Genomic DNA, 72089 nt, shown 5'->3' on the forward strand with positions numbered 1-72089 from the left:
AAACTCTTACCTTCCATGGATGTTTGGCTATTCAAAAGGGAGTCGAACGACGTTCGGTGGGAATAAGCTCCCGAGCCAGAGACATAGACAAAGTGCCATACAAAATCTCTACATTTGGTATTTTGGACGTTACTTCGAATCCCCGAAGTAGACGGCCACACAGCCTGATTCCCTCGAACTGTTTTGGGCATGGGACCATATGTGCGGTCGGTCAAAATGTGGCTTGCAGGAAATGCCCCTTTCATCTTTCACTTACCTGATCTGTAGGCTGTCCCCACGACCCTCACTTACCTAATCTGTAGGCTTTCTCTCCATCCCTCACTTACCTAATCTGTAAGCCTGCCCCTCTCCCCCCCCCATATCCTTTATCTGTTCTGTAGGCTGTCTCTGAATGCCCATGTTCTCAAATACTATATGTGGGTTACCTGAAAAAGGATGCAGATTAGTAGAAAATAAGAACCAGGTTAAGAGACATTTTCATAATAATATACATGATATCAAGTCCCTCTTATTGTGATTAATATCTCTACAGCCCACACTTCAAATGTTCCCTTGAGATAGTGATATATGATTTACTATAAATTTGTTCATGTAAATTAATAAATCCAATATGCAGTATGTTTGGGTGCCTCTACTTCGCATCTAGTCCTATGGAATTTCTCCATCGTTTTGATCTGTAAACCAAATGAGACAAAAATGAACCTATTAGTGGGCTTTAAATATACACATAATATTTATATTATGTACCGGTATGTATTTTGCAGTACACTAGTAGGCACATGATCGCACCCTTTGGTTCATCTGAATAATTTTTCCTGAAATGATTGCAAGAATGAGATTCATCCATAGATGAAATTCGATGCATCTGAAAAAAAAACCAACTTTTTTATGACGAATCAATTCGGACTAACTGAAGTTTTGTCACTGTGCACTATTTTTGCTAACATTTGCTGCACTAATCACCACGGCAAGCACTTCAGTAGTGAGAAGATGAATAAAGGAAATACAGGCTTTTTAAAGGGATCCTATAGTGCCAGGAAAACAAACCTGTTTTCCTGGCACTATAGGCTCTTGGAGTGCCCCCCTCCCTTGGGGCCCCCCTCTTGGCGCTGAAGGGGTTAAAATCCCTTCAGCCATTTACCTTAATCCAGTGCTGGGCTCCCTCGGCGCTGGTGACCTCTTCTCCCCAGCCGAACTCAGCTTCCGAGTGAGAGAAATGCGCATCCACGGCCAGAGGCGCTCGCGCATTCAAACCCGCCCATAGGAAAGCATTACTCAGTGCTGTCCTATGGGGATCTTATTTGACGCTGGACTCTGTGAGGATGTGCATAAGTGCAATTTAATGTGTAAAGTGTAAATTGACTGTGTAAAGTGTAAAGTGTAAATCACTGAAGTGCCTCTAGTGGCTGTCAGGGAGGCAGCCACTAGAGGCTGGATTAACTCTGCAGTGTAAACATAGCAGTTTCTCTAAAAGTGCTATGTTTTCAGCTGCTGGGTCAAAACTGGGGGGGGGGGGGGGGGCCTAAGGTGGTCCTTTAATAGAACAAGATGTCACTTACAAGAAAATATGTAATTTGTACCAAACGCCGCATGACTGTTACACTGTGTAACAGGTCAGTCCAGGGGCGGCAAAGAAACATGGGTGTTGTAGATCGACTACAGCAACTGGTCTTTCCAGAAGTCGTACTGCCCCGCTACAGTCTGTTATGAATGTTGCTGCCAGATTCATTTTCCTCTCCAGTCGCTCCCTTGCATTGGTTTCCTGTATCCTATAGGAGTCCATTCAAAATACTAATCCATATCTATAAACCTAAAAAACTGTAGCCCCTATTAAATCTCCTCATTGATTTATAGGTATGCCCCTTCTCGGTCTCTCCGCTCTGTCAAAGATCTCTTCAACCTATCGTTCCTGCAACATTTTGTACTTGTCTCATTTATTGTTAAAATCCCCTCTCTTATAATATTGCAGAATATGTTGGCACTATATAAATGCCAAAATAATAAAATAATAATTCTAATAATGGAAGATCTACTTTTTGGTCACCTATGATGTATACAATAACCTCGCCAATTCATAAAAAAAACAAAAAAAACATACAAAATGTACAAAGAAGATAAACATTCTCAGGATTAATGTCAGGGATAACACATACAGGTTTACAATTTATTTTCTTTAAGCACGTGTTCTACTCTGTCCCACACAATCTGATATGTGGCAATGATGTGCAAGACCATAAATTCACTGACTACAGATGGTTAACAGTGCTGGGAGGAGCAGGACAGTCTGGCCAGACTGTGGAACTGCATTGATTTTATGTTCAGAGTAAGGTACAGTCTGCAAGCAGAGAATTCATCCCAGCTGGCTGTTTATATCGTAGCAGCCAAGGAAAGTGCTCACTCTGGACACTAAGTCTATGCAAGCAAAGATGGGAAAGGGGATACCAGGATTCACAGGAGACCTTGGATTCTAATCCACACTCTCTTTTAGAGAGAGATCAGTCTAAATATATCAACAGCGTGAGGAAAGATGAAAAACTCCTGGACAAGTAACTGTGAGTGGGACCCTCTGATCACAGGTACGATAAATATAAGAAAATGTAATAAAACAGGTTTAAAAAAAAAATTCAAATACTAAATCATATGACAGAATATTGAGTAAAGTGACCAGAAAGTTACAAGTATTATTCAATTTGTTACTGGCTTATTTATATTTTAATTCAGCCCTATGTCAGGCTGGTTTACAATCAATTAGAAAGTTCTATGAACAGCAAAATATTGTACAGCGCTGTACCATGACCAGGCTTTACAGGCAAGTAGTTGTTTTTATATTAACCATCTAGATATACTGAATAAAAATGTCTATCTATCTGTCTATCAATCTATCTATCTATCTTTAACAATGAAAACTAACAGTTAATGTAAATATCTAAAAAAAAAAAAAAGTACTTATTATCAATGTATCTGTCATTTTATTAATGCCGTTGAGGTCTGATGGCAAGGTGTTTTTAGATTATATAACTTATTAGTATCTATTCTAAATGCCAATGAATGTTCTTAACAGCTTGAAAGGCATTGCATGTATATTTGGATAGCAGTGGGTTAATTATACACGTTTAACAATTGTAGACCTGCATCACCAGAGCAGATGTTATAGATGTGATGAAGTAGAGGTAGAATTAGGGGCCAGCACCTGCTCGTAGGACACCCTGGAGACGTTCATCATCGTGTACCCCAATAAATGTTAGGGTACCTTGTTTAACTATTGTATGACACACTGAATGTACTTCTCAAAGAGGATACTTGGAGGATGATACAGGTCATGTGCTGTGCTGTAACCAATTCTATGTCTAACATGCATTTGTATCTCCTGATTTGACCCACAATGTTGACCAGCAGAAGATATTCTAAACTTTGAAAGGTCCTAAGACAAAGGTGTTGATGTTTAGAAAAGGCGAGTGGAATTGCAGTTCATTAGTGATTGAGGTTCCAATTTGGATCCCGCAAAGCAAATGACTAATGACCAAACTAAAACTCCCGGAATATCAATAAATGAGTCCGGTAAATTGCTATTAGCTGGGGAATAAGTGCTCTGTGAGAGCAGTGCTGGCTCGGAGACTGGGAACGTTGTCACCGTCAAGGGACAAGGCTCCCCCACACTGATCTAATTATACAGTTTACGTACGATTAACTTGGTAGTGTTTCGTTTTCTTGAATGCTTTTTCGTTTTCACTGGACCCGAGCCTGGTTAGTCAATAAAACTCCATGCTTTTAAAACAGGAATGAAAAGCTTCTTATATATATTCTCTGGGAGATTATTTACTAAGCAGCAGATTGTAGAGAACCCACAACCAAACTGCAGACCACAACCAAATAGCGGAAATAAGGAGTTTATCCAACTGAGCTAAGTTTACCTGACTTTTGCAATTTGGATGCCAATTAATAGCAATTATTTGTTTAGTTAATGTAGTCCTTGGTGTGTTACCAAACCTCAAATATTGTATTTGGATTAGCCGTGTCTCAGTAAAACAATCTACTAAAAAAAAAGTTATGAAATGGATTGCAAATGTGTTAGAAACCTTTCTAATAATGCACAGCTTATGTCAAAAATAAAATAATACAAAATAAAAATCCAAGCCATAACTATAACAATTACACCCAGGTAGAGGCAGAAATTGATACTTGGTACTCCGATGTTTTTGTCTCTTGGGAATAAAAATGTCAACACTTCCTTTGTGGATGAGACAGGTAAGTCAGTGGATTCAACTTGGTTTATTTACAGGTGTATTTACTAAAGTGAGCATTCGAAGTGTGTTTCAAGTTTCAGACCAAAGAAGTTGAACTGGAAGTATGGCTGAGAATTTTTCAAATTAGGCTATTTTGGCTTTACATTTGAAATTCAAAGTGAATTCTCATTTTAGTAATTAACCCTGTCAGTGTTTTATAATAAAATGTAGATACAAAATAATCTACTTTATATTATTCTGTGAAATAATAAAATGTACCTGTCAGTTGGTTTTAATTTAGAGAATTTTGCATTTCATATATATGTTTTGCTAGCAGACATGTTATCAAATGTATAGATTTTAATTTAATGCCCTTCAGAGTTTGGCCTCTTCCCATATGTCAATCAACCCCGGGCACTAACTCTGTTTGCTGACAGCAAATAGGGTCTAAGCAAATGGTTGATTGACAGACACAACAAGAGAACCCTCCCAAAGCCAGTATTTGTCATGCTTGCAAGGGGAGTATGGGACGCTATGACGTTGATGTACTGGCAGTGAAGGCAGAATGTTGGTGTCATCAGAGAAAACTGACCTACTCGGGGAAGTGTCCCCAAGCAGTGCCAGTTGCTTCAGAGAGAAGGTGGCAGTAGAGAGTGGGTATTGCTGCATTGCTGCTTTGATAATGGTTGCATTGGAGCGAGGGACATCAGGTGAGTACCAATATAACAGCTCAGAAAGCATGGAAATATACAGTGAATAACCCTAATGATTTATTACGATGACAAATTATATAGTTATTGGAAGATGTTATATGTTAACGTGAACCTGTTGTGACAGGTTTCCTTGAAATAAAAAATAAATATAGGAATTAAATTAGTTTGAGTTGTAAAGATGAACATCTAGTGTAATTCTACATAGTATTCAAATATGTTTTTGTTTAGACATCAAACCGAGTGACCACATTTTTTCCATGAGATAAATCCCATCGATAAGGAGTTCAGAGGTTGTTAATGTTATCCTGTGTGTGTTAAAGATTTAGGAGTCCTCTTGTTTTATTTTTGCTAGAAACTTAAATTGTTAAACAACAGATGTTTAGCTAATCACTTTCGTGAAATGTTCTGTATTTACAGATTACGTTCTTGCATAAGCCAGTCAAGATGTTTTAAGTCCTCTGACCTCTCAACAATGAACAACAGTTCGGAAACAATAGTGTTTGGTAGTCAGGAAGCGCCCTCCAACACAACCTACCTCATGGAACAGAAAATATCAGTATTTTTTTCAATTGTGTTTATGACAGTTGGGATAATCTCAAACGGCGTGGCTTTTATCATTCTTATGAAAGCCTACCAAAGATTTCGGAAGAAGTCAAAAGCTTCATTTCTGCTGTTTGCCAGTGGTTTGGTGGTCACCGACCTCTTTGGTCATCTCATTAATGGAACCATTGCTGTTTTTGTCTACGCATTCAACAGAGACTGGATGAGATTTGATCGCTCGAATATTCTTTGCAGCATATTTGGCATGTGCATGGTGTTCTTTGGACTGTGCCCGCTTCTTTTGGGTTGTGTGATGGCAGTAGAGCGGTGTATAGGGGTTACAAAACCAATCTTTCACTCTACAAAAATGACTTCAAGACATGCAAAGATCATCTTGAGTTTGGTATGGCTCTTTGCCATTTTAGTTGCATTATTACCTATATTAACGTTGAGAGACTATCACATACAAGGATCGAGAACCTGGTGCTTCTTAAAGACTGAACAGGTTGAGAACTGGATGGATCAATTTAATCTACTCTTTTTCTCTTCACTTGGGCTTCTGTCCCTTGCCATCTCATTTTTGTGCAATGCAATGACCGGGCTAACGCTACTCAGATCCAAAATGAAAAACCAGCAGTATCGACAGGGACGATCTCATCATATAGAAATGATTGTCCAGCTCTTGGCTATTATGTGTGTCTGTTGTATCTGCTGGGCTCCATTTCTGGTAAGCATTAAAACCTCACAAGAAAATTATGATATCACAACCCCATTCATAGTCCCTCATCTAACCCTATAACTCCTAACCCTACCACTAAATCCCACCTCAAAGTTTAAATACTGCACTACTTTCCACGTCACTTTTAAACTCTAAAACAATCTAACTTTATCCCTAAATCTCTCTAAAACCTAAAACACCCTCTTCCATAGAACTGTGCTCCTTCTACATTCAAGATGTTCTCTAGGTCTCGCAATAGCAATAAGTAGAGAGAGGTATGTGTGCAATACAAAAATACACATATGTTCCGCAGCACCTGCTGGTCTATCAGGGAAGCACTAGGAGAGGTCCTCTATCGTAGTCTTGGTAGTGGCATGCCATCTGTGAATTGGAGCAATAATAATTTTAAAATATTATATAAAGAAATAGTATACAGAAACAAGGTTCCTGTTTGTTCGTAATCCTATTTGGTTCCTATTTGTTTGTAATAGCTACAATTTATGAGCTGGATTTAAAAATACTTTTATCTCAAATGTAAACTTATTATTTTATTTTTTTATCAATGTCTGCACAGTGAGAACAGTGAGTGTAGGGCATGCTTAAGCGCTTACAAACCAATAATGTCATGAAAGTAACTTTTTCTTTGAAGATTCTATTCTGCAATGGATTGATCTAGCCATTTAACAAATGCATGCCTTCATGCAGCTCCAAAAATAATACGCACAGGACATTCTATGCTGACATAAGGTCTTTAGAAACCAGATTGCAATAACAGCAAATTGTAAGATGTGGTCCTTAAGGGGTTAAAGTAAAAAAGACAAGCTGAAATAGCTGTCCCTTTTGTTTTATTGTTGTTACTGTTAAAAACTGACCATCGTCTACTAAACTTTTCCCCCAAGTATGTAAAAAGTGTAGAACTTGTTTGTACAGGGTTATTCACAAAAGTAAGAATTGAGAGTTCATTCAAAGTGAATTTCAAAATTAAGACCAAAGTAGCTGAACTGAGAGCATAGCTGACTTGGAGAGATTTTCCAGATCGGCTATTTTGACCTTAAATTAGAAATTCACATAAAAATTCACTCTAGTGATTACCCCTGTAAAAGGTCCTAAATATTTGTCATAAAAGTCCATTAATTGCTCTGAAACTGCTTCTAGCAATACCTCCTAGACAATGGCTTATTTTTAGGCATGGCTTATTTAACTTTCATTAAACTATAAATCATATGTGTGTATGTAGTTCAATATAGTGCATTCAATGGTGAAACGTACAAGAAAGCCTTTGTACACCGGAGCACTGAACTTTTCACGTCCTCATTGCCAATTAGCTGCTAACTACATAACGCCCCTGCTCATTCCTATTCTGTTTCTCAACTCCATGTTTACAGCACATTAAAGGAACTGAGACAGAGGTTAGTATGTAAAGAAATAAACTGTACAGATATTTGGAACAGATCATTATGTCAGACCACTTACCATAAACCATTTTAACCTTACAAAAACAACGTGGGAGGACAATTTATAAACCAATAGCACACTCAAGTCACTGATTACTATTTTCCAGCTAATTCATTTAGAACAAAATTGCTCACGTAAAGTTCCACGAAGATTTACATATACAATGTATATAACTGTGAAACAAATATACTAAATAGAAAGCATAAAAAAAAAAAAAAAAGAAAAAACAGCATTCATATTTAAATCACCCACAGGCATCTTTAACAATTGCTGAGATCAGACGTTGGATTGAACTTTATGCAGAGTTCCAGTTCAATATCAATCTCGTACAAAGTTGAATATTTGAGTAATTGTTGCAGCTCAAGAACATATTTTTTTATTCAAATTTTAAGACATGGTTCACAGGTAATTATTTTTCATTAGAATGTAAAACGAATGTAAAAACGTAACGAGAGAAGAAAACGTAGCATAGAATCTAAATATAATCCCTGAAACATAAGCTGACTTAAACGAACACATGTTTCTTCTGGAACCATAGAAGAGTGAATAAAGAAAACAAATTTAAACCAAATTTATAGAAAAAGTGCAACATAAGTTAATAGCTACTGCAGCTTGAATAGCTACGTTTTATAAGCTGAATTTATAAATTGCTTTTATCTCAAATGTAAACTTTTTTTTTCCTATTGTCTGCACAGTGAGCATAGTGTTGGCCATGCTTAATAACCGATGATGGTCTATGACATCATCATAACAAATTTTTCTTTAAAGATTCTATTCTATAATGGATTGACCTAACCATATACCAAATGCATGACTTCATTCAGCTCCCAAAACAAAATTTACAGGACATTCTTTATATAAATGTGTCTACATAATTTGGCACTGAAGACTACATTATGATGCTTTGCCAAGGCTTTAAGCAGCATGAACATGCTTCAGAGCACAGTCCATATATATTAGTATAATAAATAATAATAAATTAGTATGACATTCTTCACATCAAGCTAATGAAGCTTCTATATAAATAGGTCTGTTCATACTTCCTGCATAGGTAGTAACTGAGGGGTTACCTGAATTTGTTTTTGTTTTGCAATGTGCTCTCTTTCATATCAGCACGTGAGGCTATATATTTTTCATTTGCCCCAGGCTAATGAGTAGTCTACTTTGTGATGTTTTAATTTATACATTTGTTGTGCTTTTTCTGCCACGTCCATGTCTAATTGTAGGAAAGCTAGAGAGGTTGTTTATTAAATCGTGATCTTATTTTAGAATCGTTTTGGAATGTTCATAGTTATATCCTGGTCTGCCGAAAAGGTTTATAACTCTACCTTAAATGGAACACATTTCCTTTTAGAATGCCACGTCTCCTGCAATTATTTCTGACATTACGGTGCATTTGATGTAATTCTATTTTAAAATTTAAACTCTCCAAAAAGTGCAAATATTGAAGGGTACTATGATGTTCCCCCCCAAATCTTTCTTTACCGATGCTTCCCAAATCTTCTTTCTGGTTAGTTCGGGTTTTCCACTTCATTGGTGACATCTTTTATTAATTATGTACATTGATGTACATTTAAATTATTTCCCATTTATTTTACAATCATAATTTCTACCCAAGGCTTTCCATATAATTTTGGGTTGTAAAGATTTAACATGATGTTTTTATTATATTGTGTGGAAATCTTTCTTTTGATGCAAGATCAAAGTCAGAACAAACTCAGGACAAGGCGTATGTGCTCCCTCTATACAGATGTCTTCTAGTATAATAATTCCATGTTTTTTTCACTATGCTAAATTATTATATTTCACATCCTTTTCGATTGCTAAGATTAAGTTTTCTTTTCTTTTCAAAGGCTATCATAGTAATTAACTTGGATGTGACTTTTTATAAACCACATTTCTTTTTAAGTAGGCTCTTTATATACTTAGTGCGTTTTTACTTTTTACTTGTTCCTTTTAGATTTTCATTTGCTTTGTTGTTGCGTTGTAATATTTTATACCTCCTTGCCTAGATCCAGCACATAAGTAATTATTTGGAATCTTTCATTGTCAAAAATCATAACGCGAGCAAATCACTAAACATACTTGTGGTTGCACAAGGCCACCACGGGGTATTTTTATCCATGTGAGGGCACTCCTACAGCTCGTGGTTGGCGAAGCTGAATGGCAGTCAGATGCGCATGTGCGCTAGTTTGCATACATAAATTTGAAGTGGCACTAACATTCACCCTCTATGTTTGCAAACCCTCCAGTGCCATACCACCTCCAATTTCTTTTCTGTTGACTTTAGGGCTGTCATTAAAAATTGCAGAGCTTCCTACAAAACCAGTTTGAAGAGCCTCTAGCACATAACCCCAGACATGCACATATTCTAAGGCACAGAATTTGGAACAAAAATCACACTGGCAATTCTTTAACCCAAGTGTGAGTAAAGTTAAAGGCTAGTGTAATAATTGTATAACAAATTTGAATTGAAGTTATTGTAAGTTACTGTAACCCTTACCCTAAAATAATACGAATCTTAACACTGGTGTCATTGTTGCCCTAACCCTTACATAAAAATAATAACAAATACGAAGGTCGTGCCAATTTAGAGCAATGAAATTATGTCTGTCAATAGAAAAAAGAAACCCATATGTGCGTTAGACCTGAAAACGCTGGCACCAAAATGGAATCACTGAAATGGTATTCCTGATCAGCAGAATCAAAATGTAATATATTTTGTCAATGCCCTCATTAGCCCTGGAAGCTGCATGTTTCCTATTCCAAAGCATTACCCATGAAGAATTTAAAGTTTAAATACCCTTTAGCTGCAGTCGATATTGTTTAGGAGTATATCAACCATAGAAAATTAAGTTTAACCTAGTACACAGTAGAATGGGCAGTATAATTCACCTGAATTTTCCAATCTATATAAATATTGCATTCGGCATTGTACAGGGTATTACTAGGACTAGCTAATAATGCCACTGTTCTTAATAGCTATTTGACATTTTCTTGCTGTTTAACTCTTTTTACCAATTTATCTTTACAATTCAAACCATTTACTGTAATTCATTTCAAACAAGTAAAATGCCAAGTTAATGTGCAAAAATGGATTATTCACTTCATGCAATTAAGGGAATTTAATGATAACACAAACATAAGGTTAAACTGACAGGAACACTGCACCCTGACCACTTCAGTGAGATAAGGTGGTCTGGGTGCCCAGATATACAGGGTTAGTAAAGCGCTATATCCCAGATATACAGGGTTAGTAAAGACCAGACCTATATCCCAGATATATAGGGTTAGTAAAGAGCTATATCCCAGATATACAGGGTTAGTAAAGACCAGAGCTATATCGCAGATATACAGGGTTAGTAAAGAGCTATATCCCAGATATACAGGGTTAGTAAAGAGCCAAGCTATATCCCAGATATACAGGGTTAGTAAAGAGTTATATCCCAGATATACAGGGTTAGTAAAGAGCTATATCCCAGATATACAGGGTTAGTAAAGAGCTATATCCCAGATATACAGGGTTAGTAAAGAGCCAAGCTATATCCCAGATATACAGGGTTAGTAAAGAGTTATATCACAGATATACAGGGTTAGTAAAGAGCTATATCCCAGATATACAGGGTTAGTAAAGAGCTATATCCCAGATATACAGGGTTAGTAAAGAGCTATATCCCAGATATACAGGGTTAGTAAAGAGCTATATCCCAGATATACAGGGTTAGTAAAGAGCTATATCCCAGATATACAGGGTTAGTAAAGAGCTATATCCCAGATATACAGGGTTAGTAAAGAGCTATATCCCAGATATACAGGGTTAGTAAAGAGCTATATCCCAGATATACAGGGTTAGTAAAGAGCTATATCCCAGATATACAGGGTTAGTAAAGAGCAATATCCCAGATATACAGGGTTAGTAAAGAGCTATATCCCAGATATACAGGGTTAGTAAAGAGCTATATCCCAGATATACAGGGTTAGTAAAGAGCTATATCCCAGATATACAGGGTTAGTAAAGAGCAATATCCCAGATATACAGGGTTAGTAAAGAGCTATATCCCAGATATACAGGGTTAGTAAAGAGCTATGTAACGGATCGCCTGGCACCCCGACTGGGTACCTCCGTTAAAGGATGCTCCTAGTGTTATAGATAAACAGTTACTACCCTGTCTTTGCCAGCTGCCCTCAGAGATGGAATCGAGAGGGCAGGAGAGACAAGGGAGTGTGGTCAGATGGTGGTGCCAGTCCCACCAAAGGGCTTGTACCCAGATAGATTAATGGACCAAAAGAGAAAAGAAAAAGGAAAATCCCCTAAGGGGTATTCCTGCGCTGGCAATAAAGAAACAATGACAATTAAAGTAAAAATAATAACAATTGCCTACATGTCCTAGAGAGTATAGCATAAATATTAGAGGGAAAAAATAAAAAATAATGATAATGAAGGAGCAGGAATATGTTGCCTAAATAATCGTTGTAGTGCCCTTTGTTACACTAATAGTAGGAATAAATCTTTATTAAATCTTCAAATAGTAACAAAGAAACACAAACTTATCCCTATATCTGTATATAGCTGCAGGCAGGAGATACAGAAGACACAGTGATTGGTACTTGAAAAAAAGAGAGATGGATTGCTATCTATCTCAATGTAACAGACAATCCTATTAGTGTCTATAGTTAAGTGATTACCAGTGATGCTGGGCTAGTAGAGGAATAAAATAGTAAAAGGGAGAAGAAAACATCCCCTGCTAAAGAGACCTCTATACTAGTCCCTAGTCTCCTGGAAACACCTTCGAGGGTGTTCGAGGGTGTTCTAAACTAGGTCTGAATCCAGATTCAGACCTAGTTTAGACCTAGTTTAGAACAAAAATCAAACAGGCAATTCTTTAACCCAAGTGTGAGTAAAGTTAAAGGCTAGTGTAATAATTGTATAACAAATTTGAATTGAAGTTATTGTAAGTTACTGTAACCCTTACCCTAAAATAATACGAATCTTATCACTGATGTCATTGTTGCCCTAACCCTTACATAAAAATAATAACAAATACGAAGGTCGTGCCAATTTAGAGCAATGAAATTATGTCTGTCAATAGAAAAAAAAAACATATGTGCGTTAGACCTGAAAACGCTGGCACCAAAATGGAATCACTGAAATGGTATTCCTGATCAGCAGAATCAAAATGTAATATATTTTGGCAATGCCCTCATTAGCCCTGGAAGCTGCATGTTTCCTATTCCAAAGCATTACCCATGAAGAATCTAAAGTTTAAATACCCTTTAGCGGCAGTGAATATTGTTTAGGAGTATACCAAGCATAGCAAATTAAGTTTAACCTAGTACACAGTAGAATGGGCAGTATAATTCACCTGAATTTTCCAATCTATATAAATATTGCATTCGGCGTTGTACAGGGTATTACTAGGACTAGCTAATAATGCCACTGTTCTTAATAGCTATTTGACATTTTCTTGCTGTTTAACTCTTTTTATCAATTTATCTTTATAATTCAAACCATTTACTGTAATGCATTTCAAACAAGTAAAATGCCAAGTTAATGTGCAAAAATGGATTATTCACTTCATGCAATTAAGGGAATTTAATGATAACACAAACATAAGGTTAAACTGATAGGAACACTGCACCCTGACCACTTCAGTGAGATAAGGTGGTCTGGGTGCCCATTGTGCCCATTTAGTCAATTTAAATGTGGTTGCATCAGATCTATTCTTTTTTTAAAACACATTTTTGGTGAGATCTTAGAATGTCAGACATGCGCGTAAAGTGGGTTCAGATGTCTGCATTGGAAAACAGACAAATAAGATCTGTCTAAGGATTCTGGCTACAGCTTTCTATACCATAGATATACAGGGTTAGTAAAGACCAGACCTATATCCCAGATATACAGGGTTAGTAAAGAGCTATATCCCAGATATACAGGGTTAGTAAAGACCAGAGCTATATCCCAGATATACAGGGTTAGTAAAGAGCCATATCCCAGATATACAGGGTTAGTAAAGACCAGAGCTATATCCCAGATATACAGGGTTAGTAAAGAGTTATATCACAGATATACAGGGTTAGTAAAGAGCTATATCCCAGATATACAGGGTTATTAAAGAGCCAAGCTATATCCCAGATATACAGGGTTAGTAAAGAGCTATATCCCAGATATACAGGGTTAGTAAAGAGCTATATCCCAGATATACAGGGTTAGTAAAGAGCTATATCGCAGATATACAGGTTTAGTAAAGAGTTATATCCCAGATATACAGCGTTGGTATATAGCTGTATCCCAGATATACAGGGTTAGTAAAGAGCTATATCCCAGATATACAGGGTTATTAAAGAGCCGAGCTATATCCCAGATATACAGGGTTAGTAAAGAGCTATATCCCAGATATACAGGGTTAGTAAAGAGTTATATCCCAGATATACAGCGTTGGTATATAGCTGTATCCCAGATATACAGGGTTAGTAAAGAGCTATATCCCAGATATACAGGGTTATTAAAGAGCCGAGCTATATCCCAGATATACAGGGTTAGTAAAGAGCTATATCCCAGATATACAGGGTTAGTAAAGAGCTATATCCCAGATATACAGGGTTAGTAAAGAGCTATATCCCAGATATACAGGGTTAGTAAAGAGCTATATCCCAGATATACAGGGTTAGTAAAGAGCTATATCCCAGATATACAGGGTTAGTAAAGAGCTATATCCCAGATATACAGGGTTAGTAAAGAGCTATATCCCAGATATACAGGGTTAGTAAAGAGCTGTATCCCAGATATACAGGGTTAGTAAAGAGCTATATCCCAGATATACAGGGTTAGTAAAGAGCTATATCCCAGATATACAGGGTTAGTAAAGAGCTATATCCCAGATATACAGGGTTAGTAAAGAGCTATATCCCAGATATACAGGGTTAGTAAAGAGCTATATCCCAGATATACAGGGTTAGTAAAGAGCTATATCCCAGATATACAGGGTTAGTAAAGAGCTGTATCCCAGATATACAGGGTTAGTAAAGAGCTATATCCCAGATATACAGGGTTAGTAAAGAGCTATATCCCAGATATACAGGGTTAGTAAAGAGCTATATCCCAGATATACAGGGTTAGTAAAGAGTTATATCCCAGATATACAGGGTTAGTAAAGAGCTATATCCCAGATATACAGGGTTAGTAAAGAGCTATATCCCAGATATACAGGGTTAGTAAAGAGCTATATCCCAGATATACAGGGTTAGTAAAGAGCTATATCCCAGATATACAGGGTTAGTAAAGAGCTATATCCCAGATATACAGGGTTTGTAAAGAGCTATATCCCAGATATACAGGGTTATTAAAGAGCCAAGCTATATCCCAGATATACAGGGTTAGTAAAGAGCTACATCCCAGATATACAGGGTTATTAAAGAGCCAAGCTATATCCCAGATATACAGGGTTAGTAAAGAGCTATATCCCAGATATACAGGGTTAGTAAAGAGCTATATCCCAGATATACAGGGTTAGTAAAGAGCTATATCCCAGATATACAGGGTTAGTAAAGAGCCAAGCTATATCCCAGATATACAGGGTTAGTAAAGAGCTATATCCCAGATATACAGGGTTAGTAAAGAGCTATATCCCAGATATACAGGGTTAGTAAAGAGCTATGTAACGGATCGCCTGGCACCCCGACTGGGTACCTCCGTTAAAGGATGCTCCTAGTGTTATAGATAAACAGTTACTACCCTGTCTTTGCCAGCTGCCCTCAGAGATGGAATCGAGAGGGCAGGAGAGACAAGGGAGTGTGGTCAGATGGTGGTGCCAGTCCCACCAAAGGGCTTGTACCCAGATAGATTAATGGACCAAAAGAGAAAAGAAAAAGGAAAATCCCCTAAGGGGTATTCCTGCGCTGGCAATAAAGAAACAATGACAATTAAAGTAAAAATAATAACAATTGCCTACATGTCCTAGAGAGTATAGCATAAATATTAGAGGGGAAAAAAGAAAAAATAATGATAATGAAGGAGCAAGAATATGTTGCCTAAATAATCGTTGTAGTGCCCTTTGTTACACTAATAGTAGGAATAAATCTTTATTAAATCTTCAAATAGTAACAAAGAAACACAAACTTATCCCTATATCTGTATATAGCTGCAGGCAGGAGATACAGAAGACACAGTGATTGGTACTTGAAAAAAGAGAGATGGATTGCTATCTATCTCAATGTAACAGACAATCCTATTAGTGTCTATAGTTAAGTGATTACCAGTGATGCTGGACTAGTAGAGGAATAAAATAGTAAAACGGAGAAGAAAACATCCCCTGCTAAAGAGACCTCTATACTAGTCCCTAGTCTCCTGGAAACACCTTCGAGGGTGTTCGAGGGTGTTCTAAACTAGGTCTGAATCCAGATTCAGACCTAGTTTAGACCTAGTTTAGAACAAAAATCAAACAGGCGATTCTTTAACCCAAGTGTGAGTAAAGTTAAAGGCTAGTGTAATAATTGTATAACAAATTTGAATTGAAGTTATTGTAAGTTACTGTAACCCTTACCCTAAAATAATACGAATCTTAACACTGATGTCATTGTTGCCCTAACCCTTACATAAAAATAATAACAAATACGAAGGTCGTGCCAATTTAGAGCAATGAAATTATGTCTGTCAATAGAAAAAAGAAACCCATATGTGCGTTAGACCTGAAAACGCTGGCACCAAAATGGAATCACTGAAATGGTATTCCTGATCAGCAGAATCAAAATGTAAAATATTTTGGCAATGCCCTCATTAGCCCTGGAAGCTGCATGTTTCCTATTCCAAAGCATTACCCATGAAGAATCTAAAGTTTAAATACCCTTTAGCGGCAGTGAATATTGTTTAGGAGTATACCAAGCATAGCAAATTAAGTTTAACCTAGTACACAGTAGAATGGGCAGTATAATTCACCTGAATTTTCCAATCTATATAAATATTGCATTCGGCGTTGTACAGGGTATTACTAGGACTAGCTAATAATGCCACTGATCTTAATAGCTATTTGACATTTTCTTGCTGTTTAACTCTTTTTACCAATTTATCTTTATAATTCAAACCATTTACTGTAATGCATTTCAAACAAGTAAAATGCCAAGTTAATGTGCAAAAATGGATTATTCACTTCATGCAATTAAGGGAATTTAATGATAACACAAACTTAAGGTTAAACTGACAGGAACACTGCACCCTGACCACTTCAGTGAGATAAGGTGGTCTGGGTGCCCATTGTGCCCATTTAGTCAATTTAAATGTGGTTGCATCAGATCTATTCTTTTTTTTAAACACATTTTTGGTGAGATCTTAGAATGTCAGACATGCGCGTAAAGTGGGTTCAGATGTCTGCATTGGAAAACAGACAAATAAGATCTGTCTAAGGATTCTGGCTACAGCTTTCTATACCATAGATATACAGGGTTAGTAAAGACCAGACCTATATCCCAGATATACAGGGTTAGTAAAGAGCTATATCCCAGATATACAGGGTTAGTAAAGAGCTATATCCCAGATATACAGGGTTAGTAAAGACCAGAGCTATATCCCAGATATACAGGGTTAGTAAAGAGCTATATCCCAGATATACAGGGTTAGTAAAGAGCCGAGCAATATCCCAGATATACAGGGTTAGTAAAGACCAGACCTATATCCCAGATATACAGGGTTAGTAAAGAGTTATATCCCAGATATACAGGGTTAGTAAAGAGCTATATCCCAGATATACAGGGTTAGTAAAGCGCTATATCCCAGATATACAGGGTTAGTAAAGACCAGACCTATATCCCAGATATACAGGGTTAGTAAAGAGCCATATCCCAGATATACAGGGTTAGTAAAGACCAGAGCTATATCCCAGATATACAGGGTTAGTAAAGAGCTATATCCCAGATATACAGGGTTAGTAAAGAGCCGAGCTGTATCCCAGATATACAGGGTTAGTAAATAGCTATATCCCAGATATACAGGGTTAGTAAAGAGCTATATCCCAGATATACAGGGTTAGTAAAGAGCTATATCCCAGATATACAGGGTTAGTAAAGAGCTATATCCCAGATATACAGGGTTAGTAAAGAGCTATATCCCAGATATACAGGGTTAGTAAAGAGCTATGTAACGGATCGCCTGGCACCCCGACTGGTTACCTCCGTTAAAGGATGCTCCTAGTGTTATAGATAAACAGTTACTACCCTGTCTTTGCCAGCTGCCCTCAGAGATGGAATCGAGAGGGCAGGAGAGACAAGGGAGTGTGGTCAGATGGTGGTGCCAGTCCCACCAAAGGGCTTGTACCCAGATAGATTAATGGACCAAAAGAGAAAAGAAAAAGGAAAATCCCCTAAGGGGTATTCCTGCGCTGGCAATAAAGAAACAATGACAATTAAAGTAAAAATAATAACAATTGCCTACCTGTCCTAGAGAGTATAGCATAAATATTAGAGGGAAAAAATAAAAAAATAATGATAATGAAGGAGCAAGAATATGTTGCCTAAATAATCGTTGTAGTGCCCTTTGTTACGCTAATAGTAGGAATAAATCTTTATTAAATCTTCAAATAGTAACAAAGAAACACAAACTTATCCCTATATCTTGGTACTTGAAAAAAGAGAGATGGATTTCTATCTATCTCAATGTAACAGACAATCCTATTAGTGTCTGTAGTTAAGTGATTACCAGTGATGCTGGGCTAGTAGAGGAATAAAATAGTAAAAGGGAGAAGAAAACATCCCCTGCTAAAGAGACCTCTATACTAGTCCCTAGTCTCCTGGAAACACCTTCGAGGGTGTTCTAAACTAGGTCTGAATCCAGATTCAGACCTAGTTTAGACCTAGTTTAGAACACCCTCGAAGGTCTTTCCAGGAGACTAGGGACTAGTATAGAGGTCTCTTTAGCAGGGGATGTTTTCTTCTCCCTTTTACTATTTTATTCCTCTACTAGCCCAGAATCACTGGTAATCACTTAACTATAGACACTAATAGGATTGTCTGTTACATTGAGATAGATAGCAATCCATCTCTCTTTTTTCAAGTACCAATCACTGTGTCTTCTGTATCTCCTGCCTGCAGCTATATACAGATATAGGGATACGTTTGTGTTTCTTTGTTACTATTTGAAGATTTAATAAAGATTTATTCCTACTATTAGTGTAACAAAGGGCACTACAACGATTATTTAGGCAACATATTCTTGCTCCTTCATTATCATTATTTTTTATTTTTTCCCCTCTAATATTTATGCTATACTTTCTAGGACATGTAGGCAATTGTTATTATTTTTACTTTAATTGTCATTGTTTCTTTATTGCCAGCGCAGGAATACCCCTTAGGGGATTTTCCTTTTTCTTTTCTCTTTTTGTCCATGCTCCTAGTGTTTCCTGAGGCCTCCAAGCACTCTGGCAGACACCACAATCATTTACTATTTATAGATCAGGGTGGTGCAGTAGACATTGCTTACCTAGATTTCAGTAAGGCTTTTGACACTGTTGCACATAGAAGGCTTATCAATAAACTACAATCTTTGAGTTTTTATTCCAATATTGTTGAATGGGTAAGGCAGTGGCTGAGTGACAGGCAACAGAGGGTTGTAGTCAATGGAGTATATTCGAAGCTTGGGCTTGTCATCAGTGGGGTACCTCAGGGATCTGTACTTGGACCCATTCTCTTTAATATTTTTATTAGTGATATTGCAGAAGGTCTTGATGGTAAGGTGTGTCTTTTTGCGGATGATACTAAGATATGTAACAGGGTTGATGTTCCAGGAGGGATAAGCCAAATGGAAAATGATTTAGGTAAACTAGAAAAATGGTCAGAGTTGTGGCAACTGACATTTAATGTGGATAAGTGCAAGATAATGCATCTTGGACGTAAAAACCCAAGGGTAGAGTACAAAATATTTGATAGAGTCCTAACCTCAACATCTGAGGAAAGGGATTTAGGGGTGATTATTTCTGATGACTTAAAGGTAGGCAGACAATGTAATAGAGCAGCAGGAAATGCTAGCAGAATGCTTGGTTGTATAGGGAGAGGTATTAGCAGTAGAAAGAGGGAAGTGCTCATGCCATTGTACAGAACACTGGTGAGACCTCACTTGGAGTACTGTACACAGTACTGGAGACCCTATCTTCAGAAGGATATTGATACCTTAGAGAGAGTTCAAAGAAGGGCTACTAAACTGGTTCATGGATTGCAGGATAAAACTTACCAGGAAAGGTTAAAGGATCTTAACATGTATAGCTTGGAGGAAAGACGAGACAGGGGGGATATGATAGAAACATTTAAATACATAAAGGGAATCAACACAGTAAAGGAGGAGACTATATTTAAAAGAAGAAAAACTACCACAACAAGAGGACATAGTCTTAAATTAGAGGGACAAAGGTTTAAAAATAATATCAGGAAGTATTACTTTACTGAGAGGGTTGTGGATGCATGGAATAGCCTTCCAGCTGAAGTGGTAGAGGTTAACACAGTAAAGGAGTTTAAGCATGCGTGGGATAGGCATAAGGCTATCCTAACTATAAGATAAGGCCAGGGACTAATGAAAGTATTTAGAAAACTGGGCAGACTAGATGGGCCGAATGGTTCTTATCTGCCGTCACATTCTATGTTTCTATGTTTCTATGAATCAGAGAAGCGTATAAATCCTCTCAAGCATATGAATGCTGTAGACAGTTGAATAGGAAACCATACAAATAGGTTTACACTCCTAGCAGTCAAACTGGAACAGCATACAATAAATCCTCCCCCAATCCAATAATGAGACGACACTTCACTTTGAGGATTAAGCAGGAACTCTGGACTGGCACATCCAGCCTGGCTTTTATTTCCATCTCACACATACAGGCCACACCCAGGGGGAGGCATAAAACAACCAATAGTATCACGGGTGCAACCCACACATCCCCTCCCCTTAGCCTGAGAGATAATCCACTTATTATACAGTTTAAAACATAACTTTTACACAATATCTATAACTTCTACAGTATTCGTGTCACAAACATAAAACATACATTTTCTTAATCAGCAGACTTCAATTAGTAACACTCTCAAAAATCATCCCAATCCCTCCAGTACATCAATAGTTAGCTGGAGGTCCCTTTATGACCGACCGCAAGCACATTTTCCTGCCCAAAACAGTTCCATGGATTTGGGCTGTGCGGTCGGTCAATTACTGGCATAAAAATAAAAAGTCCCATTCGAAGTGTGGCCGGTACTTCGACTTTAGTCGAAGTGTCGAAGTGGAGTTGCTGTTAAGGGTCGGCGGTGTTCGAAGTTAAAATGGCCACCGCCACGTGGTCCTTTGTCCGATGCCGGCCACTTCGACGACTTTGACAACTTCGGTAACTTCGGCACTTCGACAGCGTCGACAACTTCGACAGCTTCGACAGCTTCGACAGCTTCGACAGCTTCGACAGCTTCGACAGCTTCGACAGCTTCGACTGTGTCCGAAGTGCCATATAAAAAAGTATCAATCTTTCCCCAAAGTATTTAAAGGGCTAGGGACAGTATTATACAATTCACATGCCCAAAAGTAGTTCTTAACGGGTCAGTACATTATGGTAGCAGTCCATAAGCCCCAATGCAGTCCCTTAAAGGGCAATACCTCCCAGGGACCATAATCACTGGGCAGGAGGCTAGCAACCAGGCTTCTCCAGTTCTCAGTGGCGAGGTTGGTTCCGCCACAAGCTATATCCCAGATATACAGGGTTAGTAAAGAGCTATATCCCAGATATACAGGGTTAGTAAAGAGTTATATCCCAGATATACAGGGTTAGTAAAGAGTTATATCCCAGATATACAGGGTTAGTAAAGAGCTATATCCCAGATATACAGGGTTAGTAAAGACCAAAGAAAAGAAAATGTTACTTGCGCTTTCTCCTTTAATCCCTATGTATATTTAGACAAATGGAGGTCATTTAGTTGCTCCAATGGCCATTGGAGGGATGCCCGCCTGCCAACGTCAAGGCAGACCCCCCTAAGCGGGTCCTAACACTGACCCTTCAGCCTGCTTCCTTGAGCTTCTGGCAAAGATATCTCTAATGAGACAGAAAGGGGTATTTTTTATATACACCCCTTTACTTATTAACCCTTAATAGGGAACACATGGGATGGGTAGCAGCATTGTAACCAGGCTGTGTGATACAAAGTAAATACAAATACAAAAAGAGAAGTCCTGCGCTTAAGCAGCTAGGACTGCAACACACATCAGCCCCAATATGTAGTAAAAACCAAAGAAAAGAAAATGTTACTTGCGCTTTCTCCTTTAATCCCTATGTATATTTAGACAAATGGAGGTCATTTAGTTGCTCCAATGGCCATTGGAGGGATGCCCGCCTGCCAACGTCAAGGCAGACCCCCCTAAGCGGGTCCTAACACTGACCCTTCAGCCTGCTTCCTTGAGCTTCTGGCAAAGATATCTCTAATGAGACAGAAAGGGGTATTTTTTATATACACCCCTTTACTTATTAACCCTTAATAGGGAACACATGGGATGGGTAGCAGCATTGTAACCAGGCTGTGTGATACAAAGTAAATACAAATACAAAAAGAGAAGTCCTGCGCTTAAGCAGCTAGGACTGCAACACACATCAGCCCCAATATATAGTAAAAACCAAAGAAAAGAAAATGTTACTTGCGCTTTCTCCTTTAATCCCTATGTATATTTAGACAAATGGAGGTCATTTAGTTGCTCCAATGGCCATTGGAGGGATGCCCGCCTGCCAATGTCAAGGCAGACCCCCCCTAAGGGTTAGTAAAGAGCCAAGCTATATCCCAGATATACAGGGTTAGTAAAGAGCTATATCCCAGATATACAGGGTTAGTAAAGAGTTGATCTAAATCCCAGATATATACATATAAGCCAAACCTTCTATTCAGACATAGGTGTTTTTGATGGATAAGTTAGAGCATAGTTAGTAATTTTACCTTTAATATTGTGTTAGTGTAATTTAATAACACATTCACCTGTTACTTTAAGTGGACTTCCCAGGGTCCTTAAGACAGGATGCACAAATTAGTGTCAGGAAGCACTCAATCAATATGACATTGAAACTAAATAAACCCCACTTAGCTTGCACTGACAAATAAAACCCTTTTCTGCGGCATTCTGTACACATCTCAGAAGAGAAAACATGCCTATTCACACCTCTGTGTTTTGGTTCAATCTTTATCCAAAATCCCTGTAATTTAACCTATGGTTAACACTAAAACAAAGCAGGCTTATGGGAAATGTAGGATTGCCAGTGATGCTTGAAAACGGAATGTTACTGAGAAAAGAAAACAATTTTATCTACAAAATCCGAAATCATAAACCATGTTGCACTAGTTTACATATCAGAGAAAACCAGAGGATAGTGAGAGACATATTTATGAGTTTGAATGTATTTTTTTTTTTTAAATAAAAAGTATGAAGGGTTTTTTCACTAAACTGAGATTTATGAAAGTGAGAAGAATATTTCAGATTTTAGGTAAAAAAATGCTCAGCTGGTAATGCAGCTGAATTAGAGAATTATTTTCAGCTCAGCTTTTCAGCTCAGCTCAGGTCTTAAATTGAACATGTCACGACAGGTTAACCTTAAAGGACCACTCTAGTGCCAGGAAAGCATACTCGTTTTCCTGGCACTAGAGTGCCCTGAGGGTGCCCCCACCCTCAGGGACCCCCTCTCGCCCGGCACTGGAAAGGGGATAAATCTTACCTTTTTCCAGTGCTGGGCGGAGAGATCTCCTCCTGCTCTCCTCCTCAGATCCTCCTCTTCTCCTCCCCGTCAGCTGAATGCGCACGCGCGGCAAGAGCTGCGCGCGCATTCAGCCGGTCACATAGGAAAGCATTCATAATGCTTTCCTATGGACGCTGGCGTGCTCTCACTTTGAAAATCACAGTGAGAATCACGCAAGCGCCTCTAGCAGCTGTCAATGAGACAGCCACTAGAGGACATAGGGGGAAGGCTTAACCCATTCATAAACATAGCAGTTTCTCTGAAACTGCTATGTTTATGAAAAAATGGGTTAACCCTAGAAGGACCTGGCACCCAGACCACTTCATTAAGCTGAAGTGGTCTGGGTGCCTAGAGTGGTCCTTTAACATAAATCACCCCCCAAAACATTGACTGCATCATATCCTACACCATATGCATCAAAGTAGATATCATTTGCATTGAAAATGAGTTAAGGTGAGTTTTAAGAATTCCCCTCCTATGTGACTGAGCACTGTCATTTACTCAGCTTCACAGACGTTACTCTCCTGTAGCACCCACCTCCAGTCCACCTACACTCCACCTAATTGCCTCTGTGATGCCAACACGCTGGCACTAACAGAATCTAAAAGGGCATCCCATAGCAACCACACCTCATGTCCTGTGGGAGATCTTTTCTGCTCTCTCTTTTTAGTCGATTCTTTGATAAACACTCTATTATGATTCATTGACCGACAGGCAGGAGACATATTTTTAAATAGGTTTTCCTCCCAATCTATACATTTACTAGCACAATGTATATGAGAAATTGTATTTTCTTTCTTAAGAGAATACGTTATAGGTACCTTGATAAGTACCCCTTCATCTTTAAATTTCTGATCAATGTGAATCAGTTTATTGAATCACCTCCTAATTGACTTACACTCAACTGAAAAATAAAATAAATTCACAGTTATCCCATACCCACATAACAATTACAGTAAAGCACCAATTATCAATATAAGATGTTCCAATCACCATTCCCAATATCTGTCCACTACGTTGCCACTTTAATCAGGGCCACTTACATAAATGTATACATAAATATTGTATTTGTTGTAGTGTTTGGAATCCATTATACCAATACAAGAGAAAATTAAATAGTTTTCGCATCTACATTCTAACAGACATGTATGCAGAATATTGGTATATTTTGTATATAATATTTATTTAGAGCTAACACGTATACTTAGCACATTACCGAATACGTTATAGCATTCCAAATAATGATAAGTGTAATAATTATAGAAACAATTTAATGCAAGGACAAAGTAGTTTCATATAAGCCTCTAACTCATGCTCTCATAAAAGGAGTTTTGGCTAGAAAATAATGTTTTGTAGAATTCTGTACACGTCTCTGAATAGGACAACATCATTTAGAGCAAACTATCCACACCTCTTGTTTCGGTTCACTCTTCACTCAGAAACCTTGCTTGTAATTTAACTCAGCCGTAATTAACATATAATGAAAACCTAAGAAACAGGTGTATAGGAACAGAGACATTGTTATGAAACTTGTATTTACAATCTGGTTCCAATAGAATCTGATGATATCAGATACAATTGCACTGTTAGGTCACAAGTAGATGTATATCTTTCTTAAATGGTTATTCACTAAACACCAGAAGTCCAGATGGACAGGATCCTGAGAAAAATGACCAAATTCCGACCACAATGACAATTCTCTAATTTACTAAAGTCAAATACAGTCAAAATGCAGTCAAATATGCAGCAATCACCCGAATGCATTCATTGTTCAGACGAAAATCAGTGTTTCACAAAGTATAGGATTTGGACGTTTCACAAAGCACCTGTTTTACACAAACTCAGAACCGAATGTCTCTGTCAGGATGCACATTCACTTACTGTGAATTAGTGAATGATAATTTCGAGCCCTCTTTGCTCGGGCTGCTAGGGGGCAAGTAGTTTAAAAACCCATGGCAACATTTTACCATTCTCTTAATGTTTCCTTTTTTCTCTCTCTTCCTCTTTCAGAATCTGTTCTTCTTTTATTCATTTCTGATCTCTTTCTCTTTAAAACATTTTCTTAAAAAAAGTAGGGACTACTTTGTTTTATATATTTTTCCTACCCTTGACGATCTTTACAAAGGGTGGAGCTTAAGACAAGCTCCACTTACTTTGTCAAGGTGGTGGGGCTTGTTTTAGGTACCAACCTTTCTCAAGATGACCAAATGGCCAAGCATAGAAAAAATACATAAGTCAAAGAAGTCCTTACTTTGTTTCATGTTTTAAAGAAAAATAGTTCAGAAATTAAAGAAAAGAAGAACTGATTCTAAAATAGAAAAAAAAAGAAACTATAGGAGAAAGGCAGGTGGTTTGAGGGTACAGAGACACTTTGCGGTGGCTGGTCAGAGCTTGCTAACCATTAAACATGAAAAGGACCAAATAAATAAATAAAAATCTTTGGGAGTCAATACGTTTTTGCATCCCTTTGTCTACACCTGCCATGCGGCAAGAGAGGGCTATTCATCTGGGAATGTTCAGTGCTGGGGCAGGAGGACAATTCATCTGGGAATGTTCAGTGCTGGGGCAGGAGGACAAACCATCTGGCAATGTTCAGTGCTGGGGCAGAAGGACAAACCATCTGGGAATGTTCAGTGCTGGGGAAGGAGGACAATCTATCTGGGAATGTTCAGTGCTGTGGAAGGAGGACAATCTATCTGGAAATGTTCAGTGCTGGGGTAGAAGGACAATCCATCTGGGAATGTTCAGTGCTGGGGGAGAAGGACAATCTATCTGGGAATGTTCACTGCTTGGGCAGAAGGTCAAACCATCTGGAATGTTCAGTGCTGGGGTAAAAGGAGAATTTATCTGGGAATGTTCAGTGCTTGGGCAGAAGGACAAACCATCTGGGAATATTCAGTGCTTGGGTAGAAGGACAATCTATCTGGGAATGTTCAGTGCTGGGGTAGGATAAGAATCCATGTGGGAATGTTCAGTGCAGGGTCAGAAGATCAATCCATGTGGGCATATTTAGTGCTGGGTCAGAAGGACATCTGGGACCATTTAGTGCTAGGGCAGGAGGACAATCCATCTGGGAATAGCATGTATATTATGTAATTCAGCATGTCTCTTTATGACTGTGTGTAGTTGCAGGGCTGCCATCAGAAATTTTGGGGCCCCTGACAAAGCTCAAGGTCTGGGCCCCCTGGGGCCCGCCCCTGAGTCTGCTCACAGGGCTCTTCCGCTAACAAGGATGCAGTACTGAATTTAGTGAATGTGGTGTGGTGTTGGTAGATGTATAATTAGAATGTGTGTAATGGACGCAGAGTGCATGTGTAAAGTGGACACAGGGTGCATGTGTAAAGTGGACGCAGAGTGCATGTGTAAAGTGGATGCAGAGTGCATGTGTAAAGTGGATGCAGAGTGAGTGGAAAATGGATGCAGTGTGTATAGTGGATGCAAATTTTACATTTATGTAATGGATGTAGTGTTTGTGTGTTTTAGATACAGTGTGTGTAGCGGATGCAGTGTGTATAGTGAATGCAGAGTGTGTGTTTGTGTCATGAATGTAGTGTGTGTATAGTGAATACAGAGTTTGTTTGTGTAGTGGATGTAGTGTGTGTTTGAGTAGATGATGTAGTGTTTGTGTGTATTAGATGCAGTTGGTGTAGCGTATGCAGTGTCTGTGTATAGTGAATGCAGAGTGTGGGTTTGTGTAGCAAATGTAGTGTGTGTGTGTCTTAGATGCAATCTGTGTATAGTGAATGCAGAGTGTTTGAATGTGTAGTGGATGTCTTGTGTGTATAGTGAATGCAGAGTGTGTGTGTAGTTGATGCTGTGTATACAGTGAATGCAGAGTGTGTGTCAGTGTAGTGTATGCTGTGTGTGTTTGTGTAGATGATGTAGTGTGTGTGTATATTGAATGCAGTGTGTGTGTAGTAGATGTTGTGTATGTATAGTTAATGCAGAATGTGTGTTTGTTTTGTGGATGCAGAGTGTGTGTTAGTGTAGTGAATGCAGAGTGTGTGTTGATGTAGTGAATGCAGAGTGTTTGTTGGTGTAGTGAATGCAGTGTGTGTTAGTGTGGTGTATGCAGAGTGTGTGTTAGTGTAGTGAAAGCAGAGTCTGTGTTTGTGTAGTGAATGCAGAGTTTGTGTTAGTACAGTGAAAGCAGACTGTGTGTTAGTGTAGTGAATCTAGAGTGTGTGCTGGTGTAGTGAATGCAGTGTGTGTTAGTGTAGTGAAAGCAGAGTCTGTGTTAGTAAATAGTGAATGCAGAGTCTGTGCTAGTGCAGTGGATGCAGAGTGTGGGTTAGTGCAGTGAAAGCGGAGTGTGTGTTAGTGTAGTGTATGCAGAGTGTGTGTTAGTGTAATGAAAGCAGAGTCTGTGTTAGTGTAGTGGATGCAGAGTCTGTGTTAGTGCAGTGAAAACAGAGTGTGTGTTAGTGCATTGAATGCAGAGTCTGTGTTAATGTAGTGTATGCAGAGTGTGATTTAGTGTATTGTGAATGCAGAGTGTGTGTTAGTGCAATGAAAGCAGAGTGTGTGCTAGTGTAGTGTATGCAGAGTGTGTGTTAGTGTAGTGTATGCAGTTAGTGTAAATGTTGAGCAAACTAGGGGGAAAAAGAGCTTTCTTCACATTAATTTTAATACATGTTATTCCCCCCTACCTGCTTCTTACCTGGTCAGGTGCGTCTGGGCAGATTCCATTCCATGGTGGTCCCATGGCATGGTAAGGCCTCCAGCTGCCTGTATGCTGCTGTGGGGGCCCAATGCACTCCGTCTGTTCAATACAGCTCCCCTCTTTAACTCACGCGAGCATGGCTTGCGTGCCGCGTGGAGTGTTGCCATGGTATCCCGTGGCAACGCTCTGTCGGCCGCGGGTCTCGCGAGGGTTAGAGAGGAGCTGTAAAGTAAGGATGGAGTGTGTTGGGCGATAATCGCTATATACATGTGCACATAGGGAATGTGGGGCCCTGGAATGCCAGAGCAGTCCATGCCCCCCAGGACCGTCTGACCCGTGACGACCTGATGGTGGCCCTGTGTGGTTGGCTGTGTATATCTGTGTATGTGTGCCTGGCAGTATGTATATGTATGTGTGTTTATTGTGTGCCTGTAGAAGTGAAGAGTCATAAACACCCCCAAATACCCAACAACAATGCAACTAGACATGAAAAAACACTGACATACACAGCTAAATAACCGCACCATGCCTCACAGAAACTTACACAGAAAATACGGTAACCTGGCACACAAGCACACACATACTAAAAACACTCAGAGGCTGTATAACAAATATACAATACACACTCACATAACGGCACACTTATTGACACACATATATATATGCATATGCACTTTTTACAATTAATTCTGAACTATGACACAGATAATGAGAATTTGGATTTGGACACATTACAAACATCATAACATGAAAAATGATATTGAGAGTTTTATAATTACAAAGAGAAAGAAAGTCTGGCAATTTCAAATATTCATTGATGGTTCAAATTAGTTTGTAACAGTAACCAGGCTTTTTCCATCTTACTCCAGAACTTCAAATATCTGAAACATAATGCTACCAGTATTTTTCTATGTCCCAGACTGAAGCTGATGTGCTGTAATTAGAAATTTAACATATGCATCTGGTTTAACACTCACTGCTTGTTTTCCCCTACAGATAACAATGGCTAACATTGGATTAAATGGTGATTCATTGGAGTCTCGGAAGACCATCCTATTTTCTCTCCGAATGGCCACATGGAATCAAATCTTAGACCCTTGGGTTTATATCCTTCTGAGAAAAACTATTCTCAAAAAACTTTTTCGGATCACGAGGCGCTGTTGTGGTGTAGAAATGATTCGTATACACACGTGGGAGTTTAGTTCTTTTAAAAACTCTTTAAAAGTGGCCACCATCTCTGATTCGTCTGGCTGTACAAGAACAAACACTTTAAACAACTCCAGAAAAGTTAGCACCAATCAAAAATCAGAGCTAACTGAAAACAAACAATCATTTATTTTGAGTGAAATCTAGTGACGTTAATGAGGGTTGTATCATCCCATATACGATACAATCAATTCTTGAATCGAAGGCAAAGATCCATGAATTACATTTACTAAAGAGGAGTTAGTTTTGAAAGGTTCAAATGTGAGCACTAAATACAAGCCAATGTATTTTAGCATAATCTTTTAAAGCTCGGATTGTGGGAATGGAAGTTATTATGAGGGACTCTCAATGAGCCTTTTGAAACGTAACAAAAGTCGCTGCTACCTCTGAGGTCTATGTAATTTTGCAGTCTCTTGCACAATTCTCTGGCACACAATCTATTAAAAGGAACGTGGAACAAACCGTATTGTAAAATCAGTGTTTTAGTACAGGTGTTTTTTTTAAATTAAATACCGGTAAGCTTTATTTGTGTTGTAATTACAATTTTTTTTAACAGCTGAGAGTCTTGAAGTGCAAATGAAAATTCTTCAAAATACCAGAAAAGCCCAAACATTGCACCCTTCTTGGGTGGTATAATTTAGATACCACGTCTAAGTTAAGCATATTTGAGAAATAAAACCATATGAACCCAGCTTAAAGGACATTTGTAAAACTATATTGTATGTAAGCAAAATACATAAAAGTATGTATTTTTTTAACCAACATTTGAAAACAGGTCATATCAGAACAATTCAAACCTGCTACATCAAGCCAGAAATATTATTAGCCTTAACCAACCTAGAAAAAAAATCAAATAAACAACTTGATACAAGCAATCTTAAACAAGACAGAATTTAGAGTGTCGATAAAGTGAATAAACAAAGAAATAAATGAAAAACCCACTGGCATAAATTATAAATGGATAAAATATATAAGATCTCAGAATCCCTTATTAAATTGCCATTTTATTCCCTCACCCCATGTGTCCAGCATTGACCCAACAATCTCCTTACCATTCTATATGCCCCCATACTGAAGTGCCTATTTAGTTTACAGTAATAGCCTCGTTCTCCCCTGTACCCTTACATATACATAGACATGTAGTGGTATCCCTAAACATTTAAAGAAATCAAAGTTTTTATGGTGCCTAGTGGTCCCTGGCTCTTTTTGTAGGGGTAAAAGGTTGCTCTCCAACACCAGATCTCCTTTTCCCCAGCGGCATCTGTCTTTTTCACCACTGATTGACGAGAGTGGCCAGCTGATTTTCTAAGCCACATAGCAGTTTTCCATAACCCTATAAAAACCTGTGTTCATATTTTGCTCTATTTTGCCCACATTTATAGGAAACAATTAAAATAAAATCTGACAAGTTATTGGCTAATCCTGTTGTCCAAATCACATTTCGATCATCACAAATTTTAAAAGGACACTCTGGCCTGACAGTTACTTATATTCCCTTATAGTGCATTTCGTAACTTATATACATATTAATAATATACATTTAAATATAAATGTACTGCATGGATGAAAATGCAACTAGCTTCAACTAAACGGTTACTGTGCTATGTATAGGGAAGAATATACCCACTTATGTTTATGAACATGGAGGGGGTGTGGTTATATATATATATATATATATATATATATATATTGGATAGCTCTACACCTTAATTAGGGGTTTGATTGATATAAAGAGTTGGGATTGGTGATCCATTGCTTAGGGGACAGGAGCAGGTGGGCAATTACAAGCCAACACACTCCATAGCATCCGTTTCTCGTATTCTGTTATTGGCTGATGGGAAGAAAAAAGCCCTTTATTGACCATTTTAAGGGATATGTTCAGTTGTCCTTTGGTGTAGCAATCCTGTCACATACAGGGTTATTCAATATAGTGAGTATTTTACAAAATTTACAGGAATTTTACATGTAAGGCCCTAATAGCTGAATTGGTAGCATAGGTGACTTGGAGAACATTTTGGCTATTTTTGGCCTAACATTTGAAATTCACTTTGAATTTCTGTCAATTCTTACATTAGTGAAAACCCATGGTAATGTTAGATTAATTTACCCCAGGTACAACATAGTTGTCATGATTTGACAGAGTAGCAGAATATTTCATTGAAATCCTCACTTCTCTCTCACAGAAATTCCACTCCTACATCTGCCGTAAGAATGTATATATTTGGTAGTGGGGAGGGAACTCGTGACTATCTGTCCAAAACATTTTGTTGTCTACAAATTTTTGTTGAATGTAATTTTGTTCCGTTGTTGTCCATTTCCGGTTTTCTCTCTCTCTTTTGTATTGTCTTTCATCTTTTGTTCATGGTTTTATTATTTTTTATATGTGCAATATGAGTGTATATATGGGATGTAGAACATTTTTTATAAGTACTATTTATGTTGGGAACATTTTAAAATTTTAGAAATATAATTTTGTCCAGGTGACGCCAATCCAAAGGAACCAAATTCATAGTTAAAATTGTAAGGAACCCAAATGGACGTATTTTGGTTCCATCCTAATTTTACAATACAACAGTAACTTATTAGTATTTTATCTAAAAAAAAAAAAGAAACTGCATACAACTCGGAATCTGAAAATAATTCTGTTCGTCTGTTATTATATCCTTAGCGTTTAATGTATGTTTTGCTGTCAAGCATTCTGTAACATCAAAAAATATGTCTAATGTTAATTGTTCTGTATAATATCCAGTGTTAATAATTCATGTATTAAATGTTTTTTTTGTTTGCAACTAAATTGTTGTTTTCATTGTTTTTTTTTTTAAACATAGTTTGAAAAAGAAATCACCATAAAAAAAAAGAAAAAAAAAAGAAAAAAAGGTTTTAGTAGAGGAGACAAAGCATAGAATACAACCGTGGAACCCTTCTTCTCCCCCCCCCCCCATTTTTTTTTTTTTTTTTTTGCATTTTACTAGAATAATAATATTGTAATTTCACTGGAGATCATCAAATAGTTTCTGTCTCACAGCAAAATCTCGACTCAGTCACAAATATAATCTCTTTTCAATGAATATTTTTCCCGCAAGCTTTTATGCAGTAAAGTGATATTATGCTTTTGGAAGCTAATGTCTTTTTGTTTCTAAAACCTTGATCATTTGAAATACAAAAGGACTCTTTAACTAGTTTCTTGTTCCGAGCTTCAAGTCATTTCTGTGAATACAATTTATACATTTCCAACATTTATTTGTTTCATTGTTGTATGCACACTATACCGAGCCAAATTACCCAGAATGCCCTATTTAAAGGAACACTATGGGGTCAGGAACACAAAATGTATTTCTGACCCTATAGTGCAAAACCCACCATTTAGGTGATTTGCCCCCCTCCCCCCCCCCCCTTAACCTCCTCCGAATGGGTTAAAACTCACCTTATTTTCAGCTCTCCACAGGTCTGCCGGCGTTGGCCCCGCCCCATGGGTGTCATCATCAGAATTACCGATTTTTAGCCAATCCAATGATTTCCCTTGGGGAAAGCAATGGATTGGCTAAAATCGACAAGGGGGCGGGGGCCAATCGGCACCTTCTCATAGAAATGCATTGTATCAATGCATCTCTATGAGGAAAATTCAGCGTGGAGACGCCGAAAGGCAGTGCTGCCTACTATGCAGCACTGAGCCAGGAAGCACCTCCAGTGGTCACTTGGAAGTGTCCCTAGGGGCAATGTAAACACTGCCTGTTCTCTGAAAAAGCAGTGTTTGCATGAAAATGCATGAAGGGAATGATTATACTCACCAGAAAAACTACATTAAGCTGTAGTTGTTCTGGTGACTATAGCGTCCCTTTAATCACTGAGGAGATCTGCTATTAAACGTGTCTTTATATACGCAGGTCTCGTATAAATGGCGTCAGTTGCGGGCTCCTGAATGTGTAGCTCGCTGCAATTGTATTATTAAGAATTCTAACAACATTGCCAATGAGCAATTTGCTTCTTTATTCTTTAAGGGGATTTGTGAGCATATAATTTTCATTCCTATGAATGATTCATACAAATTAGGCAGTTTAGGAAACACTGAAAATAGTTTTGAGGAGTTTACTGTGTTGGAGGTATTTTTTACAAACCTTAACAAACATGGTGATGGATGGAGTGAATTTTAAATTTTATAACAGGACAGGAGGCTTCATATTTTGCATAATCTTTCTTTACTAAAACTCCAGCAGCACAGGTTTAACAATAAAGTTTAGTGAAAAAAACATTGCCATAGGGTATAAAAGGCCCTTCCTCTTGCATCATTTCCTCTTTCTTTGCTGCTCCAGTCAGACAGGTCAGAGTATTTTATTCTCTGCTATTGAATTTACATTTACACTGTCAGAGTTTCCTTTCTCTGCTCATTCTTACTACTGAATTTACATTTACACTGTCAGAGCTTCCTTTCTCTGCTCATTCTTACTACTGAATTTACATTTACTCTGTCAGAGTGTCCTTTCTCTGCTCATACTCAATATTGAATTTACATTTACACTGTCAGAGCTTCCTTTCTCTGCTCATTCTTACTATGGAATCTACATTTACTCTGTCAGAGCTGCCTTTCTCCTCTCATACTTACTACTGAATTTACATTTACTCTGTCAGAGCTTCCTTTCTCTGCTCATACTTACTATTGAATTTACATTTACTCTGTCAGAATCTTGTATTCTCTGCCCATTCTTACTATGGTTTTACATTCACACTGTGTTTGATGGATTGTCTCTATATTTGATTAGCACTATTTATTTTCTTAAATTTTTCCCTTTCTCCCCTATATCCCCACCTATACTACCTTTGCTTCCCTCTCACTATCTCCCTGTCATTCATTACGCGATCGCGGCAAGTTACCACGATCGTGCTTATCAAACCAGGGACTGGGGCATTGGTTAGGGTCAGCGGGAGGGGGAGTGTGGGAATCCGCGTTACCGGCATTACGATTTGCACGCGAATGGCGGCCATTTTGGGTATCGCAGACCGCGAGATCCAAGGCGGCCAGCCACCTTCCCAGACCGTGATTCACACGGTCTGGAATGCTCTCATTTCTCCTACAGGGTTTTTCAATGCCTGTCAGGAGCTGTGATATACATAGCACCATGTGTATATGTGTGTGTGTGTGTGTATGTATATATATATATATATATATATATATATATATAATGTGTGTATGTATATATATGTGTGTATGTATATATGTGTGTATGTATATATGTGTGTGTGTATGTATGTATATATGTGTATGTATGTGTATATATAGATGTTTCACAATGTATTTCATGCATTAGGTTAGCTCAATGGGCTAATACACTAGCAGTACACTGTCCATATCTTATGGTTCACAGGTTCTATCCCCACTGAAGTAGATAAAATAGGAATCACCTATTTGGGTAACCAGAGAATGTGTTCACGATCTTATATCTTGTGATCTATTAATTTCTGTGTATTTTTCGTATCCACGCTGGCGGGCCGCAACTGCTAGCCGCGCTGTCGTTTTGGCGTGAACGGCGGCCATCTTAGATCTCGCACCTGCGAGACCCACGACTGCCATTTGCGCCCCTAGCGGTTATGACTCACACGTTGGATATGTATAGTTAAGTATTTCCATTAAACAATAATTTACTGTGGAACATTGCTGATAACAAACTGCACTGTACATTAGCCATTACACTGCTGCAGAGTGTCTATACAGAGGTGACCCCTCTCAGTTGGGGGTGAACCCCACTCACGCTCCTGCCAATACAGGAGTGACCCCCTATGCTGGGTGACCCCCAAGCAGAGCCATACAGCACTCGGTGCAGGATTTATTCAGGGGTGACCCCCCTTTCAGATGGGGTGACCCCCCCACAGGCTCAAAGAGACACAGTGCACGCAGGTTCAACATCCTGCCATACACTAACAAGATGACTCTATGCAGTGAATATCGGACACCCACACTACGACTGGGGTGATCCACGCACCTCCTTACCAAGGAGTGAGGAAATTGCAAATGTACAGGCTCCACAATTCATATATTGTTGGGTGAACCCCAAACCAAACAGGCCCTCCACCCTTGACGGGTGCGGCCCACTTATATGACCGCTCATCCCGGTCGCACAGAGGGTGACCCCCTCTTCAGGGTGACCTGAGGGTCTCGGGTCAGATAACACTCGGGTCAGATAAACCCAGTCATTAGTGGAAGCCGACTGTACTACTACTCACGTACTTCAGTACCTGACATTCTCCTGTCTTTCACAGAGAGGAATACTCCACTACTTCATGTTGAGTGACTCACCACAATCACCACCATCTGACTTCCAGTCAATGATAAATTCGGCGGTGGCTGCCTCAGTGGAGAAGGCTATTGCCACTGGTGCAGATCCCGAAAACAGACACCGACACCGCAACGGCCACTGAAACGGAAGACACTGACTTCCTTAGAGAAGTCCCCAGAATAAAACTATCCAAACGCTATTTTCTGTGCACCTTATTATTGGGGCAACCCCCCTTACTACTGGGGTGACCCCCACACTCAAAGATGTGCATTCACCAATGGATTACTGTGCACTTTTTTTTATTGGGGTGACCCCTTTATAGGAGGCGACCCCCACAGGCTCAAGTGTCACAATGCAAGCAGGCTCATCCCCTGCTATACAATTCAGAGTCACAGTACAAGCAGGCTCATCCCTTGCTATATCATTAAGAGTCACAGTGCAAGCAGGCTCATCCCCTGCTACATCATTAAGAGTCACAGTGCAAGCAGGCTCATCCCCTGCTATACAATTAAGAGTCACAGTACAAGCAGGCTCATCCCCTGCTATATCATTAAGAGTCACAGTGCAAGCAGGCTCATCCCCTGCTATATCGTTAAGAGTCGCAGTGCACGCAGGCTCACCCCCTGCTATATCATATGTATATATGACTCTATGCATGGTACCCACAATACGACTAGGGTGATCCACATACTCCTCACTGAGGAAGGGGAAAAATGTTGCAGTAATCAGACTCCAACACTCGTCTGCGGACTTCTGTGCACTTTATTATTGTGATGAACCCCTTTACTACTGGGGTTATTCCCCCACTCGCAGATGCGCATTCCACATGGAACTATGGCCGGAGGTGCTCTAGGTGTCCTAACACATTTACACATGTACCTAGTCCATATATATATATATATAGATATATGTACTCAACAGACGGAAAGGTCAACAGACGACCTCTCACTCAAGACTTTCAGCCTAGGTTAATTGCAATGGCAACCTCAATGCAGACAACAATCCCCAATAGGCTGGGTCAGGGTCTTGCAGAGACTGTGAACCATGGTACCCCATCTGCCTATGAATTCATGAGCTACTAGGCCCGGGGCCAAGCACCCATATACAAAGGACAAGTGCAAGTATTCCATCACGGACTCTCCAAATAATTACATCAAGCCTGGGAACAGAACCTCGATGTGCCGGAAAGTTATCCAAACAACATATTAAGGAAATCTCCAGAGACTCCACGGATTTGACCGCTGCACGTTCAGACAACACACAGAGATCGACGAAATGGGGGTTGCCAGGCCTTCATCCACGATCCATACAATTGTAGCCACAAAACCTGGGACAAGGAGACTGTATGTTCGACTCCGGGTCGCACGCCCTCACTCACTTCACCCCAACAACAGAACATTACTGAGAAACAGCTATACTCTTACATTTCTCCGGTTTCAACGCTCTCATGGTGTAACCATGGGCAGCGGTCTACCTTATTATGAAATAAGGAAGCTACCTCTACTCGAGTAGGGAGGCTAGAATACTCCGGATGGCCGAAGGATAGGACATAGGATTCCTCTATACTCCTGGGCTGAACGACCCAGTAGGGTAACTTAGCTCAATGAACTAATGCTTAATCTGGATACCTGGTAGACCATTGGGGGTCGAAGTCCACATCTTCCAGTACCACCCCTCTACGGGTACTGGAGGACCACAAATCTCACATATGAGGAAACTTACTTATTTCCAAGAAGCGCTGGGCATTCGCTCCAGACGTCACTGATTAACTCGGGGATAATTTTATGCTCACAGTAGTCGGGAGACTACCATTCTGGCACCATCCTACAGCTTCCCCACACCTAGGTGGGTTCACTCATTAGGATTGGGCGGACACATACCCGTCCAGGATAGTCACACCAGGGACCCATTTGTCCATTTTGTTTTTTCATCGACGGGACCAAACAAATCAATTCACATGTCTATCATTAAGGTACGACCCATGGTACCCAAGAAACCTTTATAACCAGTCAGGGCACCCTTTGCCACAAGGGAATCCACTACCTCACCTATCTAGACTACAAGACGTTACTTACTACACAAGTAATCGCTACACATACCCCTACCAGAGAACCATGATCTGGAGAAGAGGCGGCCGGCGTTGAGATTACCGACAACCTACAGCTAGCCTGGGACAGATCCGATAGTTGTATTCTCCTACATTTGGACAATATCGCGGCAACCGACTACACAAAACACCTGGACGGAGTCTGGTAACGGACTCTAATAATATCGGAGGACATTTACCATTTCTAAATTACACGCAAGGTTACCTTACGACTAGGGTTCCCTCAGAAGATTACCTGTTTCGTGACAACTGACAACGGGACTCCTTGGTCACCATCGCATGACGGAGATCTGTGTGACACGCACCTCGCCACTACAGCAGAATCGAAGGGGCTCCCGACCCTATTGACTCCATTCTGGGCTATCCACTGCCTTCCACTTTCTCCCATTTTACGGACAACTCACAAGATACCATCGGAGACTTTGGCGGCTCATGTTCCACGACAGGACTTTTCGTATGCTGCGAGGCGTCATACGCTCCAGAACCAGTATCGGAATACACTCGGTTATGGGTCTTAGTCGTGGTTCTCTCTATTCCTACGGGTTTGTCCTGTGGATTTGGATACTCACTCCAACTAACCCTCGAGGAATCTCACAATCGAGACAGCCTCTCTCTCTCCCTTTGTATACTATACCTTTCACACCAGTTATGGCCACCACCTTACCGAGTGGGCACGTTGACCATTGCTCATATGGTTGCGGTGATCGATTGGTTATCAGTCATTCGGGTCATGGATGCGTCTTAGACATCCACGACGCATCTTCCTTCGCCGATGTTCATTGGCCGGGTCACGAGAAGAGAATTTCAGGGTGTTCTACTTCCTCGGACTCTTCACACATCCTGTGTTGTTCCATAGCGTTAAAAATGCAAAATATGAAGCCTCCTGTCCTGTTATAAAATTGTAGATTATGCTAGCGCAGTGTACCTATAATCTTAATTTTATTAAGGACAGGAGGCGAGTATTTTCCCACCCTGCTTTTTCCCTCCCTAATTATCATTCCTTGGGTTGTACTTCAATAAAAGATTTGAATTCAGGGGGTGTGGTTGTCTCTTTATTACGTGGTTTATTTAATTTCACATCTTGAAATTACGACTGCTATCTGTTATGATTTCCTAATACATACAATTTGACTATATTAATGTCTCTATCATAGCTACCTATTTCGGTTAAAATATTCTTGTCTCATCTGATAAATTCTTTTTACGTAAAGTACTATGGAATAAACTGGCATTTTATAAACAGTAATATTGATTATGCTAATAATAATAATAATGAGGACAAACAGTTCATTTCCAAATCCCTTTCACGTCTTTTGTTTCTTTTCAGTTTGATTCTTCTTCATGGATCAATACATGGGATCGTCTTCGCACTCTACGACAATCTTCCAGTCGGGATTTGGATCATTTACAGTCTGATTCTTCGTCGTTATCATTATTTATTGTAATAGCAGGATATGTTTATGATTATCTCGCACCAAAGAAAGAGGAAATGATGCAAGAGGAAGGGCCTTTTATACCCTATGGCAATGTTTTTTTCACTAAACTTTATTGTTAAACCTGTGCTGCTGGAGTTTTAGTAAAGAAAGATTATGCAAAATACTCGCCTCCTGTCCTTAATAAAATTAAGATTATAGGTACACTGCGCTAGCATAATCTACAATTACAGCGTAGGGTGATGTTAAAGCATGACTTGGAGGATTTGTCCTGTACTGCGATTTGGGCCTAAGGTTTGAAATTTGCTTTAAAATTTTTGTTGAATTCTTGCCAATCCACACTTTTGTGAATAACACCTTGGAATACAGTCGCCAACCTTTGGATTCTAGTGAATTATAAACAGAACAACAAAAGTTAGTCTAAAATAGCAGATTTGAAATATTATCCATCTGCCCTATAGACGTAGCCTTGTTATTTTTTTTCTACATTTTGCAATTCAGTTCTCGTTTTACTACAGCTCAGGGTTCAGTAACGAATCCACGATGTGACAAACTATTGCTAATGGGTTTTATGAGCTACTTTATAAACCGTTTAACACTGCCTTAGTTTGGAATTAAAATTGTCACAGGCAAGTGTTTTTTATTGCTTGCTTTTACTTTCACTTTGCTATTCCTGTTTTCATTCTTGAGCTATTTTTTATTTTTTCTTATTTGTCCTTGTTCAATTCATGTTACATAGTGTGATGGTTGTTAAAATAGTGTTGAATTTGGATCAAACTTTGCCTAGCCCCCAAAGCAGCTGCATGCCATATTTCAGAGATCACAGTGTGTGGGCCAAACTCCAGGGCTGGAGGGTATATATAGAAACACACAAACAAAAAAATACAACGATTCCAAATAAACAAGCACCTCAACAACAAGAAGGGGATACAAATATGCTGGGAACAGGGGAAGGCAACAGGACAATAAATGGACAGTAGAAAGCAGTGCAGACAGACTGGAAAAAGAGACCTGGAAGGCAGGTCACAAGCAGCATAAGGAGTTTACAGGTGGAGCATAAGGAAACATTCGGTGATGATAAGAGGGATACAAACCCCAGAGAATACAAACCATACTGAAGAAATGAGGGAACTTACAGTGGGGTCAAGTGGATGCTTAGAAAGAGGTCAAGACTGAGTGTGGAGGAAGATGATGAGGGAGAATGCAATAAGGAGGGCAGTGGAGAGTACAGGGGGAATGAGGGAGCCTGTAGATAGGAATTAGAAGGAACCTGCAGGCTAATGATACTAATGATCTTCAGCTTGTCATGTTATTATTATTATTATTATTATTATTATTATTATTGGTATTTATATAGCTCCAACTAAGTACGCAGTGCTTTACAATATTATAAAAGGGGCGGGGGGGATTTACAATACACAGTGACACAGGAACAATAGGTAGATGAGGACCCTGCTCAAACACGCTTACAGTCTAGAGGAGGTGGGGGACAAATACACAACAGGGCAGCAAGGGTGACAGCCACCAAACAAGGTGGAAAAGCAGCAGAAATGGAGGTGAGAGTGGAGTGTGGCTCTTTAGGAGAGCAAGAGGCAGACTTGGGTAAGCATAGATAAGCTACTCTGGGAGTCCATTAGCATTTCTGAACAGATGTGTTTTGAGGGACTTCTTAAACAATTGAAGACTAGGGGAGAGTCTGACCGGGGTAGGCAGCCGGGGTAGGCAGCCTGTTCCAAAAGAAGGGAGCCGCCCGCAAAAAGTCCTGCAAGCGCGAGTTAACAGTAAGGGTGCGAGCAACAGGAAAAGGCAGAGCGGAGAGACCGAGAAGGGGAAGAAATGTAAGAGGGGCTAGAGTTGGTTAGAGCTTTATAGGTAAGGGTTAGTATTTTGAATTGACACATATGTGATACAGGAAGTCAGTGTAAAAATCGACAGAGGGGCGGGGTATGGGAGGAACGACGGTTGAGAAAGATCAGCTTGGTGGCAGCCGTCATTACCGATTGTAGGGGGCAGTTCGGCTTTTGGGGAGACCAACTAGGAGAGAATTATAGTAATCCATGTGAGAGATTACCAGAGCATGAACAAGCTCCTTGGCAGCATCTTGCGAAGGGGCAGATGTGGGTGATATTTTTAAGGTGGAATCGAAAGGTTTTAGCAACATACTGGATATGTGGTGAAAAGGTGTGGCCAGCATCAAAGATAACACCAAGACAACGAGCTTGCAAGAATGGACTGATGCAAGCACCATCAACTTGCAGGGAGAGCGAAGGAGGTGGATCAGCATTATGAGGGGGAAAAATAAGAAGCTCATGTGACACCAAACTCTGGGCTAATGTATTTACAGCTATTTTACTCCGTGATCCATTCAGCAACCAGTGATTTGTAATATTTAATTATTAAGCTAGCAATTTTTTCAGGTTTGTTGTTTTGGACTAACTAAGTCAGTTTTCAAAAAATCCCTGCGAAAAAATACGGTCTAACGCAGGAGTGTCGAACCCGCAGACTATGGCCACATGCGACCCTGAACTGCTTGCAATGTGGCCCAGTTGCCGTCCAGGAGAGGATCCACTCCACTTCCAGAGCAAGGTAGGGAGGCTGGATTGACCTCTCAATTACCATATGTGTGTGTGTATGAATGTGATTTTTATGTGTGTATGCCAGTAATGATCTGTGTATGTGATTATGTGTATGTCTGTGATTGTGTGTATTGGTCTGTGATTGTATGTATGTCTGTGATTGTGTGTATAAGTCTGTGATTGTACGTGTATATCTGTGATTTTGTGTGTGTATAGATCTGTGATTATATGTGTGTGTGTATATCTTTGTGTGTGTACATCTGTGGTTATGTGTATATGTATATACATGTGTATGTGTTTAGTAAATAGGTCCCTAATTTGGAATCCTTAAATATGGCAATCTCACATAAGGATAACAAATAAGTTATCTACTAAACAAATGGCATATCAAAATTAGGAAAAGGGCTTTTACATTTTTATTATATACATTTTGAAAAAAATGTGTTTATGGTGCCAGGAGTGCTCTGGCGACCCCTAATACATAATCAAAACACCAACAAATCGGGTCCACTTGAGAGCTGGAAGCTCTCTACTCTGAGCTAGCCCCCATGAGCAGGAATGCTAAAGGAAGCTACACGCAGTAGCCTTTGTTTCTAAATGGAGGAAGTGACTAGGGCTCAGTGAACACCAGGGAAATTGTCAAAGTGCTATCCAGAAGATTAATAGTTTGAGAAGGGTTACCATTGTGGCATAAGAGGTGTTTAGGATTATTGGGTTTAGGGTTAGAGTGGGTTCAAATTTAGTATTGGGTAAATAGGGTGCTTAGTTTTTAAGAGGAGATAAGCCTAGAATTTTTTTTTTAAGGTTTAGGCTTATATTTGGGAATAAGAGGTTTGCGTAGGTTTTGTGGGGGTTCAATTTAGTGTTAGGGGAAAGGGGTGGTTAGGGCATGTGGAATTTGAAGGGTTAATTGAAAAATACTCACAATCACATTACTCATTGCAAGGCATTTCCTGTTCGAGAGGCTGTTACACAAGAAACTTCCTGTCCAGCCTCACACACAAACAGTGGAGGAGCTGTGACAGCATTGACGTTTACACCATCTATAACTGATCCTTCAGCTCTGCTATCAAGCATAGGAGGCTGACTGGGCTCCAGACATGGCTGTCTTTAACGAGGGGCAAACGGGGGCACACTAATGATACACATCGCATGGCCCATGTACCTAGGGGCCACCTGGTGGGCTTGTATCAGCAGGGGCCTTGTTGGTCAATGTGACCTTTTAACAGCGAGACAGGACCCCATTGCCTATTGGCAGCATGGGAGGACGTGATAGCTCAAGTCACTTCCTCCCACAGATAACACAGAACCACGCAGGAGGGAGAAGGAGGCAGTGAGTAGGGGGACTGGAGAGCCAGCCCCTAACTCCCAACAACCATAGGCACGCTGGACCCCAGGGAAGTCACCCTCCAGTAAAAGGTAGGAGACTGAAGGGTGGGTTTAAAAATAAAAATTTTGCATATCTGTCAGTGCATATATTTCTCTGTGTGTGTCAGTATGTCTGTCAATGTATGTGTCAGTATTTCTATCAGTGTATATGACTGTGTGTGGGTGTCAGAATGTCTATCAGTCTATGTATCTTTATGTGACAGTATGTCTATCACTGTATGTGTCTGTGTCAGTATGTCTGTCAGTGCATGTATCTGTGTATGTCAGTATGTCTGTCAGTGTATGCGTCTGTGTGAGTGTCAGTATGTCTGTCAGTGTATGCATTTGTGTGTCAGTATGTCAGACAGTATACGTGTCTGTGTATCTGTATGTGTGTATCTGTATGTTGTCATTGTATGTATCTTTGTATCTATATGTTAGTATGTGTATCTGTGTGTTTATATGTATGTAGTCAGTGTGTATCTGTATGTGTGTCAGTATGTCTACTTGTGTGTTTGAGTATCTACATGTGTGTCAGTGTTTGTATCTGGGTGTCTGTGTATCTGTATGTGTGTCTGTTTGTCTGTATGTGTTTTGGTGTGTCCGTATCTGCATCTGCATGTGTGTCAGTGTGTGTATATGTGTCTCTATATTTGCATGTGTGTCTGTGTGTATATCTGTGCATATGCATGTCTTTCAGCGTGTGTGTATGTGTATGTATCTGTGTGTATCACAATGTGTGTGTGGCAGTGTATGTGTATATGTGTATGCACCTCGGCATTCAAACACCAACACTACACACAAATACACCTACACACAATACAAACACTACAATGCAAATACACATTTAAACTTCAACACTACATATTAACACACTCCTGCACCGAAACGTCAAAACTACGTACAAACATCAAAATTATATATAAACACACCCCTGCATTCAAAAACGAACACTACACATAAATGTATGCTTGCATTCAAATACCAACACAACATACAAACACACCCCTACATTCACACAAACATACTCCATACAAAAACATGCTTACATTCAAACACTCAAAAACTGCTCAGTGCTAAATACAACCCTGCAAACATGGGAAAATGGTAGATCCCCAGCTGTCAAAGCATTGTTAGCTTTGGAGTTGGAGTTGCACGACAGATGGGGATCTACCTTTTGGCCACCCTTGCGATAGCAGAGCCCCGAAAATTCTTACACTAGGGCCCTCTCTACTTTAGTTCCGCCACTGTGTTGGGATGGAGAGTGTGATTGCATGCCAGGGAGCGGGGGGAGGGAGGGGGGGTGCAAGGTCCAGGGGGCTCAAGATACTGCTTGCCCAGGGTCCAATCAATATTAAAGATGGACCTGGCTATAGAGGACTCCTGTCGAGGCTCCTGGTACTTATCTCCCTACCAACCTTCTTAAGCTCCAAAAAGGCACATTATAGGTGCGGAAAACAGGTGCCCCAGAGGACATGAACCTCTAGGTAGGTGCCTACTCTGCCTGATGGGAATTCCAGCCTCGATGTAAGCAAATGGTTTAACTACTTACAACTGAGGGGGGGATGTCAGGGCACTCCTTGCCCCATAACTACTAAAGTGTGCTGTAGCACCAAAATGGAGACATCTCTAAAGATTGGTGGGATCAGCACTAAAGTCCATCAACAAGCTTCATGATATAAAGCATTTCTAGACACCCAAAATATAGACAGATGTGAAGTTTCTGTTTTAGCAGCCTGAGATGACTGTGATGCCAAATTTCTAATTTTAATAAAATGCATAATTTATTAAGATTAAATTAATCTCAATTGATGGAAGCTTTGCGATTCACCAGGACTAAAAAGAGAGAAGCAAAGTGTATGTTAATGACAAAAATAATAAAAGGATAATCAAATGAAGTGTGGAGAAAATTAAAATGAATATTCGTTTGATCATAACAGAATACCCAATTCACAGTAATAAGCAAAAATGTCTTCTTTGTAAAATAAGAATACGTCAAACACCTTACGTAATTCTTAACTAATCCAGGGCATCTTATTGATTGGAGTGGCATTATTTCTCAATATTATCTATCAACTAATTACTTTAACATGAGTTAATGCATTCTATTGAATCAGAGAGGAATTTTATAACATGACAGGAGGCTTCGTATTTGCTTAAGTCTCTCTTTACTAGAACTCCACAGCAGCACAGAAAAAACAACCACTCAGAAAAAAGTTAGGTACTATAAAACTCCCCTCCCCATGCATCATTTCCTCTTTCTTTGCTGCTCCGCAGACAGTACAAGTCAGAGTACCACTGTCTCCTGCTTTTAGTGGGTGGCTTTGGGATTTAATATGACTTATTTAGGATTTATATTTGGTATCATATTATTTATTATTTATATTTTACGTATTCTGTATTTAGTATTATATTCATTATATTTAGTATATCTTATATTTATTATTTATTTTTTATGCTTACTGTAGATATATATTTGTTATATTTTATATATTATATTTTCTATTTATATATTATATATATGGTGTTCAGCTTTACACTTATTAGGCTTGGTCTGGGGATTACTACCCTTCTGAATCTCTCCTTCCCCTGTACCCTCGGGGATTTTTTCCTTTCACGTGGTGGTTCTAGGGGAGTTCTTGGGGATCCCTCTCAGTTGCTTCCCCTCCCCCCACCCTCTAACACCATGTGTCCCGCCATTGCTATGCGCTGGCTACAAGTGTTCGCTCGGGGTTTCAGGAGATTAGCCTTCTGGCTGCCTCCTCTGATTCCTCGAGCTCCTTCATGAGTATACTGGCGGCCGGCCTGCTCGAGCACGTGGCCGTCTTCCGCGATCGACTCCTTCTAGAGCCGCGGGCACCCGACCGGGTAGAGGAGGGTGCGCCTGCTCGCAGCCCCTCCTCCATCCACGGTGGTCGGAGCTCATCTATTATTGCCCTGCCGGGATTCCCCGGCGGATTTCAACAGGTTTACCACAGTTTTCTACAGATATGACTATAGTTTCTATCAGTGTATATCTCACAGCTTGCTGTGAGTTTTATGGCATTTCATATATCAGATTTCTTTTACATGTCAGACTTCTGAGTTTCTATGACAGTTTTTATTTAGCTTGCTGTGAGTTTTGCTGACAGTGTATATCACATATTGCTGTGAGTGTTGCTGACAGTGTATATCACAGATTGCTGTGAGTTTTGCTGACAGTGTATATCACAGATTGCTGTGAGTTTTGCTGACAGTGTATATCACAGATTGCTGTGAGTTTTGCTGACAGTGTATATCACAGATTGCTGTGAGTGTTGCTGACAGTGTATATCACAGATTGCTGTGAGTTTTGCTGACAGTGTATATCACAGATTGCTGTGAGTTTTGCTGACAGTGTATATCACAGATTGCTGAGAGTGTTGTTGACAGTGTATATCACAGATTACTGTGAGTTTTGCTGACAGTGTATATCACAGATTGCTGTGAGTTTTGCTGACAGTGTATATCACAGATTGCTGTGAGTGTTGCTGACAGTGTATATCACAGATTGCTGATAGTTTTGCTGACAGTGTATATCACAGATTGCTGTTGTTTTGCTGACAGTGTATATCACAGATTGCTGTGAGTGTTGCTGACAGTGTATATCACAGATTGCTGTGAGTTTTGCTGACAGTGTATATCACAGATTGCTGTAAGTTTTGCTGGCAGTGTATATCGCAGATTGCTGTGAGTGTTGCTGACAGTGTATATCACAGATTGCTGTGAGTTTTGCTGACAGTGTATATCACAGATTGCTGTGAGTGTTGCTGACAGTGTATATCACATATTGCTGTGAGTTTTGCTGACAGTGTATATCACAGATTGCTGTGAGTGTTGCTGACAGTGTATATCACAGATTGCTGTGAGTGTTGCTGACAGTGTATATCACTGATTGCTGTGAGTTTGGCTGACAGTGATTATCACAGATTACTGTGAGTTTTGCTGGCAGTGTATATCGCAGATTGCTGTGAGTTTTGCTGACAGTGTATATCACTGATTGCTGTGAGTTTGGCTGACAGTGTATATCACAGATTGCTGTGAGTTTGGCTGACAGTGTATATCACACATTGCTGTGAGTTTTACTGACAGTGTATATCACAGGATACTGTGAGTTTTACTGATTGTGTATATCACAGATTGCTGTGAGTTTTGCTGACAGTGTATATCACAGATTGCTGTGCGTTTTGCTGACAGTGTATATCATAGATTACTGTGAGTTACAGGTATATATGAACTCAGTTATACAGGCTCTATACAGGGTATATACAGAGCCAATTGGCTAGTTAGCTCTAGGATTCATGTGCATCACAGTATATATTTTTTCAGGTCCAGCTATGGGGTCTCAGAGGAGACTACTCTTGTATGAATTCACTGTCTATGGCATATATATAAAGTTAACAGACCTGGATCTGGCTCAAACTGGTATGGGAGACCAGTCTACACTGATACTATACAATTTCATCAGATATGATGATGGTAATCTATAATAATGATATGAAATATCAAACAGATCTGTGTGAGCATGTGCATACCAATTCACAGTTTAAGGAGAGTATCGCTCAATGTATCTTACATTCATGGACATGGTAATCACTGAAACTACTTCCGCTTATACCCAATGCAGCTGGAATGCCGCTATTTGCCTGCTGGGGATTTAGGGACTGCCAGTCCCGGTTCATTACGCTGTCTAAAAGGGTTGATGTCTGGGGGCCCTATGTCACAGGGTGCTCTGAGGATCTACATTTTTTGGGGGAACTCTACCCAAGCTCAGAGGTCCCCATTACTCATTCAAGACCCATGGTAAAGCGCTGCGGAATTGGATGGCGCTATATAAATAACATATAATCATATAATAATATGCAACCCAGGATTGGCCTGCTATGTCTGTGCCCCATTGATAGGCCTGCTATGTCTGTGCCCATTAGAACGGCCTGCTATGTCTGTGCCCATTAAAACGGCCTGCTATGTCTGTGCCCATTTAAACTGCCTGCTATGTCTGTGCCCCATTGATTGGCCTGCTATGTCTGTGCCCCATTTATTGGCCTACTATGTCGGTGCCTATTTGAATGGCCTGCAATGTCTGTGCCTATTTGCTTGGCCAACTATTCTGTGTCCATTCGTTTGGCCTGCTGGGCCTGTGCCCTTTCTTATGGGCCTGCTCTATTGGTGCCGAACCCCTTTTGGCTGCAGGCCTGGGGGAATATTACTGAGGAAAAGCCAGTGCCCACCAGTGACATGGAAATAGGCAGGTGTCCAGACAAGCACCATTGCCATACTATCCAAGAGGACACCAGTATACGGCCATCTGAATATGGTGGGAAGGGTGAAGGCCCTAAACCTCATGCCTGAAGGGCAAGGTTTCTTATGAAGATCCCGGACACACATCTGCAGTTTACGCCAGACCGGTGACGGCACATCTCCAAGGAGAACTTCGCACAGGCCAGGACCGGTACTCAGACACCTACAGGAGAATGCGGTGTTTTCCTTTTCTTTAACAACTAACTCCGTATCTGCCTCCCGATATCCATATAGGTATCGGTAGTTATTCTTGTGTAAGGTTAGCTCCTGGCCCTGTTCAGTGGGGCTTACTTGTCTTACCTTCCGGCCTGCTATTTGCCTTCTAGCTGAGATAGAATTTGCGCTTTTACTCTTATCTACGTTATTGTTGTTTTTTTGTTTTTGTGACTTCCTTTTCCTTTCGCTCGGGTCGTCGAGAGGCCTGACTTGACCTCCTCCGACCTCCTGGGCGCTCGTGGATTGCGGAGAGCGTCTCCAGTTTTCCTCAGACTACCAACGGTCATCCAGGACCCCGCGCGCGCGCGGGGCATCCGGACGGTCAGTTGGTAGTTTTCCATCATTGTTTCCGAAGATTGCCCTCAGCCTTATGCTGATACTAGTAATTGGTGTACCCTGCAGTTGGTCACCCTGAGTCTCTAGGGACTCTAGTTTGGATCACAGGAGGGTGCGGCCCTCCATCACTTCGATCTGAGAATATTTTATCTTCAGGAACAGAGAGCGAACCCTCTCAGATACAGAACCGGACACTGATTTGTTATTAGAGGGCACAGCCCTCCCTCAACCTCAGCCAGAGACTGAGCTGGATACAAAGGACATGTTTGGAGGACACATTCTCATATAGAGAACCGGTCATGGATGTAGACTCTACTGTTTGGTAGAGATGTCCCGAACAGTTCGCGGCGAACATCGCATGTTCGCTATCGCCACGGCGGGCGAACATATGCGATGTTCGGTCCGCCCCCTATTCCATATCATTGAGTAAACTTTGAAACCCCCCCCACCCGCCGCTCGGGGGTGGGGGTGGGGGGGTTGTCAAAGTATACTCAATAATATGGGGGGGGACCTACTGTCCTCCCCCCGGCCCCCACCCCTGAGCGGTGGGTGGGGGCCCTAAAAAAAACAATAGGGGGGAACTTCTGTCCTCCCCGGCCCCCACCCCTGAGCGGCAGGTGGGGGCCCTAAATACTAAAAAGGGGGGGACCTAATGTCCTCCCCCTGGCCCCCACCGCTGAGCGGCGGGTGGGGGCCCTAAATACTAAAAAGGGTGGGGACCTAATGTCCTCCCCTGGCCCCCACGCCTGAGCGGCGGGTGGGGGCCCTAAATACTAAAAGGGGGGGCTAAGGTCCTCCCCCCTTGCCCCCACCCCTGAGCGGCGGGTGGGGGCCCTAAAAAAATGTCCCCCCCAGGTGACTAGGGGTCCCCAAACCCCTAGTCACCCACCCAAAAAAAATATTAACCCCCTACCTACCCCCCTCACCCTAAAAATAATGAGGGGGGGGGACTTTAACTAAGTACCTGTAAAAAAAAAAAAAAAAACTTACCATTCGATGTTTTCTTTCTTCTAAATCTTCTTTTTTCAGCCCCAAAAAATGCCAAATAAAAAACCATAATAACCGACGCAATAAAAAAAAAACGAGCGCAAAAAAAAAAAATACATCTTCACCCATGGAGGGCTCCGCGCAGACTGAGCTCTGCAGGGCGGGGGAAGGCTTCTAAAGCCTTGCCCCGCCCTGCAATTAGGCTCAGAGCACTCTGATTGGTGGGGTTAAGCCATCCAATCAGAGTGCTCTGACAGGTAAATGAAGAGACTGACAGGTAGTCTCTTAATTTACCTGTCACAGCACTCTGATTGGTTGGTTTGAAATCCACCAATCAGAGTGCTCTGTGTCATTTTACACAGCGTGGGAAAGTTCTTTGGAATTTTCCCACGCTGTGTAATTTGACTCATAACGCTCTGATTGGTGGATTAAGTAACCAATCAGAGAGTTATGAGTCAAATTACACAGCGTGGGAAAATTCTAAAGAACGTTCCCACGCTGTGTAAAATGACACAGAGCACTCTGATTGGTGGATTTCAAACCAAACAGAGTGCTGTGACAGGTAAATGTAGAGACTTACCTGTCAGTCTCTTCATTTACCTGTCAGAGCACTCTGATTGGATGGCTTAACCCCGCCAATCAGAGTGCTCTGAGCCTAATTGCAGGGCGGGGCAAGGCTTTACAAGCCTCCCCCCACCCTGCAAAGCTCAATCTGCGCGGAGCCCTCCATGGGTGAAGATGGATTTTTTTTTTTATTGCGTCGGTTATTATGGCTTTTTATTTGGCCTTTTTTGGGGCTGAAAAAAGAAGATTTAGAAGAAAGAAAACATCGAATGGTAAGTTTTTTTTTTTTTACAGGTACTTAGTTAAAGGTCCCCCCCTCATTATTTTTAGGGTGAGGGGGGTAGGTAGGGGGTTAATTTTTTGGGGGGGAGGGGGTGACTAGGGGTTTGGGGACCCCTAGTCACCTGGGGGGGGAAACATTTTTTTAGGGCCCCCACCCGCCGCTCAGGGGTGGGGGCCGGGGGTAGGACATTAGGTCCCCCCCCTTTTTAGTATTTAGGGCCCCCACCCACCGCTCAGGGGTGGGGGCCAGGGGGGAGGACATTAGGTCCCCCCCTTTTTAGTATTTAGGGCCCCCACCCGCCGCTCAGGGGTGGGGGCCAGGGGGAGGACCTTAGGTCCCCCCTTTTTAGTATCTAGGGCCCCCACCCACCGCTCAGGGGTGGGGGCTGGGGGGGAGGACATCAGGTCCACCCCCCCTTTTTAGTATTTAGGGCCCCCACCCGCCGCTCAGGGGTGGGGGCCAGGGGGGAGGACCTTAGGTCCCCCCCCTTTTTTAGTATTTAGGGCCCCCACCCGCCGCTCAGGGGTGGGGGCCAGGGGGGAGGACCTTAGGTTCCCCCCCTTTTTAGTATTTAGGGCCCCCACCCGCCGCTAAGGGTCGGCTCCATCGGTCGGTGTATTGTCATCTATCGCAGTTGGAAAGTCCATTTAGGATTGCTCGGGTAGCTCCGGAAATAGGTACCAGCGAAACAAACAGCGTTGGATTTGTTGACTGAGCGTTGCAACAGCAAATACGAAGCCTCCTGTCATGTTATACAATTGTAGATTATGCTAGCTTTAGTGTACCTATAATCTTAATTTTATTAATGACAGGAGGCGAGTATTTCCCACCCATTTTTATCCCTCCCTTTTTTATGTTAATAGTTTGGTTTAATCAGGTACGTATGCAACTATGCTTGTTGTCTCTGCTACCTGTCGCCTGTTCTTATGTCTATTTTTTCATAAGTAGAGTTGGGATATTTACATATTAAGGTAATTTTGGTTGCTACATTGGGTGCACACATGTTTATTCAGAGTACTTTTCATTGGATAATCAACCTGTTCGATTCTGTTTTTTCTCTCGTTTCAGTTTACAGTCCATCAACACTATCTGCTTTGGCAGTTCTTCTCGGATGGTGGACATCGTTGTATTCATCATATCTAGGACTTTGTTTCTTCCCCATTATGTTTTCTGCCTTTTATTCTGTTTTTGTCGCAGCTTGAAAGAGGAAATGATGCATGGGAGGGGAGTTTTATAGTACCTTTTTTCTGATTGGTTGTTTTTTCTGTGCTGCTGTGGAGTTCTAGTAAAGAGAGACTCAAGCAAATACTCGCCTCCTGTCATTAATAAAATTAAGATTATAGGTACACTAAAGCTAGCATAATCTACAATTGTTATACAGGTTTATGGATTATTATGCAATAGTATCTACACAAGGCTCAGCAAAGCAGTTTGGAGAACTGTTTAACCCCTTAAGGACGGAGGACGGTTCAGGACCGTCATCGGCATTTTTGCGTTGCCGACCGGTGACGGTCCTGAACCGTCCTAACCGTCCAATGTACTTACCCGATCGCCGTCGTTCCCCCGGCGGCGATCGGCGGTGCTCCCGGTGTGGGGAGACTGCCTGCAGCCCAGACAGTCTCCCCATGGCGGATTAGGACCCCTGTGGCCATGTGATCGCCCAACAGGGCGACCACATGGTCACAATAGGTGTCCTAGTCTCTGCCTGCAGGGGGACTGTCTATGCTGACAGGCAGTCTCCCTGCAACTGTAAAATCAGTGTAAAATCAAAAAAAAATTTAAAGTTATAGTTAATAAAAAAAATAAATATTATTATATATGTGTATATATATGATATATAGACATATATTATACCTATATAATATATGTCTATATATCATATATATAATGTCATGCTAAGTGTATTTTTATATTAATATGTACATATATTAATATAAAAATACACTTATAATTAATTTACACACGTATATATATAATATATATAATAACTATATATATTGTATATATATATTATTATAAAATATGAATAATAAATAATTTAAATTAAATTTAAAAAATAAAAAATAATAATAAAAATTAAAAAAAATTATATATCTATACAAAATTTTATTCTAACTGTATTTTGATATTAATATATATATATTTATATCAAAATACACTTAGAATGAAATTGTATATATATCTATGTATATATAAATAAACAAAAAGAATGCAAACTATTCATATGTCCATATACAAAATTACATAAATAATTATATAAATATACACGTAGACTTCAAATATATAAATATGCATATATATTTAAATTCTACGTGCGTATTTATGTAATATTTTTACATAATTAAGTTATTTTATTGATTGCAATTTAAGGGACCTGCCTGCCAACCCAGGCCGAAAGTACAGAGAATTTAATTTGCTATCACTGTATTTTACCCTGTAACGTTCTACGACACCCTAAAACCTGTACATGGGGGGTACTGTTTTACTCGGGAGACTTCGCTGAACACAAATATTAGTGATTCAAAACAGTAAAACATATCACAGCGATGATATTGTCAGTGAAAGTGACTTTTTTTGCATTTTTCACACACAAACAGCACTTTTACTGATGATATAATTGTTGTGATACATTTTCCAGTTTTTAAACACTAATATTTGTGTTCAGCAAAGTCTCCTGAGTAGAACAGGACCCCCCATGTACAGGTTTTATAGCGTTTTTGAAAGTTACAGGGTCAAATATATGGGTCAAATATTTTTAGATTGAAAATGGCCAGGTTGGTTACGTTGCCTTTGAGAGCGTATGGTAGCCCAGGAATGAGAATTACCCCCATGATGGCATACCATTTGCAAAAGAAGACAACCCAAGGTATTGCAAATGGGGTATGTCCAGTCTTTTTTAGTAACCACTTAGTCACAAACACTGGCCAAAATTAGCGTTCAATTTAGTTTTTTACTTTTTTCACACACAAACAAATATGAACGCTAACTTTGGCCAGTGTTTGCGACTAAGTGGCTACTAAAAAAGTCTGGACATACCCCATATTGAATACCCTGGGTTGTCTACTTTTAAAAAAATATGTACATGTGGGGTGTTATTCAGAGATCTATGACAGATAATAGTGTTACAATGTCACTATTGATACATTTTAAAAATGTATGTTTTGAAATCGCAATATCCTACTTGTACTTATAGCCCTATAACTTGCAAAAAAAGGCAAAAAAGCATGTAAACACTGGGTATTTTTGAACTCAGGACAACATTTTGAATCTATTTAGCAGTTTTTTTCATTCGCTTTTGTAGATGAGTAAAAGATTTTTCACATAAAATTCAAAAAACGTGTATTTTTTTAAATTTTTCATCATATTTTTTCATTTTTTTTTTTATTAAATTACATGAGATTATATAAATAATGGTATGTAAAGAAAGCCCCTTTTGTCCTGAAAAAAACAATATATAATTTGTATGGGAACAGTAAATGAGAGAGCGGAAAATTACAGCTAAACACAAACACCACAAAAGTGTAAAAAGATGCCTGGTCGCAAATGTACAACATCGCAAAAACAGTCCGGTCCTTAAGGGGTTAAAATAGTCCTTGATAATTATCAATCTATTACCGGTATATATCTCAATAAATAAATACACATAAATAAAAATAAAAAATGCAGCACTGGTGATTTCTGAAGATTCATTTAATATGAAAATATCCAAAAGATGAGTTTATAGGAAATAGTTCCCTGTATGAAAGATTTTTGGTAATTCTTATGTACTTCATGAAAAGGGTACATTATACATTATACAAAAGGAACTTTTAGCATGAGAATTTCAGACTGACAGTACCAACATGGAGTGCATGTTGTAACAGAGATATGTTGTAACAGAGATATATCAGACATTCTTCTTAACACCTCATGGGCCTCATCAATATGGTGTGACTAATATTATTTAACTAACATCCCTTTAAAGGAGTAGTCTAGTGACAATAATCACTACATGCCATTGTAGTGGTTATGGTGCTATTAAGCTGGAGGTACCATCACTAGATTATTCAGCATCCTGTCCGGCTATTGTTAAAACTGAAATGCAACCGCTTGTAAATGGTGTGAACAAGAATTACAGTCTTTTGACACCATAAGCACTGCTCATCAGTGTGCAAATATTGTGGCGTCTAGACTGCCCTTTTAAGCGCAGTGCAGAAGTGGTCTGGGTATGGTTTTACCATTTAGGGGCACCAGGAAATCAGAAGAATATGCAATAGTCCAAGAACTAAATTACCAGTAACTTAACCTTTGGCAGGGGTGTACCTAGAGCATTTGGCACCCAGGGCAGGTCCTGATTTTGCCCAGCCCCCAACCACTCTCTCCCCCCCCCCCCATTAAAAATTTGTTTTAAAATTGTTGTAATTTTTATATGTATTGACAGAACTGTAAACTTTGTAAATTCCCTGACTATAAAACCCCCGTCCTGCCCTCTTCTACAAACCCCTGTACTGCCCCCTTTTACCCCTGCACCCCCTTCCCCAAATCTCCTGCTCAGCCCCTTCCCCCCCCGGCACTAAGTTGGGGAATCTTGGATTCCTTCTTGCTTTCCCTAGAAGAGCAGCAGTGACAGCAGTGGGTGGCGGTCTTTATAAGCCCTGCCCCCTGCCGGAGTACAAAACCCCTGCCTTGTCTACAAACACTCTGCACCCCCACACACACACAGTCACATGCAACCAGTCACACACACACACGCAGTCACATGCAGCCAGTCACACACACAGTCACATGCAGCCATTCACACACACAGTCACTTGCAGTCAGTCACACACACACACACAGTCACATGCAGCCACACACACACACACACACACAGTCACATGCAGCCAGTCACACACACACACACACACGTAGTCACATGCATCCAGTCACACACACATAGCCAGCACACATTGTATAAGGCTTGTGCTGGGTCAGTGTCATGGAGGATGTGGTGTTTGAAGCAGGTGGCCTCATAGCATGTTAGTGGACGGGACAGGACAGGACAGTCATGTTGCTCAGCTCCTGTACCTGCTAATTAATATTTCTGTCACTGTGTACCTCCGCATTGATGCCACCATTGAGCAGCTGACCTGCTGCTTGAGATTTTGGCCTATATCTGTAGAATTCGTTCCTACACGTTATGGTGCTAATGTCACTCCCACCATCCCTACCATTGCCCATACACCTCCCCTGTCACATTTACCATCATCCAATGCCATATCTATTCTTGTGTCATCATGTGAACCCAGTCTAATTGTGACAGGTGTGTACATCATATTGCGTCACGGCCTGTCCATCGTGAGCTCACAAGCCTGCTGTCAGTTATTTTCTTCCTGTGGAACATGTTTTAAAAAGGGAGGCAGAGAAATGGTTAATGTGATGTCAAGGTGCACAGAGGGTTAATAGGATGAAAAAGTAATTATGAGTCTTTGCTGTGAAAATGACAGAACAAATGGTCAGCAGGTGCACAGCATAATGGAATTAAGATGTTAAATAGTTTCAGAGCTGATACATTTCTTGTTTAGGAATGGTATTAGACAGGGGCGGACTGAGAACCCTCAGGGCCCCCGGGCAAAATAAATCAAGGGCCCCCTTACAGGCCCCACCCATACTCCGCAGCAAGCGCCACCCATGTCCCGCCTCCATGCACCGCCTCCAGCCACACCCTACACAATCTTTAGACACAAGGAATAAAAGTGCAATAATCCCTTCAAGGCCCCAGTAGAGACTACAATTGAGGGCTAATGGGCCATGGAGGGGGGTCTTTCTAGCAGAGGCTATCTCAGTGTCCTTAAGAGAGTGTGTTAGAAAGAATCCCCTCCAGGCCTTATTAGAGACTACAATGGAGTCTAACAGGCTTGGAAGGGGGTCTTTCTAACAGAGGCCATCTCAGTGTCCCTGCTGGAAACAGTCGCCTCCAGGCCCCAGTAGAGACTACAATTGAGGGCTAATGGGCCATGGAGGGGGGGAGCATTCTAGCAGAGGCTATCTCAGTGTCCTTTAGAGAGTGTGTTAGAAAGAATTTCCTCCAGGTCCCATTAGAGACTACAATGGAGTCTAATGGGGCCTGGAGGGGGGTCTCTCCAACACTCTGGTTCCTATTCACAATATAGCAACACAACATAGCTGATACCTAGGCCAAGTTGGCTCCTCTTACCTTAATTACTGTTGCTGGCTGGCAGTCTGTTGGCTTGCTGGAAGGCTGTGGGCTTACTGGCTGCGGCTGGCAGGCTGTGGGCTTGCTGGCAGGCTGTGGGCTTGCTGGCTACTGCCAGCAGGCTGTGGGCTTGCTGGCTGCAGCTGGCAGGCTGTGGGCTTGCTGGAAGGCTGTGGGCTTACTGGCTGCGGCTGGCAGGCTGTGGGCTTGCTGGCAGGCTGTGGGCTTACTGGCTACTGCCGGCAGGCTGTGGGCTTGCTGGCTGCGGCTGGCAGGCTGTGGGCTTGCTGGCTGCGGCTGGCAGGCTGTGGCTTGCTGGCTGGCAGGCTGTGGCTTGCTGGCTGCGGTTGGCAGGCTGTGGGGTTGCTGGCTTTAAGCCTAACTGGTGGCCTGTAGGCTGGCTGGCTGTCTACTGGCCAGCCTGTGGGCTGGCTGGCCTGTGGGTTGGCTGGCTTGCTGGCTACTGGGGCACTCGTAGATTATTTAAAGAAATAATCCATGCACAATAACCACTACTACTCTGTGTAGTCGTTATGGTGCCAGGAGGGCCGGGCCCCCCTCCCAGAGTAAGTAGTCAAACCGTTTAAGAACAGTTTGACAACTTACCTGGGGTCTGCTGGGATATGAGGCTGTAGTAGGGTATAGGAGCAGTGGTGCAATGTGTAAGGGGTGCAGTCTGTGTGAAAGGTTCAGTGTGTGTGAGGGGGTGTAGTGTGTGAATGTGTAGGGTGTGTGGGGCAATGTGTGTACGAGGGGGCTGTGTATGTGTGTGGCAATGTTAGTATGGGGGGCTGTGTGTGTATGGGTGGGCAGTGTATGTGTGTGTGTGTGAGGCAATGTGTGTAAATGTGTATGGTGTGTGTGGGGGCAGTGTGTGTGTATGGTGTGTGTGGGGGCAGTGTGTGTGTATGGGGGGCAGTGTGTGAATGTGTATGGTGTGGGGGCAGTGTGTTTATGGGGCTAAAGTTCACTCTCACCACTGCGACCACCAGGAATACCTGGTGGTCACAGTGTTGAGAGTGAACTCTAGCCCATAGCTCCAGGGCTAGAGTTTACTCTTGCAAGAGCCGTAACGTTGCCGTGGTAACCGCGGCAACGATCTGTGCTCGCGCAAGAAGGACCCAGAGGAGCTGCAGGCTGAGCTCCCGGGTCCTCTCTTCCTCCCTCCCCTGCCGGCTGCCCGCACGGTGCCTGCGGACAGGGGAGGGGGCAATTGCCCTCCTCTTACTCCCCCCTCCCCCTCTTCTTACCCCCCCTCCCCCTCTTCTTACCCCCTTCTTACCCCCATTCTTACTCTCCCCTCTTCTTACTCCCCCCTCCCCCTCTCCTTACTCCCCCTTCTTACTCTCCCCATCTTCTTACTCCCCCTCCCCCTCTTCTTACTCCCACCTCTTCTTACTCCTCCCTCTTCTTACTCCTCCCTCTTCTTACTCCCCCCTCTTCTTACCCCCTCCCCCCTCTTCTTACCCCCCTCCCCCCTCTTCTTACTCCCCCCTCCCCTCTTCTTACCCCCTTTACTCCCCCCCTCTCTTCTTAATCTCCCCTCTTCTTACTCCCTCCCCCCTCTTCTTACTCTCCCCTCCCCCTCTTCTTACTCCCCCCTTCCTCTTTTACTCCCCCTCCCCCTCTTCTTACTCCCCCTCCCTTCTTACCCCCTCTCTCTCTTCTTACCCCCTCCCTCTTCTTACCCCCCTCCCCCCTCTTCTTACTCCCCCCTCCCCTCTTCTTACCCCCTTTACTCCCCCCCTCTCTTCTTAATCTCCCCTCTTCTTACTCCCTCCCCCCTCTTCTTACTCTCCCCTCCCCCTCTTCTTACTCCCCCCTTCCTCTTTTACTCCCCCTCCCCCTCTTCTTACTCCCCCTCCCTTCTTACCCCCTCTCTCTCTTCTTACCCCCTCCCTCTTCTTACCCCCCCTCCCTCTTCTTACCCCCCTCTCTTCTTACCCCCTCCCTCTCTCTACTTACCCCCCTCCCTCTCTTTTTACCCCCCTCCCTCTCTCTTTTTACCCCCCTCCCTCTCTCTTTTTACCCCCCCCTCCCTCTCTCTTTTAACCCCCCTCTCTCTTTTAACCTCCCCTCTCTCTCTTTTTTTTTTTATAAATTCTTTATTTTGAAGGATTTTTTTGTTTTGTTTAGGGGTAAGGGGTACAGAAAATAAGCGGGGGGTAAACATTTGGTAAACATGAAAAAGGAACATATATTGCTTGCACATAAAGTTATTTCAGTATTTCGAATATTTCGACAGTTGCAATATTCTTGTGATTATGGATCTCAGCGTTGTGATACATATCATTATTCTATTCTTGCGTGATACATCCTGGTCTAGTGGTTTGGGTAGGGTACAGAAGATTAAAGGGTTGGGGGTAGGATGCCCTGTCCTATCATAGGTGTGCAGTTGTGGGGTACCTTTTTGCACATTGTGCTTTCGTGATCTTTCTGTTGTACCCTTTGTGTTTGCGTACTTCAGTGGTCAAGTCGTCCCGCTGGGTTTCGGGCTCCTCTGGGATGGGAGGGGTCGGGGTGGGAGATATCCTGAATTGTCAGCTTGTAGTGTCTGTCTCTGTTTCTTGTGCTCTTCCGTTCTAAGCGAGTTATTGTCCGTTATATGTCATCGGTATGGGTGTGGTTTGTGGGTCGTTTCGGCGTCATTTGTGGTGCGGTGTGGTGTGCGTTGTGGGTGCTGTATTGCTTTGTTAATCGTTAGTGTGAGTGTGTGCTTGCTGCGTATTGCTATTGTTTGGACATGTGTGTCCTTTGTTTTTGTTCGCCATTGGTGCCGGCGTGTATCGTAGCTTGGTTGGTAGGAGAGTGTGGTTTGTGTAGGGGTGTTCTAGCGGTCTACTGACTCGGGGGGAGGGGGGCTGAGGGGGTTATGGGTGTGGGATATGTGTGGTTGACGCGTACTTGGGATGTGATCCCGTGTGGGTGCTCACTGGTGGTCTAGGCTGTTGGTGGGTATTCATAGAACCATGGGTCCCAAATTTTATTGAAATGTGTGGTCGTGTCGTGAACCAGTGCGGACAATTCGTCCATTTTGATTGTGTCCTTAATTTTCCTTTTTACTGTGTCTAGCGTGGGTGTGTCTGGGCTTCCCCATTTCTCAGCGATGGCTCTCCTGGTTGCTAGTGCAATTTTGGCAATCAATTTGTTTTGGGATCTTGGTGTATTGGCCATGGGTTTGGATAGTAACCATATCCATGGGTCGTGTGGTATGTTAGTGTGGAGGATCTGTGATACCATGGTTTCTATTTGGTTCCATAGTTGTGTTGTGTGTGTGCATTCCCACCACATGTGTATGTAAGTGCCTCTGTGTCCACAGCCTTTCCAGCATAGGTCATTGTCCGACCTGCCCATCTGTTTGAGTTTTAGTGGGGTGACGTACCATCTCAGTAGTGTCTTGTATGCTTGTTCCTTATGGTTCACACATATGGATATGGATGCCGTGGCTTCCCATATGTCGGTCCAGTCTGTTGGATCCTCGGCTGGACCTATGTCCCTCTCCCAAGCCGACACATATGTAAGTGCTCCGTGTTTAACGTTTTGAATTAAATGGGTGGATAGCTTTGAGATCTGTCCTTTGTGTGCAGGGGTTTGTATGCATTGTTTTTCGAAGGGCGTAAGAGTTTTTGTGCCGGCCTGTTTTATTGTCGGAGTTTCGAGGAAGCTCCTAAGCTGTAGGTGGCGGAACATGTCGAAGGTGCGGTATGGTGTAGTTTGTGGGAGGTCCGCGAATGGTATTGGTTGTTGGTTTCTATAGAAGTGGTGTAGTCGTGTGAGGTCGTTTTCTTCGAATCGGGCAAAGTCTTTTGGTGTCATGCCGGGTGGGAAGTGTGTGTTGCGGAGAATTGGTGTCAGGGGTGAGGGTTGTGTTTTCAAGCCACTTTTTTGGGTTACTTTGTCCCAGATGTTGATAGTGTTGATGATTGCGGGGGATGTTCGGGGTAGGGGAGGTCTTGCTGTTCTGGGGAGCCATATGTATAATGATGGGAAGTCCCTGCCAAAGATATCGTGCTCTAGGTCTACCTAGAGCACCTAGGTCTACCTAGAGGGGCGTGCCAGTTTTGTGCTTGTGTTAGCTGAGCTGCCTGGTAGTAGTGGGTGAGGTGTGGGAGGCCTAAACCCCCTGCTTTGTTGGGAACGTATAGGGTTTGTCTTTTGATCCTGGTGCGTCTGTTGGCCCATATGAATTTGTCGATTGTAGATTGTAGTTGCTTGATGTCAGTGTTTTTAATTGGGATTGGTAGAGTTTGGAATAAGTATAAGAGCCTGGGTAAGACATTCATCTTAACCGATGTCAGTCTTCCCAGCCATGATATTGGCATGTTTTGCCATTTCTCTACATCTTGTTTGATTTTTTGGATCGTGGGTGTGTAGTTTAGGTCATAGCTGCGAGAGAGGTCTGCTGGGATGGCTATACCTAAGTACTTGATATGTGTGGGTGCGAGGTCAAAGGGGTAGATTTGGTGTATAGCCGTTTTTGTGGGGGCGTCTATGTGTATGGCTAGGACTTCAGTCTTGTCGATGTTCAGTTTATATCTGGATATGTTGGCGTAGGTTTCCAGGGCTTGAAGGAGTGGTGGGAGGGAAGTTATTGGTTCTGTTATTGTGATGAGTAGATCATCTGCATATGCTGCAGTTTTGTATTCTTCTCCGCGGATTTTTAGGCCTTGTATGTTTTCGTTTGTTCTGAGTGTTTGCAGGAGCGGCTCCAAGGAGAGCGCAAAGAGGAGAGGGGACAGCGGGCATCCCTGGCGTGTGCCATTGTGTATCGTGAAGGAGGGGGGATTTGTTAGGGGTAATAGGAGGTGGGCTTGTGGGGTGGCGTATAGTACCTGTAGGGCGGTAATGAATGTTGGGGGGAATCCAAATTTGGTTAGAGTGGCGAATAAGAAGGGCCATAATAGTCTGTCAAAGGCCTTTTCTGCGTCTAGAGATAGGAAAAGGGTCGGTGTGTGTCTGGTTTGTGCCGTCCATATGAGGTCGTATGTCCGTCTTGTGTTGTCGCTGGCCTGTCGCGTCGGTATAAAGCCTACTTGGTCTGGGTGTATCAATTTGGGTATGAGGGGGTTTAGGCGGTCGGCAAGGATTTTGGTGAACAGTTTTAAGTCTACGTTGAGGAGGGAGATCGGTCGGTAGTGTCCTGGTTCTAAGTGTGATTTGTTGGGTTTTGGAAGGAGGCATACGTTGGCTTGTAGCATGTCTTTTGGTAGTGGGTCGCCTTGTAAGATGGTGTTGTATAGGTTGCAAAGGTGTGGGATCAGGGTGGGGGCGTATGTTTTGTAATAGAGCCCTGTGAACCCGTCCGGGCCTGGGCTTTTGTTGGGTTTCAGGGCTTTTATCGCCCCTGCGAGTTCTATTGTTGTTATGGGGTTGGCCAGTGTTTGCGCTGCTTCTCCATTGAGGGAGGGTAACGCTACTTGGTTGAGATATGTTTCTGTTAGTGTTTTAATAGGTGTTGGGTTATGGCGTGCTCCTGGTGTGTGATCGTACAAAGCCTCATAGTATTTTAGGAAGACGCTAGCAATTTCTTCTGGGGCTTCTGTGATTGCTCCATCAGGGGTGCGTATTTTGTGTATCTGTTTGTTTTCGGTTCTTTGTTTGAGTTTTCGTGCGAGTAATGTATCGGCTTTGTTGGCTTTGTCATAAAAGAGTTGCTTTGTCCATAGTAAGGCTTTTGTTGAGTCTTTTGCCATATATGTTTTTATGTCAGTTTGGCATTTTTTAATCTGTTCGGTTAGCTCTTGTGTTGGGTCTGCTTTGTGCTTTGCTTCAAGGGTTCGGAGAGTTGTGAGTGTTTTTTCTAGGTGTGCTACCTTTTGTTTTTTATGTATTGTTGCTTGGTTTATTAGGACTCCCCTGATCACTGCCTTGTGTTTAGTCCTTTACAATTTATCGATAGGCAGGTCAGAGTGGCCGGCATGCTGGGTGTGGCTGTGTTGTGTCTTGTGTGTGGTGTTTCGTTTATGTAGTGCGTGTTAGGGGGGGAGAGCGGGGTTGTTGGTTAGCGGGGAGGGGTGGGGATTCGGGGTAATGGGTCGGGTGACGGGTGGCGGTGCAGGGGGGGGTTTGTGGGATGTCCCAGGTGGATCTGGGTATAGGGGAGTGGGTTGGGTCCTGGTCTTACTGGTTGGTTGCCAGGCGTCTTTTGGGCGGCTGGGTTTGCTTATTTGGATGTTTATAGTTTGTAAGCAATGTGAGGTTTTGGTGTTCTTGTTTATGCTTTGTGGTCAGGTGAGCTAGGAGTTATACGTTTGGTTGGGGTTTTGAGGGTGGAGGTGGGTCGGTGCTTCGCCTCTCCCTCTCTGTCCCCGGGTTTTCTGTTCTAGTTCCGAGGGTGCATCTCGGGTAGGGTGGTTTGAGTAAGAGTTTCAATTGTGCTGGTTGGTTTGACTCGCGTCGTGCGAGTGAGAGTGTGTTAGAGGGTCTGTTTTCAGGTTATTGTGTTGGAGGGTGGTGATGTATGAGAGCCAGTTTCGTGATGTGAGGTCATGAGGGCGTTGTTAATCGCCATGGTCTGCGTGGTTCTTGTCTTGGTTATGTGTGTGAGTGGTTCCTAGGTCGTATGTGCTTGTCGTGATTTCTTTGGTGGGTGATGCAGGTGTCGGTGTCGGTCATGTGTCATTGTTGTGCCTGTGGTAAGTGTGTTTTTCTGCTAACCTGTTCGCGTATTGAAATCGGTGGGTTCAAGGTTGGTGTCTGGTTTCTCGTTGGTGGGCAGTCGCTTGTGTCTGTCCAGGTTAGGCGTTCTGTCTGTCCGTCATGTTCCAGGTATCGAGGATAGTTTTTGCTGAAAGACAAAGGCGCGTGCGAAGGCACTGCAGTCGGTGTTAGTTGTTTGTCTCTGGTCGTGTACTTGATTGGGTAAGGTGTAGTGTCAGGGGAGTTGTGTCTGGGGTCTGGTGGGCCTTTTAATAGGTTATGGTACCTTTTGGGCTGCAGGAGCTGCATGTATACCTCAGGGGGTGTCTGCTCTCTGTGAGGCTTGTAAGCTTGATGGGGCGGTCTCGTGTGCTCAGGGTCTCTCGAGGGAGTTGATTTTAGAGTGTCAGGTTGTGATTGGCTCACATAGCCCTAGGGGGTGGTGGTTGTCGCCCTTCCCTCTTCGCCTTATATTGCTCTAAGGTAAGTCGTATGGTTGTGGGGCATAGGGGGGGTCGTTGTCGTGATGTCGTTGTGCGGGGGTATTTCTAGTGAGGTTAGGGAGCCTCTTCTGTCAGGCAATGGGATACATTCTGATAAATACATATACACATGCAGAGAGGCGCTATGTAACATTGGTGACTAAGTATAGTTTGGATATCAGTGAGGCGCTATAGTTTGTCACACAACTGCACTTCAAAGTAAATGACGGTTCAAAACACCCCTAACGAATACAAAGAAGAGGGGTAAGGTGTGCGGTTCTGGTAAAAAATAGAAATAAGCATATAAGTAGTACCTTGGGGTGGGGCACATTCTGCATTAATCAAACCTCTTTTTGTGAAACAGTGTTCCTCCCCTGGGGTTTGTTACTAAAATGTTACCGCTAGTTTTTTCTTGCTTTCCCCCCCGGTTAAATCTGTGGGCGCTACGCCCTTTCCTTCTGTAAGGGTGTCACCGGTAAGGCCTTAGTTGTTGTTCTGCCTTACTTTTGGCCCAGTTTCGAAGTTGTACATATTAAATATGCCCCCTGCGTGTCTGCCTTTCAGTGTGGGTTCTGGGTATCGAACCTTGCCTTCCCCCCTGGGTGCTCTTTAGCTCATTCGGTCCGGCCTGGTCTGAGAACGAGGCACTGTGAGACCTCTGGGTCTTTGTGGCTTTTCCCAACCCTTCCCTCTCCCCATCTCTCCCCCCACCCCCCCCCTGCCGAGTAGGGTCGGAGGATGAGGAGTGGGGACATCCACAAGTGGGGCATAAAAAGGGCAGCATCTCGCTGGTGATGTGGTGAGGGGAGAGAGACTGCGCGCTGGTGTGTCGCGTCTCTAGATACAGTAAAGTGGGTTGGGCAGATATTGAGCTAGGGTGATGGGTCTTGGGGAGGCCAAGAAGGCCTTCTACTTTGCCTTGTGGCCTGTCGTGCCCCGGTGTGGTCGTTTTGTGTGGTTGGGAGGCAATTATGTAGCTCCCCGACCCAGTTGGGGTCCGGGGTGTGTGGGGTATGTATGTTGTCCCTCGCACTCGTGCGACATTATTATAGGCTTGGGACTGAGGCCTGCGAGGTCTAGGCCTAATGAGGGGCAGTTATAGTGCTCTGGGGTGTCATGGCATGGCAAATAAATATAACATTGTAATAAACTTGCATATCAAACAGAAACGTTAATCTTAACTAGGGTGTAACAGTTCGTAGTGCATACTACCGGAGGAACAGTGTCCTTGGACCACGTTCACGGAGTGGAACTTTCCGCTCTTTGTGGGTCCGCCGATGTGGTTCTGGCAGCTGTTCATGGTACCGTTCAAGTGTCTGTCTGGGTTTGCTCCTGGGGGACCGATGGTGTTTTCCTCTTGGTCTGCATGCGGCTTGTGTTGGAGCGGGGTCCTTCTTTACGGCTGTTGTCTCCTGGAGTGGCACGGTTGGAGTCGGCCGGTGGATACCGCAAGGGGATTCCCAGATGCGCTGCAAAATCCTGCATGTTGGTGACTTGATGGAGGGTGAAGGTTTGGTCTCCCTTTTTAGCTGTCAGCTTGAAAGGGTGCCCCCACATATAGCGCCACCCGGATTCAATTAGCGCGGTGGTGAGGGGTTTTAGTTCTCAGCGTTTCCTCAGTGTCGTAGGCGCCAGATCTTGATAGAAATGAAGCTGTTGCCCTTGATATAGAGGCGGGCGGTTTCTGGCTGCGTTCATTAGCTTTTCTTTAATTGGGAAGTGAAGGAGTTTCACGATGATATCCCTGGGGATATTGGGGTTGAATGTCGGCGGCCTCAGCGCTCGGTGTGCTCTTTCTATGTAGATGTCGTGTTCTGGGGTGTCAGGCAGGAGGGAGTGGAATACTGCTGTAATGGTTGGCAGTATGGCGTCCGGTAAGACGGTTTCCGGTAGGCCCCGTATGCGTATGTTTTGCCTGCGGGATCTATTATTTAAGTCCTCTAGGCCATCCTCCAGAAAACGTACCCTGTCCGACAGATTCTCCAGTTCTCTGCCGTGGGTGGTTGTTTGTATTTGGGTTTCTTTTATGAGGCGTTCAGTGGTGCCTGTGCGAGAGGTCAGCGCCTCTATGTCTTCTTTGAGGCCTGATATTTGCTTTTCGAGTGCTGCCGTTGTGTAGGCCTTGATGTCGGCCGATGTTTCTCTGAGCATTCTTCGGAGATCATCTTTAGTAAGAGGTGATGTGTCTGTAGATTCCCTGTCACTCTCTTCAGAGTCCGAGCCTGTGTCTGCCTGGCTCTGGGCCCAAGATGGCTGCTTGTCTTCTTTGGCGCGGAACATCGTGGCCACTGACGGTGTGGATTCTTTTCTTTTTTTCGTTCCCCCCATCTGAATGTGTGGTGATGGGGTTGCTGTAGGTCTGCGTTAAGTTTTGGGGGTGAGATGCACCTTTGTGGAGGCTGATGGATGCGGATTGTATGCCCGGGGTAAGAGAGCTAGGAGAGCACACGTCTTACTCCATGGAAGGTTAGGCTCCGCCCCCTCCCCTCTCTCTTTTAACCTCCCCTCCCTCTCTCTTTTAACCCCTCCTCTCTCTTTTAACCCCCCTCCCTCTTTTACCCCCCCCTCTTTTAACCCCCCCCCTCTCTCTTTTAACCCCCCTCCCTCTTTTAAACCCCCCTCCCTCTCTCTTTTAACCTCCCTCCCTCTTTTAAACCCCCCTCCCTCTCTCTTTTAACCCATCTCTTTTAACAACCCCCCCTCTCTTAACCCCCCCTCCCTTTAACCCCCCTCCCTCTCTCTTTTAACCCCCCTCCCTCTCTCTTTTTACCCCCCTCCCTCTCTCTTTTTACCCCCCCTCTGTCTCTCTTTTAACCCCCCTCCCTCTCTCTTTTAACCCCCCCTCCCTCTCTCTTTTAACCCCCCTCCCTCTCTCTTTTTACCCCCCCCTCCCTCTCTCTTTTAACCCCCCTCCCCCTCTCTTTTAACCCCCCTCCCTCTCTCTTTTAACCCCCCCTCCCTCTCTCTTTTAACTCCCCCCTCTCTCTCTTTTAACTCCCCCCCTCCCTCTCTCTTTTTACCCCCTCCTTCTCTCTTTTTACCCCCCTCCCTCTCTCTTTTAACCCCCCCTCCCTCTCTCTTTTTTTTTTTATAAATTCTTTATTTTAGCGTGCAATAAAAGAATTACATACAGGCTGGTAGAGCCACGACAGCTTCAACCAGCTGAATATGGTCAAACATTTGTATACATTATCATGGCATGTGAAACAATTGCACTTTTTATTTTTGTGAGCTAAAGAAACAGGTTTCAACACAGATTATGGTATAAAGACTTGAGAAACAACAAGCTAGAAGACCAACGTTAGGAGGAGATTAAATGTATTCCCGTGTTAGTGTGCAAAGGTATGATGTTGGAGATGTCAGTGGGTAATTAGGAGTTTTTGGACTAAGAATTTAACTGACAGCTTATTTATGGAGAGACCTGGGTCATGGACCCAAGAGGCTAGCCTGTGGTAGGGTAACACTTTGGGTATTACAGGCTGAGTGTGCTGCTGCTTAGCGCGTGGTCTTAGATAGGCAGGTTGACCATTTGCTTACTCCAGTGTGCTAGGCTTGTGTCCATAGGAGGTACTGTCCCTGCAGGTCTATTTATTGCTTAGGGTACCCCAGTAGTGGAGTATGTGAGACATGAGGCAGGGGCCCTGTGCAGATCGTCTTAGTAGCTTAAGAGGACGAGTGTAAAGATTGGTAACACTAAAATCAACACAGGAATAGAGAAAGGTAATGCTAACTATGGGCCATGTGGTCTGTACCTGCATTGAATTGCAGAACAGTAGGAGGAAAAAGCCCCCCAGCAGTCTATGTTGGTTGGTCTGTCTGTACCCCTTCTGGAGGCCTGTGATGTGGTCCTAGGTGTGCTAGTACGGGGTACTTGCAGCTAAGTAAAACTGTGTACAGTTTCACGGTTATGATCGCTCGACATACATATACATAAACAACGTTACTAAAAGTCTAATGAACATAATGCGGGGGGGCGTGGTTCCGGCTCCGTCCAAGATGGCCGCTTGAAGACAGAGCTCCGCTCCACCGTTCCCCGATTACAGCTATTAAGAGCGGCTAAGCATACTTAATGGGGCGCACTAAACGCCCGGAGCATCCCCAGACCCCGGGGAATCCCCAGCAGGGTCCCCTGGACAATTATCTGCAGCAACAGCCCAGCGCGAGCGGCGACCCGGCTACTCCCAAGATGGCGCCTGCGCCGGAGCAGGGCCCAGCGCTCACCGCACTGGAGCGAATTGAAAACTCCCTCAGGGACCTGACTGCTGCCATGGCCACTAAAACTGATCTACAGGTCATGGAGGCGAATATTCAGGAAGCTATGAGGAATGAAGTGGCAGGACTTCGCGCCGAGATCACAGCGCATACAGGCCGCATTACTACGCTTGAAGAAACAGGCGCGGCCCTGTCTACCCGCATGGCGTCCACGGACACCGCAGTTTCGAGACAGGGTGAACTGATCCTGGCTATGCGCCGTCATCTGGAGGATGTGGATAATAGGGGTAGACGATGCAACATACGTGTACGCGGGGTCCCAGAAACTGAGGGCCCCGAGGTGGCGACGGACACCCTCTTAGAGCTCTTCCATCTTATTATGCAATCATCCCCGCCTCCACAGATCCACTTTGAAAGGGCACATAGAGCTCTACGGCCCAGGAATACGGATGACGGCCCGAGAGATCTTGTTTGCTGCCTCAGCTCATTCCCGGTGAAGAATGCCATCATGACGAAAGCCCGGGAGAGGCCATCCTGGCCCTTCAGAGGAGCCCAAGTTACACTCTTTAATGATTTGTCCCCCATCACTCTGGAGGCCAGACGAGCTCTCCGCCCTGTCACGACTGCGCTACGGGATCATAATGTGGTCTACAAATGGGGTTTTCCCTTTGCCCTGATGGCGAGACATCAGAATCGCTGGATCACTATGCGATGGCCGGAGGAAGTCCCACGTTTCATGGGAGAGCTGGGTCTCCCATCGCAGCCTATCACTAATTGGATTCTAGGCCCGCTGGGCCCACCGCCGAGAGCTCAGAGGGAACCCAGGCAACGACAATCCAGAGCTCCCTCTGCCCCCCGTACGGGAAGGTACCGGGATCCGACCTCACCAGAGGAATAACCGCCCCTTCTCTCATAATTGATGCTGCACTCCCGCAGGATCTGGGCCTCGGAACTCAGCTTCAGATGGCGGACTCACCCCGACCACTATGTGAGACGCACGTACTACGCTGCATACTCTAAGGTACTGTGGGGCATGTTTTTGGCACTTGGGAGGGGGATATTGGGCCCAGTTGGGTTTCCTTGGGGACTCCTACGCTTATGTTCACCATACCTGCTTTATGTACTACTATAATTTCCTCGATGACTCAACTAAGAACAGGCTACATATGCATGTTTTTGGGGTTTGGGTGGGGGGGTTGGGGGGGAGGCGGATGTCTACGCTTGAATTGGGTCGTCCTCTGGCAACGGAACTCTCCGTGTTCTGGGACATTTGCTTGAGCATTGGACCCTCTGTTGGGGCTTTGGGTGGGGGGTTCGGGATTGGGGTGGGGGGGGGGGGGTTTTGGGGAAGTACACCTACACATTGTTATTGCTGTTTACGGATGTTAGTGCCCGGTATACTGTATATTATTGTGTGTTTCATTGCCACCCTTTGAGGGCCTTGCTCGGTTACTTGCACGTGTGGCACGTTGCGCCGTGTACACCTCCCTACTGTACTATGCAATCACTTTTTGACAAGCGATTATATGCCGGGTTACGACCAATCTAACCCTTTTCGTTGCGACCCGCCGCCCAGTTTGCTGCGTTCACATACTTCAATCAAAGGTGGGGTCCTCGTGGGTGGCAATCATCTGTGCATTTCCAGGTAGAGAACATATGCTTCTATGTAGACAATCTAAACGAGCTCACTTTTAATATAGGTACTGCTCTACATGAGGTCCGCTCTTCTCCCCCCCCCCCCTCCCCCCCCCCCCCCCTGCCCCCCCCCATCGTGCCGCCTCCTCTCCTCTCCCCTCCCCCTCCCTCATCCGCGCTTGCCCATCCCGGGAGGAGTGTGCCTCCTAACTATGATGCAAATCTAACTGCAGAATTCGATGGTAGAAAATGTTTGTGCCGTTTATTAGTGTTTATCTGTCTGTTTAAATATATGTGGAGATACAGGTATTGATACATGTAACCCTTTAGGGGAGATGGGTCTAAGGGGTCCCCACGGGCCTTCCGGTACTGGGGGGCTGGAGAAGTAAACGTCACCCGCTGTCACGCCACGAGATAGAATGCTGCCCGTATGGGATTCTGATAGAGTGCCCTGCTGTGGGGTAATGCCCGGGGTGTGCCGGTTGTCTCTGGCAGTTACGTAATGGCCCGACTTATCTGTATTTACTTTCCCTCTTGTTTTGATATTACAATCCATAAGCCTTGACCCCGCTGTCATTCTCCGGGGAATATACATAGCCCTTTTACAATAGCCAGGGGGAACGGTTGGGAGTGGTTGCCAATTGTCTTTCGGAGAGGTAGTTTCCAGGCGGAGCTCGAGCTGTACCTCCACTTTCTTACACTCGTGCTGTAGTCGTGGCCACATAGAGAGTGCTTGGGTTTCCTGGGCTGGTACCGGAACGAAGCACCTCTAGCGTTGGTCGCTGCACGGGAATACCCCCCTCCACTCGGGCGGGGGGCGTAGATTTGGGCTACCCCCAAATTCTGTGAGGGTATCGACGACAAGGATACATACCTCCTTTTAACTTCTTAACAGACACCTGACCCTGGTCCCCGGTCGCCTGTGGCTGACCCACCTTACGCCCACTACTCTTATCTCTAACTTCACTCTCATCTCCCCCCCCCCCCCCTCCCCCCCACTCGCTACCCCCCCCTCCCCTTTTCTTCACTTAGCATTGGACTGACTGTCGCGCTCCCTGAGAGTTCTACGCGGCACCAAGGCAGCCCTTGTTTGTAGTGATATTACGCATCATGGCTTACCGCGAAACACCCCTAAAGGTTATCTCGCAGAACTGCAGAGGACTCAACATTCCTGAACGTAGATCGCACATATTAAGGGAATTGAAAAGGAAACAAGTTGCGATCGCACTGCTACAGGAAACTCATTTTAGGGGAGAATCTCACCCCAAACTACGCAATCGACACTTCCCCACTAACTACTTCTGCAACCACCCTTCCGCACACAAAACTGGTGTGGCTATCCTACTGTCAGCTCACTTGGGATTTGAAGAACTAGATAGAGCGCAGGACTCATTGGGGAGATACCTCTTCCTTAAAGGAGTCATTGCAGATAAGATCTACACGATAGCCTCTATTTATGTTCCTAATAAGAGACAGGCACCGTTTCTCCGCAATGCACTTCAACAATTGGAGGACTTCTCGGATGGGACCCTGATTGTCGGTGGCGACTTTAATACCCCGCTGGATCCTATGCTGGACTCTTCCACAGGTCATAGCTGTATCCCACAACGTCACATCAGGTCCATCCGACAATCGCTGGACTCTCTGAGATTGGTGGACAGCTGGCGGGTGCTGAATCCTACGGTGAAAGATTACACCTATTTTTCTGCACTTCACAACCGATATTCGCGGATAGATTACCTTTTTGTCACCCAAGAAGGACTCTCTCGCCTGTTGGGAGCCAACATTCTTCCGGCCACCTGGTCGGACCACGGATCAGTTGAGATGGAGTTGGCCTCCCCTCTCTACAAGCCGACTGGATGGACATGGAAACTTAATGAAGCCTTACTACTGGATCGGGAAGTCCAAGATCAGCTGCTCCGGGAGTTAGAGCAATACTTCCGGGAAAATGATACCCCGGACATATCCCCGATTTCTTTGTGGGAAGCGCATAAAAGCGTGATCCGCGGCATCTTTATCCGCATCGCCTCGCAAAAACGAAAAAAGTTCATGGCAGAAATGACCGAACTACATCGCACTATCTCCACGCTTGAGCGCAGTCATAAACGCTCTCAGCTAAACGCTGTCTATGGTGAACTGATGGAGCATCGGAGACGACTTAAAGCACTCCTCCTGAAAAGACACCTCAGGGCGGTGCAGCGAACCAAGGGCTTCTATTATGCCCACGCCAATAAAGGCGGTAAAT

General features: G+C 42.6%; 1 protein-coding gene across 3 annotated transcripts; it reads left to right on the plus strand.

Moving 5' to 3' along the window:
- The first annotated feature begins 2277 nt into the window (after positions 1-2277).
- On the plus strand, positions 2278-29720 carry PTGFR (prostaglandin F receptor). 3 transcript variants are annotated; one of them, XM_063427969.1, is made up of 3 exons: positions 2278-2576; positions 5354-6203; positions 29034-29720. In XM_063427969.1, exons 2-3 carry the CDS (start codon positions 5409-5411, stop codon positions 29388-29390), a joined length of 1152 nt encoding a protein of 383 aa, XP_063284039.1. In that variant the 5' UTR covers positions 2278-2576; positions 5354-5408; the 3' UTR covers positions 29391-29720. The 3 variants fall into 3 exon arrangements, 2 of the variants coding, with proteins under 2 accessions (XP_063284039.1, XP_063284040.1); XM_063427970.1 differs by lacking the exon at positions 2278-2576 and adding an exon at positions 4801-4933; XR_010084078.1 differs by lacking the exon at positions 5354-6203 and having other exon boundaries at positions 29034-29120.
- Positions 29721-72089: the final 42369 nt, after the last annotated feature.

Source organism: Pelobates fuscus, chromosome 7, assembly GCF_036172605.1.
Source record: "Pelobates fuscus isolate aPelFus1 chromosome 7, aPelFus1.pri, whole genome shotgun sequence".
In the NCBI taxonomy this organism is placed as follows: domain Eukaryota; kingdom Metazoa; phylum Chordata; class Amphibia; order Anura; family Pelobatidae; genus Pelobates; species Pelobates fuscus.

What these genes read in the sequence shown, in the direction of transcription:
- PTGFR (XM_063427969.1), top strand. Translation starts at nt 5,409, where the DNA reads ATGAACAACAGTTCGGAAACAATAGTGTTTGGTAGTCAGGAAGCGCCC. An exon ending in TCTGCTGGGCTCCATTTCTG is followed by an intron (nt 6,204 to 29,033) that starts GTAAGCATTAAA and finishes TTTCCCCTACAG; the next exon opens with ATAACAATGGCTAACATTGG.